Consider the following 72089-nt stretch of genomic DNA (forward strand, 5'->3'; position numbering starts at 1 on the left):
ATAGCAGTTATCCTTTTTCTTTTTTCCTGATTCAGTTAGAACACTTCTAAAGGTTTATTAAGTATGACAGTTGTGTTTTGAGATAGATACTCTTTAGCATCTTAAAAAATGAACATTCTATTACTAAGAGTTATTTTGTATACATATATATGAGAAATAAATGTTGAGACAATCACATGCTTTTACTCCATTGGCCTATTAGTATGAATGATATGACTAAATCTCTAAATATTAAACCCTTTTTGTAGTTAACTTTAATTGGTTATGGTTTATTATTCCTTGAATATAGTACTGGATTTGATTTGCCTAGTATTTTATACAGTTTCATAATCCTTTATCTGAAACCCTTTGGGTGAAGTGTGTTTGTAATTTGTATTTTATTAGATTTTAGAATGGTAATATGATGCATATATTGTGAGTGTTATGTAATAACCCCAGTGGAATCTGGGGAAGTACCTCTTAATCAAACATATTAACATTTATGCAGCCAAACATGAACGTGCACACTAAATCAGATAAATAAATGCTATAAATAGTCGCAGGTCAGGTGAGGCTGCAAACTAAATTTGGATCAGGTTTTCTTTTGTTTTAGGATGGGTTCCCTAGAAGCAGACTCTGAGACAAGGGTTCATGTGAGAATGACTGATTAGGAAGTGTTCCTGGGGAAAAAAGGGAAGAGTGGACAAGTGCAGCTAGAAAGGGAAGGAAGCCAGTAAGGTGAAGTAACAAGCAAAGTCCCACAGAGGGTGACTTGGGCTCAATCCCACAGGGGATTTCTCGAGACAGTGTAGGTGATACTACAGAGTTGTCCCCATTGGGGCAAGGGAGCTGAATATTTGTGCCCCTCTAACCCTCTGTCGTAGGTGTGCGCAACAATGGATGAAGGTTAGTGTGTGTGTGTGGGTGTGGGTGTGTGAGTGTGTGGATGGGGGTTGTTGACAACATACGCCACTGCCACGAAATGAGTTATGAGAAAGCCAGGTTTCAGAGCTTTCTTCAGTTTCAAATTTCTGGATAAGAGATTGTGGGATTTGTATTTGACTTGGGCCTCAATATTCGAAAGGGAAGCTGTTTAGAGTTTTCTTCTCACACTCTAGTCAAACTTGGCAAACCAGTTGCCCTTGAGTTGACTCTGATTCATGGCAACCCAATGTGTGTCAGAGTAGAACTGTGCTCCATAGGGTTTTCAATGGCTGATTTTTTAGAAGTAAATCACCAGGCCTTTCTTCCAAGGCCCCTCTGGGTGGCCTTGAACCTCCAACCTTTCAGTTAGCAACTGAGCCCGTTAACTATTTGCACCACCCAGGGGCACTCCATCCAAAACCTGTCGAGTCAATTCCAACTCATAGTGACCTATAGGACGGAGTAGAACTGCCCCATAGGGTTGCCAAGGAGTGGCTGGTGGATTTGAACTGCAGACCTTTTGGTTAGCACCTGAGTTCGTAACCACTGCACCACCAAAGCTCCATAGGTATCATAGAAATCTCAAAATAAAGCAGCCTGGCTTGAACTGTCTCAGATACCCCCTTCCCCTCCCCTGCACAACTCTAGAGACATTCAAGTTAATTCAAATTTAAAGTTGGCATGAATTTCATAGATGTGGAGATTTGGACCAGAGGATGTCTAAGGCACAATGAGTGGGCCACACTGGGTGACCTCTAAGGCCCTTCCAGCTCTGATGGGTTGGAGTTCGAAGTCAGGGTACTAGGTCCAGGGCTGCCTGTGTGCTGGAGAGAGGCTCAGTTCAGCAGAGGCACATCTAGAGATGAACGTGGCGGGCGTGGCCTTTTTGTACTCTGTGGTCTAGGGGAAGGGATTCACAAAACCTTTACCTTGAATCTCAGCTTTTCTCTTCTCAGGAGGTGAGGCTTGAGGCACTTGCCCTAACTCCTGTGAGCCTCAGTTTCATCCTTTGTAAAGTGGAGATAATAGAACACAGTCTTTCCTTTCCCTGAGCGTCTGCAGGTACATCCAGAGGTTAGTCCTTCACATACACACGGAGACCTGAATCCACCCTGCTGATTCTTAGAGTGGTGGGATGTGGCGAGTCTGGGGGGCTATCCTCAAATCCTGCCCAGGGACTAGCAGGCCAAGTGGTACCCTCTGTGGACTTGTTCCCAGACCTGCCCTCAACCACCAGCAGAAACTCCTGGAAACCGGGAGGGGACTTTAAATGTCCTCCCTCCTACCTGAAGACGTTAACATCTGGCTCCACCTTCCCTCCTTCAATGAGCAGCCTCTGCTCAGCTCCTTGTAGATTTGGGGCTAAAATTACCTTATTAATCTTTCTTTTGTAAATATCACTGTGAAAGAAGGGAATTTTGCATTCACTCATCTTTTCATTATTATGGTAATAGCTTTCAATTTATAACTAATTAACGTTCTCCTTCCTAACCTGGTCTTTATTATGAGAAGCCAGGGAGGGCTCAAGGAGTGGATGCACGGCAGGTGGGCGCTTGCAGGTTGATGGGGGAGCAGTTTCCTGCAGCAGCTTCTGAGGCCCTGATTCCCTGAATGCCTTCGTTTAAGGGTCCTGGTAATGTAGAGCCCCGTTCTACCTGGGCTGGGACTCAGGTCTGGCCATTCACTGGCAGGGAGCTGAGATAAGAGATGTGCAGCCAACATCAGGTGGAGGCAGCCAGGGCGGGCAGGCATCCAGAAGCCACACCTGGAGAGGGCCAGGAGAGACCTGCAGTTGATCCAAAGAGAAAAAGGAAGGCTCAAGGGGACGTGGCTTTTGTCTTCCAAATGATTGTCGTGTGGACCTGAACTTGTTCTCTGAGTCCCCAAGGACAGACCCAAGAGAAATCACATATGGTGGTCTGGTCACATGGAGACAAACTTGGGTACAAGGGAAGAACTGTCCCCACTGTTCTGACACCCAGAAAAATGCGAAACCAAACCCATTGCCATCGAGTCGATTCAACTCATAGCCACCCTACAGAACAGAGTACAACCGCCCCCATAGGGTTTCCAAGGCCATAATCTTTATGGAAGCCAACTGCCACATCTATGTCCCGGTATGGGTTCGAGCCACTGACCTTTCAGATAGCAGCCGAGCACTTAACCATGGCGCCACGAGGGTTCCTGCTAACCCTTAGAGGCATCTGCCAATACAGCATCCTTTCCTTGTTCCCCCTCCCCCACCACACACTGCTAAACACATTCAAGTTAAAGACACAATGACTTGGCAGGAATTTTACAGATGGTGAGATGGACCAGAGGACCCCCAAACAAAAAAGCAAACCAAACCCATTGCCACTGAGTCAATTCCAACTCATAGTGACCCTATAGGACAGAGTAGAATTGTCCCATAGAGTTTCCAAGGAGCGCCTGGTGGATTTGAACTGCCAACCTTTTGGTTAGCAGGCATAGCACTTAACCAGTATGCCACCAGGGTTTCCAACAAGGCCTTGCCATTCTCTTATCACACATTATGCCTTTGTGTTTGGGAGAAGATGACTAGAAAGGGGGTTGGACATCTGGCTGCTGTGATTTTGCCTTTATTTATTAGTATTATTCTGGAATGAAAGCCCCCACTCTTTGCTGGCAGCCTAATGTAGGCCAAGTCTCCTGAAATGGGAAGATGGAAGTGTAAAAGAGAAGGAGAGGCAGCTGGATAATGACATGCACGGATCCTCTTTGATCTCAGGCAGGATGCTGAGCATAGGCTTTCCCGCTTGGCAGGGGGCCAAGATAAGAGATTCCAATTCCCCTATGGACTTGACTGAAACTACAGAGTCATTAGCTTTCGACTGTTTATCGAGTGAACATAAACGGGTACAAAAATGGTTTCCCTTCTCCCTTCTGGATTAATTACGTATGTTTTCCCCCCTCAGATTAATTAAGCTTATTTGCCACTATTTTTTTATGCAAAGATTTGCGGCAGTGAGGGAGGGGCATGGAGAAAATTTGGATCATCATTCAGGCAGTGTTGTGCCCCATCAGGACCCCAAACACAGCCCTTTTCAGCACTGGCCAATAGAAATTTCTGTGCTGATACAAGTGTTCGATACCTGAGCTGCCTGGTATGGTAGACACGTTAGCCACTAGCCACATGACTGTGCAACTGAAGAACTGAATTTTTAGTTTTATTTAATTTTGGGCTGATGGGGGTGCAGGAGGAAAGAACAGAATTCTGGATCAGGCGCACCCAGGGTGTGTGATCTCGGCAAGAAACTGAACATTCCGAGCTTTAGTTTCTCAAGTGTAAAACAAGAGTAATAATGAGAGGTCTGCTTGTGATAGGGCCTGGCACATAGTCAGTACTCATGCATGGTGCCTGTGGTTATTTTTTGCCCACTCCTTCCCAGATCGAATCCCTGGGTGGTGTGAATGGTTAATGTGCTCTGCTGCTAACCAAAATGTTGGAGGTTTGAATCCACTCAGAGGTGCCTTGGAGGAAAGGCCTGGTGATATACTTCTGAAATCATAGCCATTTGAAAACCCTATGGAGCACAGTTTTACCCTGACACACGTGGGGTCTCCATGAGTCAGAAAATGACTCAACAGTAACTGGTAACCCCAAACCTCAGCTCACTTGTTGGCCAGTCTCTGAGTCCAACCTTTGCTCCCCTCCAAGCCAAGCTCAGCCTTGTCCAGGGCAGAGAAGAGGCTCAAGAAGGAGAGCTTGTGTGTGTGTGTAGGGGAGGGACATTGGGAGGGGAGTGGAGGTGCCTGATGTGGAGACTGTGACAGATTGATCAGGATTTCCAACTCCTGCTGCTCAGACCCCAGTGTGTTTGAGAACCCATGGAAGGGCATTAGAGGTCTTGGAGAGTCCCGTGATTGTTCCTTTGGTTGGTTTGCCCTGTGGTGCAGGCTTTGCATTGAGATATTCAGGCCTCAATGTAAAGATGAACATCCATGTGAACTGGGAAGAATGTAGACTTCTGAAGCAGACACAGCTGAAGTTGAATTTCAGTCCCATCCTGCAGCCACTTGGGCAGATAAGGTAACACCTGTGAGCCTCAATTTTCTTGTTAGTAATAACAGAATCTATGACGAAGGGTTGTATGAAGATCGGAAGACATAGCACAAGTTACATCACTTAGCACAATGCCTGGTCCATAATGCTTAATAGATGTTAGTTGTTGTTGTTCCCTAGGACGCTGTGTAGTGGATGCCATGGTGTGCCTCCCAGATTCCCCTTTCAGGACCAAGACACTCATTTCCAGCTGTTGAGAGGGTTTGCTGCTGAAGGCTCCCAGCTGAGATCTCTCCCAGAAGTTGCCCTCTGGAAGGGAGGTACCTTGCCCAAGATGACACCTTTTCCCTTGTTATTAGTTGCTATTGAGTCTGCTCCAACTCCTAGTGACCTTATGCTAACAGAACAAAACATTGTCCAGCCCTGCAGCATCTTCATCATCGTAGGTATGTTTGAGTTCATTGTTGCAGCTATTGTGTCAGTCCATCTCATTGAGGGTTTCCCTCGTTTTTGTTGGCCTTCTACTTTACCAAACATGATATCTAAGAAGAAAGGCCTGGTGATCTAGTTCTAAAAATTAGCCATTGAAAATCCTGTGGATCACAACAGAACCTTTCTTGAGCATGCCCATTTCCAATGACCGATTGATGTGAGTGTGCAATGGCCGGACCACCTTGCCTCATTTCTGGGCAACTCCAGTGGGCCATCCAAAGTTTGGCGTTCCCTGCACGATTGGCTGAGGCTTCTGACGTAGCTTCATGGAAGTTTGACTTCTCTCTCCGCCTTATCCTGCCTCCTTCACTTGTCTTCAGGTGATGTGTCCAGAAGCACTCCCCAGCAAACCTCCTCCAAGCAGATTTCATCTCCTTTTCAGAGTCTGTTTCATAGGGAAGCTGAGCTAAGAGGGGGCTTGTGCCTTCTCCCTTCCTCCTTTTGAGACTTGTCTGCTCTAAATGTTCTAGTCTCATTTTATCCGAGGTGAGTTCCATTCTTTCAGACACCAAAGCCCAGCCATGTCACCTGCCCCACCTCACCTTGGCAGGAAGACTGCTTAATGCCCCTACTTAGAAGCTTCCATTTGCTTCTCCAAGGTTAAGTCAAACCTCCTTGGCATGGCCTTTCAGGTTCTTTCCAACTTGATCCTCACCCACCTTTCTAGAATAATTTTTATTTAATTCCCAGTCTGTCCACTCTAAGCGCCAACTACTTGCTTTTTCTGAACAACAAAGATATTTTATCTCATTGCTTATGGCATATTTCCTTGCTTGAAATGTCCTTTTCCAATTTTTTTGCTACTGAAATGCCAATTCCTTTCTTCCTTGCCTGGAAAACTCCCACTGGTCCTCTCTAGTGTAGGGCCCATGTCAAAGTCTTCCAGTCAACCTTATTTATGGCACATTGCCTATACCAGGTTTCTCTAGCAAGTCCTTTCCTACTTCTGGGTAGAGCTAATGCCCTCCTCTGAGCTCTGCTGTACCTTTTTGTAACACCTGCCATAGTATATGAAAATATATGTGTGTCACATATTACCTTCCCGTTAGATTACGTACTTATTTGCCCTTTATGCCTAACCTAGTGCTTACTGCATAATAGGTGCTCAATCCATGCCAAGTCTTCAATTTATGGAAGGGCCTTAATTAATAGTAGGTGCTTGAGAAATATTAGTGGAGGAGAAAAGGGAAAAAGGTATTTTAGTTAGGATATGCTGGGTTATGCTTCAGTGACAAATGAACCTGAAGTATCAGTAAACTACAACCACAAAAATTTGTTTTTCATTCACACTGTATATTGCTGTTACGGATTGAGTTGTGTCCCCCCAAAATATCTGTCAACTTGGCTAGACCATGATTCCCATTATTGTGTGATTGTCCACCATTTTGTCATCTGATGTGATTCTCCTATGTGTTGTAAAGCCTATCTCTATGACGTTAATGAGGTGGGATTAGCGGCAGTTATGGTAAGGAGGCAGGACTTAAATGACAAGATTAGCTTGTGTCTTAAGCTGATCTCTTGAGATATAAAAAAGAGAAGCAAGCAGAGAGACATGGGGACCTCATACCAACAAGAATGTACAACCAGGAAAATAGCATGTCCTTTGGACACAGGGTCCCTGTGCTGAGAAGCTCTTAGAGCAGGGGAGATTGATGACAAGGACCAGAGCCAACAGAGAGAGAAGACCTTCCTCTGGAGCTGGTACCCTGAATTCAGACTTCTAGCCTCCTAGACTGTGAAAGGATAAATTTCTCTTTGTTAAAGCCATCTACCTGTGGTATTTTTATTATAGCAGCACCAGATAACTAAGACGATTGCCATGGGTTGACTATGGCCATACACTATGTGGCCTTTAATCTGGTACTTAGGCTGAAGGAACAGCCTGTATCTGGGACATAGGTAGTCTGTGGCACAGAGAAATGACTGACCTGGCAAACCGTGAGCGGGATTTTAAAGCTTTCACCTGGAAATGAGGCATGGCTGTCCGTATTTAATTGACTAAAACAAGTCACATAGCCACTCCTGAGTTCAGTAGGGTGGGGTTGTATGATCTGCCATTTAGGAAAGATGCCCAAAATCACATGACCAAACCTCCCACCACCAGGGCAAGGATGTCTAATCTTCTATGGCCTGAATAGCATGGCCAAGCCTAGTATCAGTGGGATTGGGAGGTATACCTCTACTGGTGAGTATTTTAGACAGTAGTACAAACTACCACAGAATGAAAGGCAGAACACAAGCGGTGTCCCAAGCTAACTACCCAGTGGTCTTTTGGAGCCAGTTTGCAGAATGCATGGCCATTGAAGGCAGGAGAGTGAAAGTGCTTCCCAATGCATCTGATTTGTTTCTGGAAGCTGTCATTCTTGGGTGTGATTCCAGTTTCTGCTGCTGATGCTAGTGATGAAAGCTGAAGCGTTTCCAATCACGGCCACCCATTGGTGGCCTGTATGCACTAACTCTATCTCACCAGCAGTTGGTGTACCATGGAGACAACCTGATGGACGGCTACCCCATGTAATTTCTGGGCCTGTAACTTGTTTGAAGCTGTCAGGGCCAGACAGCGTGACTACTGTACCATCATCACTTTGAAAAATGCCCTTTTAAATACTTGTTTCAATCAGTCACAAGACGGAATAAATTGTGGAAGGAGCAGAGAGTCCTGGCGACAAGATAGATCTCGTGGTTTGGTGATGGAATTCAAAGCTTGCACCTGGGTGCAGGCAGCTGCGAGGAGGTATTGATGAATGACTGCCCCACTCTCCTCCTCCTCTGCTTCGGTCTGAAAATGCACATATTCTTGGGTGGAGAATCCAAGGGTAATTTATAAAGAAATGACTATGAGAAGCCTGACCTTGTGTCTTCCTGACCCTGTCTTGCCTTGTCTCTCTGGACCCTCTGATACCATCCATTGCCTTTCTCTAATTCCTTTTCACTTTATTACCCCCAGCTTTGCCCCAGATTTGAGTTCTCTTCTTGCCCTAAGATTTGGCATTTATTGGAAGTTTTCTTAGGTTTACCTCTTGCTGCTCCTAAGGAATTTGGTTCAGATTTGCTTCACTCTACCTTTGACCCCTACAGTCCCTGGGTGGTGGAAACAGTTAATGCTCTTACTGCTAACCAAAAGGTTAGTGGTGCGTGTCCATCCAGAGAAAGAAAGGCCTGGCCATCTACTTCTGAAAATCAGCCATTGAAAACGCTATGGAGAACAGTTGTACTCTAACACACACGGTGTTGCCACGAGTCGGAGTTGACTCAAGGGCAACTGGTTTGTCTTAGGTGTCTAGGGATTTGTACCTTGCCTTTGGCTATAGGATGCTTTGGACCAAAGAAAGTAGCACCACAGGGTATCTTTGGTCCATTTCCTCTCACTGGCACTTCACCGTTAGGGATATTTTATGACCCCACTTATCCTCCCTGAAATGTCAGACTGCTGGAAAGCAAGTCCAAGGTACTAAAGTCATTTTAAAAGGGGATCTATTTTTCTAGCATTGAATTCCATCTTTCAGGATTAGGATAAACCATGGGTAAAGGCAGCACAAGATTTTGGAGGCTTCTAGAACTAAGGTGAATAAGAAAGGCTGTTTTACCTGTCGCCGTTTAGAGAAGTTTGGAGGTGGGGACCAAGTTTATTTCTAGGGAAATATTGCTGTGCATTGAGTTCAAAGGGCAAAGCAAGGACAAAAGGGAAGATACAAGAAGAAATGGCTGTGTCCTGCAGGATCTGAAGGAGCCTGAGGTCAGTCATGTGTGGAGGAGAGAGGATCATAACTAAGTCCATGCGTGATAAGTATGTGGTATGACCTCTTTTCTGTGAGGCTTAGTGGGTGGTGTAGGAGCAGGTATATAGTTCAAGGGAAATAAGAAGTGACTCTTACAGCATCAGGACATGATTGTTCTGCTTTCCTTATATGTTTCACTAAAAACAAAGATCTTAACTTGGAAAATTCTGACCTGTATCTTGTACAGGCCTTTCACTTCCTTTTAACAAAGCAGTCACTGTGGTTCTTAAACAGGTGGACTGTATTCGGATGGGAATGATGATGGGGCTGTGTGTCATTCCTTGGAAGCTCAAAAAGGGAACGTATCTGACTTGGAGATTTTTTCTAGAAAGTATTTTGTCATTCATCTCTTGACTAGAAATTGCCAACTTAAATGCTACCAGAACTGCGTGTAGATAATTGTTATGGATTGAATTGGGTCCCCCCAAAATGTATGTCAGCTTAGCCATGATTCCCAGTATTGTGTCATTGCCTGCTGTATTGTCACCTGATGTGATTATTCTATGTGTTATAAATCCTACCTCTATGATGTTAATGTAGCAGGATTAGAGGCAATTATGTTAATGAGGCAGAGCTCAATCTACAAGTTTAGGTTGTATCTTGAGTCAGTCTCTTTTGAGAGATAGAAGAGAGACGCAAGCAGAGAGACAGAGGGACCTCATACCACCAAGAAAGCAGTCTTGAGAGCAGAGCATGTCCTTTGGAGCAGGGGTCCCTGCACTAAGAAGCTCTTAGACCAGAGGAAGATTGATGGCAAGGACCTTTCCCCAGAACCAACAGAGAGAGAAAGTCTTCCCCTAAAGCTGGCACCCTGAATTTCCACTTCTAGCCTACTAGACTGCAAGAGAATAAGTTTCTCTTTGTTAAAGCCATCCACTTGTGATATTTCTGTTATGGCAGCACTAGATAACTAAGACAATAATGTAAGCAAGTTATGTATGTAGCTAGGTAGTATACAGCTGTACTCTGGCAAACTGAAACACCCAACTGGAGTGGGACCCATCCTTTTAAGCAGGCACCTGTTGTGTACAGTATTGTGCACAGTGACCTTGCAATTGTTGGCATCATTCATGGAAGGACTCCGTACTGACTTCCCAAGGAGGGTGCCCAGAGTGGTCCGAGCCCTGGGATCCAAGTCAGAGGAGGGGAAACTGAAGTATAGGTGTGGATCACCTCAAGGAGAGGACTGGAGAGGGCATGATAGTTGTCAATAGAATTTTGACAGGCTGCCATGAGACAGTTTGTGTATTCCTGAGAGAGATTCTAGGATCCATAGATGAAAGTTCCTGAAAGTAAATTTTAACTTAATACAAGAAGAGAATGGTTAGAGAGCGCTAAAAATATTGAAGACTGTTCTAGAAGATACGAAGTTCCTGGGCACAGGATGTATTTAGGAAAGAGTCTGGAGGACCCCATAGTGAAGATTTTGCATAAGAGATTCATGTCTCACCCTGGGAGTTAGACCAGATGTTGTAAAAGTGTCTTCCAACTCTGAGGGCCTCTCCATTTACAAGTGCTTTGTAAAATGTTCAGTACCACAGAAGCCAAAGTGTTGCTAAAATTTTCACCAACAGTGTAAAAGGATGGACTGCTTTCTGAAGATGAGGTTCCCTACGTCATGTGAATCTTCTGATATATTTGCATTTTCAAGTTTGAAAGTGCATTCAGATAAACATAGGAGATATCCTGTGTGTGTGTGTGAATAGATTTATCTCTAACTCTTCTTACTTTCACTCAGCAAACATTTATAAAGTATCTAATGAGTGTCAGACTTAGTGAGTGAATGCTATACTCCAAGAGAGGCCCACTCTCTAGTGGGAGATTAGGTCATAATGTAGATGATTTGTCTGCTGATACAGGTCAAAGGCTCTGGGACCACAGAAAGGGGATGGCTGTGCTTACGGAAGGTGTTGGAGAGGTGGTAGTATTTAAATGATCTTTAAAAAGCTTTTTAATTTTCAAGGTGGCAAAAGAAGAGTGAGGGAATAGCATACACAAAAGATAAGAATGGGAAAGTTTATGTCAAGTTCCTGGCACCAAAAGCAGTCTGGAGAATCAAGTTCCCCTGGGGGTGCATGGGGAACCAAAGCTGGAGGGGTTGGCAGGTGTGAGACTGTGAAGAGCCTTGTACGTGTTGGCCTGAGAAATGCAATGTGTGTGTGCTGCAAAGGGCCTTGTTCCCATCTCTTAGGATGTGGCACTGGACAACAGGCAGGCCCCAATGGTATAGCGTCCAAGACAGCATTTCTATCTATTAAAGTCAAGTTTATAATTTTATTATTAATACTATTCCACTTAAGCATTTTTAGTTGCATATTTGATTCACCTGGGAAAATTTTGAGACATTATTTATTACCTCTGATACTACAAATACTAATATTGCTGCAATTATGTGCCAGCCACCATGACAAGCAATACCCATGCACTATCTCATGTAATCCTCACAACAACCCTCTAAGGTAGACACTAATATTGCCCCCATCATATAGATGAAGACACCTTCAGAAAGGTTAGGTAACATGCCCAAGTTCTCACAGCCAGCCTGCAACAGAGCTGGGCTTTGTATTCAGGCACTGGGACCTGTACTCATAACCCTTGTTCTACTCACTGGCACTTCGATGCTGCAAAGACTGTGGCTTGGGGAATTTGCTGCCCACTGGAGCCTCATCCACTCACAGGCAGCAGATCTGAGATGACAAGTTAGCCAGGGTGTTACACATCCTTGGGGACACAATGTGAAGAAAAAACTATTTACCAGAATGTTTATCTCCAGGGAGAAGCTTTATGTGATTGAAAGGGACACTTTGATAAGATGTCTAGGGTAGAAAGTGAGGCCAAGAGGTAATCTCAAGTAACAAGAAGTGATCTTTAAAGTTGCCTTCTGAGGAGAATGGTCAGGGCAGCTGCAGGGCTCTGGTGTTGAGTGAGGGATGCGAGTTTGGGGCAGAGCTGAACTGCACTGGAGAAGAGAGGAGAGGTAGTTTGTGGCCACCAGAGGCTCTTGCTCAGGCAGCTCTCTGCCTTTCCTCTAAATGAACCTTGAACAAAGATTTAAAGAACATCAGTATAAAGAGGTGCCAAGTAACCTGTGGGCCTGGGGTGTACATCTGTTGTAGTTCCACCCAGGAAGGCAGGTAATGTAATTTGGAAGTAAAATGGACATTTGAGGGGTTTGTGTGAGCAGGAAAGCTTGCCAGTGTGGGCGGCATATTTGGCCCCCAACGGGAACATCCTTCTATGTTTGCCTGAAAGGGAGGAGCACTTGGTTTTCTTCCCATATCTGGGCTGTGGGCCTGGTGCTGCGTGCTGAAGCCACCCTTTGTGGGCTGATTACAGTTCTCCATCTGGAACACACAGCCAGCAAGCACTGGGGAGGACAATTCAGGTCACATCAAAGTCGTGATGTAAAATAGGTCAAAGTTATTCAAGTAACAGAAGCAAAGAAGTGGGCGCCATATGGAAGGCTGGCTCACATTGTAGGTGCAGGGCAATGTCCCGAGAGGGCCGAGATGGGTCCTGCAGACTGTACGTTGTGGAGATCTCTAACCATCATAATCATGAGGCACAGAAATAGTTCCCAGGGTAAAGTTCTTGACGCCGAAGTCAATGTATCTTCTCATCTTTGCTCCGAAGGGACAGACTACATGGTTGGAGGGGACATGCATTTTGCTGGGAAGGCCTTTTTCTCTGTACCTTCTTACTGTGGTGGATACAGTACTCTTGAGCATCAGACAGTTCTTGTTACATCCTGGTCTTTAAGTACATTTAAGTAACCTTTTGAAATAGCCACAATCACAGTAGCCAACATACCAACAATCACAAAGTTGGTGAAAGGACCAGGTAAAGTTTCGTTTTGTTATACGTCAAGTTGCTATGAATTGGAGCCAGCTCCATGGCAACTAGCAACGACAACAACAACAGGCCAGTGTAGCCAGATTCTCACTCTTCAAACACAGGCCCCAGCTAGACAGAAGTTAAATTCCGGGAATGCCGGAAATCTGGCATTGCACCCTCCCATGCCCATGTCTTTTCCTCCCTTTTATCACCCATCTCTGCTGTCTACCCTGTTTGGGGCTTGATGCCACATGACTTAATTTTTGCTCCTTCCATTCATCCTCCTGATGGAGCTGACCTCCCCCCAGGTCTCTGGCATGTCCGGCCTGGTGCAGGTCCTCTCCGCCTTGCCTCTGGACGAGGCCACCAGAAAAACTCTCTGACACCAAGACTCCCTCTTCCCATCATGCTCAGCTCTAGGAAGCAACTCCCTCTCCAGGCGTACAATAAGCAGTTTGACCTACACCATCATTTCTTAGGGTCCTCCTGCACCCTCACCTTAAGTGACCTTTGAACCTCAGCCAAAGGAAATAGAATTGTTTTAGACCCTATTAATACTTAGTATTGTCCTGCCTCAGTTTCTTCTCAGTATTTAGTCTTCAGGACAAAGACAAGACTGTTTGGGAAGACCACAGATAGCCATAAAGTATAAGGTTTGTTTGGCTTCTTTGTGTTGGAGGACTCTGGTGAAAATCTCCCTCCAATACAAATATTGGGGTCATTGCCTCCAATTGAGATACTTTCCCAGGTTATGTGGCACCCATTCCACAATTGGTACACCGAGGAATTCGCAAAGTTTATTCTCATAAGTTATCTGTCAAGACTGACTCTACTAATTGCTTACCAAAGAATCCAGACCCACTGCCGTCGAGTCAATTCCGACTCATAGAGTAGAACTGCCCCATAGGGTTCCCAAGGCTGTAAATCTTTACGGAAGCAGATTGCCACATCTTTCTCGAACGGAGTGGATGGTGGGTCTGAACCTCCGACTTTCCGGTTAGCTGCTGAGCATTTTAACCACTGTGTGACCAGGGCTCCTTACTAGTTGCTTATTCAATATCTGTTCTTCCTTTATTCTTTTGTTGGATAATGTGCCCAACTTAAAAGTGAAATTTCCCAGCCTTCTTTGCAGGAAGGAGTGACCTTGTGACATGGTTCTGTCCAGTGACATGAAAGGGAAAGTTGTTGGGTGAGGCTTTTGAGGAAGATCTTTAAAAGAGGGGCCAGGTCAGTTAACTTGAACCCCTTTGGTCTTTTGGCCTGTTCTTTCTTCCTGACTGGAACAGAGGCAGCAGGCTGAAGGTAAAGGTCTCAGCCTTACAATGCTAAGCCTTTGACTCCATGCCAGGGGCTTTTTTTCCATTGCATGAGAAAAAATAAAAGTCTAATTTATTTAAGTCACGTTAGTTTGGTTCCTGTTGCAGCTGAGCGCAATAGTTAAGATTTATACCTGCTTAAGATGCTTCTCTGATCTGAATCCCTTAACTGAATCTTCTTCACTAAGCCTAGGCTTAAAAGGACCGTGGCTAGGATTCACCCTGATGCTTCCCCAAACCTAACTGCCTTCTTGAATCCAGGGTGGTATTAAGGTAGAGCAGACCAGGGAACTTGCCCACCTGGCCCTGGTCTCTTGCCCTTCTGGAAGTACAACGTCCTCCATGCAACTGAATTTAAATCTATTCTTGGATTCCAAGTGCTGGATAGGCTTTAGTGTGAGCTTTGGGCCAAAGTGAGCAAGTTCTTGCCTTTGGGAGTGATCCTAACCTGAGCAGAAAGACACAGGCTCAGCTGTTACAGTTGTGGTTCCTTCTACAAATGAAGCTCACATACATTTATGGAGTGCCCTCCTTTAGGGCCTCTCTGCAGCCTTTCAGATTGCGGACTTTACAAAGGCGAGACTTGAAGAGAGAAGTGTTTCCTCTCTGTTGGCTTACTTCTTCAGCATCTTGCGTTTTCCTTTGAGTAGATACTTACTGTGTATTCTTGACTTCTGTAACAGTCAAAGTAAGTGGTTTCTGTTCAGTATCTTCACATGTGGTTCTGTCAGTGGCCTGGGTCATCATCAGTTATCTTCAGGGCTGGTGTTGGAATGGACATGGGCTTTATTGCCCAACAAACCTGGATTTGAATCCCAGCTCAGTCACTTAACCCTTAGGGGGTATCTAAGATTCTTCAGTAAAACAGACAACATCATCTGTCACAGGATTGTTGTGAAGATGGGAGAGGAAGAGGTTTAAAAACACAAAATGTGAAGTAGGCATTTGATATATAAATGGAAGTGCCCCTTGTAGCTTTGGTTCAAAGGGTCTTTGAAAATCTCCAAACATAAGTGAGTTTAATTTAATTAGAAATAAATGTATGCCACATGACTCCTCTATGAGGGAACAGTGCTCAGATTCCCAGCATGCTTGGGGCAGGCTGCTGGGAGGGGGTAGGGGGTCCTGGTGGGGTTGAGGTAGGAAAGGGTGTGTTCCTTTTTCAAAACTGTTCTATTTCAAATCCTGGTTGCTGAATACTTTTTATTATAGAAATGTCCTTTTTAGAATATAGGATCAACAAGTGCTCATTGTTCAGATGTAAACAGTAGGATAATGTCTCAAAAGAAAAGTGAGTCTTCCATAATCCCTCCTTCCCCAAATGCAAGCACTGTAGCTATTTGTGTCTTTGCTTCCAGTCCTCTTTCTGTACATATAAACACACACATACATGCAAATGCACGCGTGTATTCTTAAAAAGTGTAATAATATCTATATGGGTCTACATTGTTTTTCCTCCTGAATATACATCTACCTCATTCTTTTTATTGGCTATGTTGTATTCTGTTGCCTGAAGACACTGTAATTTACTTAATACCCAGTTGTAGGACTGTTTCTGCTCTTTGCTCTTTAAAATAATTCTGTGATGAATAACCGTGACCCATATCTATGTTCCCAAAAGTGGAAGTAATGGGTCAAAAAGAACACACATTGTAAATACTGATAAATATTGACAAATTTCTCAGTAGACAGTTGTGGCGATGTCAACTCTCACCAATTCTGTAAGAGTTCTCAGCTCCTTAAACTCTTGATAACAATGGGCGTTTGATCTTTGCTAATCCAGTGGTCGGAAAATGAAGTCTCATAGTTTTTAATTTAAAATTTTGGATACTTGTGAGTTTTTGGCATTTTTCTTACTTATTTGCCTGTGTGAATATTTCTATAAATTGCTGGTTCAAGTTTTTTGTGCATACTTTCTTTTGGTTTACTCAACTTTTTTTTATTCATAGGCACTCTTTGTATTTTAAGGACATTAACCTTTTGTCATATAGATTCCAGGTATTTTTCCCCATTTTCCATTTGTCTTTCAATCTGGTTTATTATAGTATCTTTCTCATAGAAAAACTTGAAAAATTTATTTTATTTGATGAAATCCCTCAACCTTTTCCTGTGTGAATTGCATGTCATAATCAGAATGGTTTTCCCATCCTTCAGATCATAAGACAAATTCCTGTATTCTCCCTAGAAGTTTAATAATTGTTTTTTTTTTTTGCATTTAATTATTTAATCCTTTTAGAATTTATTCTAAGTATGGTATGATCTGGGAATTTAACTGTGTTTTTTTTTTTTCTAAATCATTTAGCTAATCGTGAATGTTGTTTTCTGAAGAAGACTGATCACCGAATAGTTGAGTTACCTTTAGTTCTTACTCCTCTGTATATATGAGAGGAGGTTTGCTTTTCAAATACATGAGTCCAGGGCAAGGATGCTGGATTGGGAGTTAGATGTCTTAAGTTTGAATCAGGCTGGAGACAGTGGGCAAATCACTCAACCTCACTGAGCTACAGTTCCTTCAACTGCAAAATAGAAATAATCCATACCTAATGGGGGGTGAGTGGGGGTAGTGGTTGTTCAGTGGTAGAGTTCTCACCTTCCATGTGGGAGACCTGGGTTTGATTTCCCACCAGTGCGCAGCCATCACTCATCGGTTAGTGGAGGTTTGCATGTTCCTATGATGCTGAACAGATTTCAGCAGAGCTTTCAGACGAAGATGGACTGGGCAGAAAGGCCTGGTGATGTACTTCCAAATATCAGCCAGTGAAAACCCAAGGGGCACAGTGGTCTGATCTGCAACAGATCGTGGGAATGGCACGGGACAGGCAGTGTTTCATTCCATTGTGCATGGGGTCACCATGAGTCAGGGCTTGAGGGCAGCTAACGAACATGTTTGGTGATGTGTAGGATTACATTAAGTGACAGTATACGATAGCCCCTGGCACATCCAGAGATGTTAGGCAAATCCCTTCTGCTTCACTTTTTTTTTTTTTTTAATTGTTGTACAAATATATTTAACACAACATTTGTCAATTCAACATTTTTCAAGTGTTCAATTTTGTGATAAAATTACATTAATCACACGCACCCATTACCCATAATCTGATTCACTCTTCTAATTGCTTTCCTGAAAAGGCCATGTGGAGCGCGAATTGCCCTGTCCTGGGGAACCTGGGTTCTCCCCTGCCTCAGTGTCTTGAACTCCTGCTGACGGGCTTTCTTTGCTGAGGTCTGCCGAGTCTCCAACCTCCCGTCTTAACATCTATAGCGTGTGATTCCAGCATCAGCCGGCTGTCTACTCTCCTACCTCTGGGACCCAGGGCATTTATTGCTCAAGATGGGTTTGACGGGAGTGCTGGCAGATGGTGATAGATTTGGAGGTCTGAGGCAGGATGGAGCTTGGAGCTCTTCCCTCTGAGTCCTGCTTGCCTGCCAGGAGGAGGCCAGTCTGTCCTTCTTTTGTACTCTTGGCAGTGCTTGGGCTTGATGGGCTGGCCACAGGTGCAGGCGAGATGAGGGGACTTGGAGGGTGACATGGGGAGAGAGGCTCAGAGAGACATGGGGGGAGCGAGGGATGCAAAAACAAAGACCCAGAGAAGAAAGACAGAGAGACATGGAGCCTTGGCAGGGGGTGGTGTGCAAACACAGAGAGAGAGACAGAGACAGACAAGGAGAGAGGAAGACTGAGGTGAGCAGAAAGAGGAAGAAAGGCACAGTTTGGCAGAAACAGAGAAAGGATGAGCAGGGAGATGAGCGATAAGCACAAGGGGAAAGAGAGCAGCAGAGACTGGAAGGGAAACAGGGCGAAAGGGAACAGGCCAGAATTAGAGTGAGGCTCTCACCTTGAAAGGAACCCTGGGGATGCAGTGGTTAAAGCACTTGGCTGCTAACCGAAAGGTTGGCAGTTCAAACCCACCAGCCACTCCGCCGGGGAAAGATGTGACAGTCTGCTGTCGTAAAGATGACAGCCTTGGAAACCCTGTGAGGGCAGTTCTACTCTGTCCTATAGGGTTGCTCTGCGTCAGAATGACTTGACGGCAGTTGGGAGCCAAAAAACTCGGCCCTCAAGGTTAACAATATTTTAATGCAATATTTAAAACAATCGGATTGGCAAACTATGTTCTCTGGTCGTCTGCCTCCTCCTGTAAGTTTTAGAGCTGGGATGGATCAGGGTGAGGCAAGTGGGGGAGATGTGCAAGGGCAGGGCCAGGTCCTGTCTTTATTGAAATGATCGATACTTTGCTCATTGTGTATTTCTGACATCATTTAGATTTTTAAAATTATTACCTTAAGGATTATTTATCTTGATCACCGAGTTTTTTGGCGACCCCTTAAATTTTGCGCCTGAGGTGACTCCTTCACTTGCCTCACCCTAGTCCCGCCTGGAAAGGGAGAAACAGGGAGAGAGAACTGCACAGGGAGAGTGGGAGAGGGAGAGGCTGATGGAAAGAAAGGAGAGAAGTAGAAGAGGCTGTGAGGGAAAGCTGGTGGTGAGAGGAAATGAGGAAGGAGAATGAGAGAGGAGAGAGGGAAGCAGGATTAAAGCAGTTACGGAAGCCGGCAGACAGAGTGAGCTAGCAAGACAGAGGTGTGGAGAGAGCTGAGGCAGGAGAAAGGAGGGAAACTGATCCAGACAGAAGGGAAGAAGAGCCAGCAGGCCTGAGAGAAAGAACAAGGCAGACAGGACAGGACGGGAGCAGGAAGGAGAGGGAGAGAGGTCCCAGAAGCAAGTGAGGAAGAGGCTGATAGGAGTCAGTGAGAACTTGTTCTAATGGGAGCTGCTAATGGCAGAAAGAGGAGCAGTCCTCTTTGGCTGTGAAGCCTGTCAGCTCTGGCTCAGCGGTGCTTGAAGGTTTAGAGGAAACTCTCTGTGGGAGAGGGAGGCTGAGGGTGCAGCTGCCCCAGCGTGGCCTCAAGGGGGCTCCCCATGACCCGCAGACCCCTAAGGAAAGGAGTTGGCCTTGAGCTCAAGGAGGCAGAAGCTCCCAGCTCTGATGATTCTCAGATGGTAGGGAAAGGGACACTTTCAGCTAACGGATGGGCCAGCACCTTCTGGGATCCCTAAGGTCCAATTCTGGAAGAAGGAATTTTTCTTAGTGCTGGTGTGGGCTGACTTATTTTGTTATTGGGAATATTTAGTGTGTATTTATTTACTTTGTGAATCTTTCTGATGTGAAAGATAACCATTATAATTCCCTAGGCCTCCTCCCTTATCTTATATTTATGTGTCCAAAGGAATCTCCCCACAGGTAACTTACATGAGTTGAAAAGTGATTTAAAACAAGAGGATTCAGTACAGTCCAGGGATTCAGTAGAGAACACCAATCTTGGCGTTATTATTTTTAGTAAAACACTTGCTGAGATTTGCTGCGAGTGTGGGCTATACACCAGGCACCATGCGAACACTTTACATATCGCTTCCCGTCTTGCCTGTCATGGCCCTGTGAAGGTGGTGCAGTGGTTATCCCCATTTATAGGTACAAAAACCAACACCCGGAAGAGTAACATGACTTGCGCATAGTTGCACAGATCGTAAGTGGCCAAGTGGCATCTAGTCCAGAAAATTGGAATCCCGGGCCTTCACACTTGACTTTCATTCTGCCCTGGAGGTCAGCCAGCCTGGAGCACACACCGTATGCCAAGGAAGACATGCCAGAGAGCACCACCATGCAGGACACTCACGCTGTGTGCATCTCCATCTCGATACCCATCCCAGTCCCTGTACCTCCTTTGGTGTGTTTTTCATTTGTGCCTTTTCTGCACATTTAGACCACTGGAAATTGAGTATTGGCTACTGATTGAAACCAAAACCAAACCCATTGCCATAGAGTTGAGTCCAACTCATAGTGACCCTTTAGGACCGAGTAGAAGTGCCCTATAGGGTTTCCAAGGCTGTAATCTTTACGACAGCAGATTGCCACATCTTTCTCCCTTGGAACAGCTGGTAAGTTCAAACCACCATCCTTACGGTTAGCAGCCAAGTGCTTAACCACTGAGCGCTACCAGGTCTCCTCCCTGCTACCTTGTCATTGTTGTTAGGTGTCATAAAGTCGGCTCCGACTGATAGCAACTCTGTACAACAGAATGAAACACTGCCCGGTCCTGTACCATCCTCACAATCATTGCTATGCTTGAGCCCATCATTGCAGCCACTGTATCAGTCCATCTTGTTGAGGGTCTTCCTCTCTTTTGCTGACCCTCGACTTTACCAAGCATGATGTCCTTTTCCAGGGACTAGTCCCCGTTGATAAGATGTCCAGAGTATGTGAGACGAAGTCTTGCCAGCCTTGCTTCTAATGAATATTCTGGCTATACTTTTTCCAAGTCAGATTTGTTGGTTCTTCTGGCAGTCCACAGTATGTTCAGTATTCTTCGCCAACACTATGATTCACAGGCATCCATTCTTCTTTGGTTTTCCTTATTCATTGTCCAGATTTCACATGCATATGAGGCGATTGAAAACACCATGGCTTGGGTCAGGTGCACCTTAGTCCTTGAAGTGACATCTTTGCTTCTGAACACTTTAAAGAGGTCTTTTGTAGCAGATTTGCCAGTGCAGTACATCGTTTGATTTGTTAGTTGCTGCCAAGTCAATTCTGATGCATGGCGACCGCATGTATGTGGAGTAGAGCAGTTCCATAGGGTTTTCAAGGCTGCGACCTTTCAGAAACAGATCACAAGGCCTGTCTCACAAGGTACCTCCAGTTGGGTTCGAACCACCAAACTTTTGGCTAGTTGTCGAGCGCTGAACTGTTTGTGCCACCTAGAGACTACCCATTAAATTACAATGTGGACAAAATACTGCTTGTCCCTCCCTAGTTTATTACTGCTTCAAGGAGAAGGAAAGAGAATGGAGGCAATACTTTTGAACATCTACTGTGTGCTCCTACTTAAGTTTGATGTAAAAGATAACAATTATTACTCCGTTTTGCAGAGGTAGGAAGTGAGGGTAAGAGAGTTAACTTGCAGTCAATGACAGGTAGGGCTGGGATTTGAATTCGGGTCTGGCTGATTCTGAATCCAGTGCCAACCTCCCTCTATCCCTGTCAACTAAATAGCATCCCTAGGGCCATTGGGCAAATCTGCTGCAAAAGACCTCTTTAAAGTGTTAAAAAAACAAAGATGTTACCTTGAAGACTAAGGTGTGCCTGACCCAAGCCTTGGTGTTTTCAGTTGCCTCGCATGCATGCAAAAACTGGGTGATGAATAAGAAAGACTGAAGAAGAATTGATGCCTTTGAATTGTGGTGTTGGCACAGAATATTGAATATACCATGGACTGCCGGAAGAACGAAAAATCTGTCTTGGAAGGAGTGCAGCCAGAATGCTCCTTCGAAGCAAGGATGGTGAGACTATGTCTCAGATACTTTCGACATTATCAGGAGGGACCAGTCCCTGGAGAAGGATATCATGCTTGGCAGAGTAAAGGGTCAACAATAAAGAGGAATACCCTCAATTAGATGGATTGACCCAGTGACTGCAACAATGGGCTCAAGCGTAACACTGGTTGTGAGGATGGTGCAAGACCGGGCAGTGTTTTGTTCTGTTGTACATAGGGTCGCTGTGAGTTGGAGCCGATTCCGCGGTACCTGACGACAGCAGGTCCAAATGCCCTTGTGCCTTCATGTACAGGTTTGAAGACCACATCTCTTTTGGCATCCAGTGTTCTTGTGAATACTGTTACAACGAGCCCAGCCTAGCAAATGGTTACAAAGGTTACAGAAGGGAAGAGTTCCATGGTCACAGTAGAGACCCACCATTGTTCCCTTGCTGAGCAACACACAGGTAACTGTAGAGGGATGTATGCCATGCAACTCTTAGGTGCAACATGGAAAGTGGCCCTTTTCCTTTAAAAGATCTCATGTCCCATAACTTGCCTGAGATGCTTTAAAATGCCTCTTCAGGCCTCCATGTCCCCATCCCCTGTACTATTTGACATGCGAAGTGTCATATTCCAAAGCAAATTAGTCTGAAATGAATCTCCTTTTTTATTTCAAAAATCCAGATTTAGATTTTAGGTTCATTAATATGCACAAACACTGCTTGGTTAAGCCTGTTTTAATTTCGTTGTGTGCTTTGTAAACAGGGATTACAAAGACGTTTGCATTTTCATAGCACATTTTGGAGTAGTGTATACATTTGGGCCATTATCACATAATAAATAAATAACCCCCTGAAACTTGGTAATGTCATCCCCGGAATGTTGATTTTTATTCTCCTCCTTCATCATGTGGATGTGTGGCTGTGGCCTCAGGAGTCTGAATGTGGCCTAAAAGCAATGCCCTGTCCCTTGGTGCCCATTTGGTGGGCATGGGCCAGCTCTAATGCTGGGGGAATGAAGCCTCAGCTTGGCTCAGGGAGCTGGACTTGGAAACACACCCCATTTATTAAATCTTTCACTAAACGGTGACAGTTGTAGGCATTAGTTACTCATAGTGGCTGCCAAATGCACTGGAAGTGTAGGCTTCTCTTGTTATACACAGATAACAGAGTGATGGGACTGCTGGAGGAAGGTTCCGGCCATCCGAGGCAATGGCCAGGAGTCATGTCAGGGAAGTGCTACATGGAAACTGGGTCTTCCAGGAAGACTCCATCTTCAAAAGTGAGAGACAAGACAAACATTTCCTGTAATGCAATGCAACACGAGATTTTCATCATTATCTTTACACCAGGCACTGGAGGGCAGGTAACGGCATCTTGTCGGTAACAAAAGAGCAACAGTAATATAACCAGTATACATTGTGTCTTTTCTGTGGGTTAGACAGTGAACTGAGTTGTTTTATGTTTGTTATCTTATTTAATCCTCACAACAATCCTTTGAGATATTTGTCAGTATCGTCCTTATGCCACCGATAAGGAAAATAAGCGCTTAAGGAACTTGCCCAAGATCGTAACTCCACTGAGAACTCAAACCCAGGTCGTCTGCCTTGAGCTCATTCTTATAACCGTATTTCTTGCTGCACTTATGGTGTATCCCCAAGGCAGTGCAGGTTACTAAAGTAGGTTCTCAGCAATGTTTGCTGAATCAATTAATGAATGAACAAGTGAGTAAAAGCAGCAGCCTGCCCCTCCCCATTTCTCTTCTCAGCCCCAGCGATATCACAGGGAATTGCAGTTGTCTGTCTCTCCCTAGAGGGTGGATAGAGTCCAAAAAGACAGGGTCTCTGGGCAGGGTGGTCCACTCTGAGATGTCTGCCCCACCCACTTCTGCTTTACCTTAGTTGTCACAGCACCTGCTTGTTTACTTTTATCCCCCGTGCCAACAGGCTCAAGATACTAACTTATTTCTCTGTTTATCTCTAGGGTCTGGCATAGCCTCTGGGCACACAGACTGTGGTAGGTTTTATATTTTCTTGGACTAGCTGGTAAGAAGGTTGCTTGTTGTGAATAAAATGCATTAATGGCCGCAGAAATCATTTCAAAGCTCTCGATGCTGTGGGGGAGAATTCTATGTGGCAGTCATTTAGACCTTTCCCTACTTGTCTTATGTCAGATTTTCTAGGACATGCATTCTCAATGAGGATGCTATTGCCTCCAAGAGGGCGAAAATTGACTCTTGGGAAGTGAAAAAAATCTTAGTGTTTTTATATATAAAGCATAGATTTGCATTTAGTACATAAACAGATATATAGCCTATCTGTGGTATTAAAATTTCATGGAGGGGGTAGTTACGAAAAAGCATCCTTGTTGTTGTTGGGTGCTGTCGAGTCGATCCGACTCATAGTGACCCCATGTGAGAGCAGAACTGCCCCACAGGGTTTTCTAGGCTGTAATCTTTATGGCAGCAGATCGCCAGGTCTTTCTCCTGTAGAGCCACTGGATGGATTTGAACTGCCAGCCTTTCAGTCAGCAGCTGAGGGTTTACCCATTGCGCCACCAGGGCTCCTTAATACTTAAAAAAATGTTGAGAGACATTGCCGGAGATGCAGAGCCTGAGACAGAGATTCATGTGAAAATGATTTATTGGGGGAGTGCTATTAGCAGAGGTGGAGGGAGGGGAAATAGGTCGGGGCAGGGGAAGAAAGTTACGCAAGGATGTGGTCTCCACTGGAGTCTACTGTCAGCTTGATCCCTTGGGGAGCTCTGGAGTATGAATTGCACTGTAGAGTTGCCCCCACCTTGAGGCAAGAGGCCTTTTGTAGTTCTGTGTCAGTCAGTGATTGGCCCCTGACTGTCCAATGAGGGTAGGGGGGTTGGGGAATAACCCCTATGATGGCGCCTGTTGGCCAAGGACAGTTCTCTGGAGAAGGTGGCAGCTGTGAGGCTTTAGCAGCCAGCACCCACAGCAGCTGGGGGAGGCATGCACCAGCCCAGTGAAGGGGATCTGGGAGGACGGACACTCCTCCAGCACTACACCCTCCTCCTGTGGCTTTGGAGAAGTACCGTGATTGCTTCCTCTGCTTTTATGTTCAGATGCATTGTAGTCTGGGAAAGGGGGTGGGGCACAGATGGGAAACGGGAGGCTCTGATTCACGTGAGCATCCTCACTAGAGGCATCAGCCTCAGCCTCAGCATTGATGTCTTTGGTTATGGAGCATGAGGGCTTCCATGAAGATGGGAGGTATCTTGCATTTGGACAGGGAAACTCTCCTGTTTTGGGGGGTTACCATCTTTTGGAAATATTTCTAGAAATTGAGTTGAAGTTTTTTTCTTCAACTAAAAGGAAACAAGGGGAGAGAATTAAAATTAGCAAGATTTTAGAAGAATTCTTTCTTCTTATTCAGCAGACAGTACAGACTCTGGCCATTTGTTGCTTGAGGTGCTTTCTCAGGAGGCTACACTTGACTACTGGTCCTTCTCATTCTTCACTGTCTTCAGTGCCTAGTAGAATATGTGGGAGCATAGTTGGGCTCAGAAAATAGTTATGAATGAATGAATGAACAAGTGAATGGAATAAGTAAGTCCAAGAAGGTGATTCTGTACTGGATTTGAGCCAATAGTCTGCAGCACATTTATTTGCTTTCAGAGTAAGCAAAGGAATACGCAAAAAGGGTGGTCCATGTTTCCTTAATTCCCCAGGCCTAGGAGGAGGGCAGCTCCATTCCTTCTCTGCCTCTGCACACTTGAGGACAGTGGAAAAGCAATGCTTACCTGTTGCTTCTCTCTCAGGGGACTTTTGAAGCTGATTGGAATGAGATATTCATGGCTCTTTAATCTTGTAGGAAGAAAGGAATTTTATGAGGATAATAATATGCTGTCCTCGATACGTGAAGAACCTCCTCATACTCATGGTTAGTGGAGGCATTGATTTTGAAGAATTTTTTTTTTCTTGCAAGTGCTGAATTTATGCAACCCTGTGTTCCTAGCCTGTGCAAGATATTTGGAAACAAAGTTAGATGATGATGATGTTCCTGTTGTTGATAATGATACTGTCAACTAATATACATTGAGCGTTACCAAGTATCAGGCTCTGTGCTAAACGCTTTATCTGCATGATCTCATCCAACTCTTATGAGATTGTAGGAGGTCAGTGCTATAATTGACTCAATTTTATAGATGGAGAAACTGAGACCAAAAGAGGTTACTTGATTTGTTTAAGGTCACACAGCTGATAAGGGACAGAATTTTACAGACATGGTTGAGATGCAGCTCTGTGTTAGATGTGAACTGAGGGGATAAATGTCCAATAGCTTGTGGTGGAGAAAGATCTTGTGTATAGGGTAACATTTGAGCTGGACTAGAAGGATTTTAGAGGATGTAAAGGAAGGAGAGAGGAGCCCTGGTGGTGTAGTGGTTAAGCACTTGGCTGCTAACCAAAAGGTCGGAAGTTTGAACCCAGCAGCCACTCTGCGGGAGAAAGATGTGGCATTCTGCTTTTGTAAAGATTACAGCCTTGAAAACCCTATGGGACAGTTGCAGTTTGTCCTATAGGGTCACTATGAGTTAGAATTGACTCGATGGCAAAGGGTTAAAGGAAGGGGAAGACACTCCAGAACAGCTGTAGGTGGGGGGCACGCAGGATCTATTTGGTATCCAGATGTGGCTGGACCACAGCTTGTGTGAGGATGGGTGGACTGGTAGGGAGTGTGTGAAGGATGATAAACCTAGAAAGGAAGGTTGGAGTCATGTGACGGGGTTTTGAATGCTATGTCTTTGCCTGTACTGGGGACCAAAGGCACATATTCAGGAAATGGTGGCTGCAATTAGGAGGGAAACCTGTGACCATGAAGTAAGATGTTTGAGCTGGGCTTTTGGGGAAGGTCTGATTGGACAGGCATAGGCATATGGGTGGAGCACTCCAGGTGGTGGCACAAAGCACTGTGAGCAGAAGCCAGAGGTACCAAGTGCAAGATGGATTGGGTGATTTGCTCGACAGCGAGGACTCAGCAAGCTGGGTGTGAAGAAGGAGATTCTGTTGGAGAGCCTCTTTGGGACCCAAGCACCCCAGACCACTGAGTGTAAACTCTACGCTGCTCTGGCTCCAGCTTTGGCAGAGAGTGACTCTATAATGGAAATGGGCTGGTGAGGGGGAAGAGTGATGGCAGAGAGACCAAGCTGGTCATTGTGGTAAGATTTCATGGGTGAAGTCACTACAGTCTGAATTAGGGTGGGGAAGAAGGGCTGGGAAGGAAGGAGTGGGGTGGGGCCAGTTTTGAAGGTAGACAAAGCAGGCTTTGGTGAGAAATGGGGTGTGGAAGAAGTGAGAAGGAGCCTCTGCACCTGAGTGACAGAAATGCTAAGAAGAGCTGGTTTCATGGGAAAGATGATGTGGTTGGCCTCGGATGTTTGAGTTCACGCTGCTCTGCCAGGGCAGACTGGATCTATCTATTAGGCAGCTGGAACCCTGTGTCTGCGGCTGCCTGGGAGATACTTTTCCTTTCCGCTCTGCTTGAGTAAGCCTGAAGCAAGGGGCACTGAAGTGTGAGGAGCCCCCACTTTCCCTGAGGGACGTCAGATGATCAGAATGAATGTAAATGTAGCCACAGTCACAGATGCCGCATGAATGGAATAAGTCAAGAGTGCACGAGTAGTAAACGTGACAGATAATCTTCCAGAAATACAAACCTGAGCTTGTCACTCTTCTGCCTACCCGCCATTGCCCTCAGGGCGAAGTCCAGCTCCTTAGCATGTGTACAGGCTCCTTGAGGCTTGGTCCCTTCTGACCAGCCCTGAAGTCCCATCTTGCCCTCATCCCTTCCTCACCTTAGCCTCTCTGTCCCTTGTACAGTTTGAAGAACACATTGTATCACTCTTACTCTGTGATTTGGCACCTGCCACTCCCCTTTCCTGGAAACTTCTCTTTGTCTCTCTCGCTCTCTCCAGTTCTTCAACACTCGGCTCAGTATCTCATGGCCTGTGACATTCGAGATTGTATGTGTCTGTGGGCAGGCCTCTCCTCCAGTCACCTGTAGGCTCCCCAAGGTCAAGGGCTGCTTCTGTCCCCAGTCTCTCTCATAGGAATAGCACAGGGTATGCAAGAGTGAGTGAGTGAGTGAATGAATGAATAGATGGATAGGTGGAATGCCTTTTATATTTAGTCCTTTTGGGGAGGTAGCTTTTCTCAAGTTTTTAGAGGTTTTTTAAAATAATTTTTTGGAAGAAATATTGGAGCTGCTAGAATAGAAAAGATTCAATGAAGTAGTCTCCTGACACCCTCCTACCCCTTGCCTCAGTTTTCCTCTTTGCCCTGCCTTGGCCATAGGTGGCCCATAGCTCTCCTTGTTGCTTTGTCATTGCTCACCGAGGTATAAGGGCCATTAGCTCCACAATAAGATGCTCCTGGGCCTCTGCAGTCTGGTGAAGCGTGAGGAATGCCAGAATATTCTCAGAAAGACGATTTTGATTTGTGTGGTCAGCCTGAGTGCCCCAGACAGACACCTGAGGTGCCTGAGTGGAGGAGCTTCGTGATCACCCTGAGTGTCACAGAGCATAGGACATGGGGAGGAAGGGTAGCCTTTGTGGCCAGGAGAGACCTTAGGCTGTTTCTTTGACTTTAATGTCACGTTGACCTCCTTACCTCCTAAAAAAGTGCCATGATTCCTCAGTCTTTAAGAAGAGTAGTGATTCTTTAAATTTGTAACAAAGCCGGTACTGCAGCATTCTGCCTAAGGACAGTAATTTAGTAACTGACATTTATTGTGTACTTACCATGTGCCAAGCACTGGGCTAAGTCTGCCGTTTTAGTTGGATTATTTTACTTCATACTCATGGAAGGTTCTATTCTTCCATTTTACAGTTAAGGAAACCCGGGCAAAGACAGGTTATAACTTGGCCAAGGTCACACAGTTGGTAAGGGCTGGGATGAATATTAAACACAGACAATGCCTACAGTATTAACTGCTATGCTCAATACCTTTCAAAAGACTCAGCATTTTTCAAACTGGGTCAGGAAATGGTTCTGCTTGTATTTTAAACAAAAAGTTTCGTCATGATTCCAAAGTTGTTGGTTAAGTTTGAGGGCTGGGGCATGTAGGGTCAGTTTGGGATTCAGATGTGGCTGGACCCCAGCTTGTGTGAGGATGGATGAGGCTGGTTATCTGCTGTGATAACAGCTGAGAAGCACGTATGAGGGAAAATGTTTAGCTGGTGGAGTTGGATTCTAGGTTGTCTCAAAGTCTACAAAGTTCTGTCCAGACATTTTACCTACATGGTTAAAATTGGGCAATTCTGTTGGATTCAGTTGGATAAGCAAAATCTGTAATGAGAAATATTAGTGTTTCTAGATCTCTATCTAAATCATAACATTTGGTACAGTGACTTTAATTTACATATCAAAGTTATTGCAAGTGAAATGATAAATAACTCATGAAGCCAAAAATGGCTAAAGATAGCAGAATAATAAGATCTGATGCTGCATGCATTTAAAGTCAGACACCAATATTTCCATTCTGAGAACTGTTACAATCAAATATGTGTTTCTGTTTCCAAGTCTAAAATCAGAACCAAAAATACTTCTCCTCTTTGAGATTTTGCTGCTCCTTCTGAACTCTAAATTGTCAACAGAAAGGGCCAAACTGCTTGGCTAACAGACAGCTTTCACTTTGTCTCTGCTGGCTACGTGATTTTCTACTTCAGTGATGATGTTTCAAATCTTGTTTAACCTTCTGATTGACTTTGTGATCTCATGAGCTGTAATCTGCTTTCTCTCTCTCTCTCTGGACTTTTCTTGACTCTGCTCTTGATCTCAGATGGTCCTGATGGCTGTGGTTTTTCTGGACAGGAGTCATCTGGGTTCGGTTCATACTGATGTATGAAGGTCTTTCCTCCCTGAATTAAAATGAGATACTGTTTTTGTGACCCCTTCTCCTTAGGAGCTTCACACTCTCAGTAGTCTAGAAATTTCTGTGCAGACTCTAGACTGGGTAACCACACCTTGCCTCGCAGCTTATTTCATCAGATATGTTGTTTTCATCAGCTTAGCATGAATGTCTGCATAGGTGGGGAAGTGCTAGACTTCTCCGCAAGGGCATGTTTCTCCTGGGGGTCTCTACAGAAACAAAAATAATTTAGTTCTTTTCTATGAGGTAAACATCAATGATTTCACTCCTGTGATTTTATGTTCATGGGAAGAAACAAAGACAGTTCAATAAATGTTATACATATATTTTCATATTGTGGTCCATAAAGAAGACAAAGGGGACTCTGGGGAGAATAATGGTGACAAAGATGTCAAGTTCCAAGAGAAGTCTAGGAAGCTGAGCATGAAACATAATAGCAAAGAGATACAGATGGAGGAACCAGAGTGTGGCAAAGGGATCCTCCAGAGCAGATGGTGAAAGGGGTGGGCAGACACAGGACTGAGAATTTGAGGTTGTAGTGAGTTTCTGTGCATTTTGAGGTAAAAGAACCCATGTGAATGATTCTTTCCTTAGGTTTTGGGAATCAGAATAAATTATCATAAGCTACTACTGTGCTTCGCAGGCTGATAGAATCCCCCGTAATTTTAACTAGAACAATCTTTCTTGATTGGGTACAGCTATTCTGTTTTATTTTTGAAATATATTTGAAAATAAAAGTTTCTTTTCTCAAGGGACCTGAAGATTACACTCATGGGGTGGAGCGACCTACTTTGTTTTATTTTTTAAAATCGTGTTTATTTTACATTTCTGGGTTAAAAACGTATCGTCTTGCTTAAGGTTGAAAACTAGAAAATATGTAGATTGGGAAATGTAGAAAACATATGGAAGAAAAGAAAACTCATATATTGAATATTTTCCTCCTCTATTTTACAGACAGAATTGTATGCTCTGTTTTATAAATGTAGGTTCAAGCTAAGCCTTGTTTTTTATACCTCATTATCATATACTTTATAATTGACCATATATCCCGTTCTGTGTTAACTTATTTAACCTTTTCCCTGTTGTTGAGCATGAAGGTTGTGTCCAGTTTTTTCTGTTAGAAGACCGTTGCAATGAAAATCTTTGGATGTTCATCTTTGTGTACTTCTCTAATTATTTACTTAGGATTGAGTCCCAGAAATAGAAAAAGATGACCAAAGATATTTCTTTTAAACACGTTTAAAATTCTTGAAGCAGTATTCAAAACTCTGTTTACCTTCATGTATTCATTGAACAACATCCTTCCCTATAGGGTGATAAGTCAGATTCGACTAGAGAGCAGTGGGATTTTTTTTTTTTTTTGGTTGAATGAATGAAAGCGTCAACATAGTTATTGGTCATTTGCCTTTCTTTTGTGAATTGGTTAATATCCTTCATCAGTTATTCTAGTGGCTTGGTTGTCTTTTTCTTAGTAAGTTTTAGGAGCTCTTTACGCATCTTGGATATAAACTCCTTGTCAAGTTAGTCATTTTTCTTTAAATGCTGCCTGTCATGTATTTTTTGTAATACTATCTTAAAGAATTGGGACATTTCTTCATTTTTCTAGATTTTAACCAAGCTTCCCAAACTTACTCAGAAATCACCTGGGGAGCTTATTAAAATACTGATACTGATTCAGTAGATCTGGGGTGGGGCTTGAGAGTCAGAGTTTACAAAAGCTCCCAGGTGATGCCTGTGCTCCTGCTGGCCTGTGGACTATACTTTGAGTAGCATGAATCTTGTTGTTGTTAGGTGCCTGTCCAGTTGCTTCAGACCCGTAGCAACCCTATGTACAACAGAATGAAACACTGCCCGGTCCTGTGCCATCCTCACAATCATTGTTATGCTTGAGCCCATTGTTACAGCCACTGAGTCAATCCATCTTGTTGACGGTCTTCCTCTTTTTCCGTGACCCTCTACTTTATCAAGCATGATGTCCTTCTCCAGGGACTGGTCCCTCCTGATAACATGTCCAAAGTACATGAGATGAAGTCTCACCATCCTTGTTTCTAAGGAGGCTTCTGGCTGTACTTCTTCCAAGACAGATTTGTTTGTTCTTCTGGCAGTCCATGATGTATTCAGTATTCTTCACCAACACCATAACTCAAAGGCATCTTCTTTGGTCTTCCTTATTCATTGCCCGTATTTTGCAAGCATATGAGGTGATTGAAAACACCATGGCTTGGGTCAGGTGCACCTTAGTCCTTAAAATGACATCTTTGCTTTTTTTTGCAGGAGATTTGCCCAATGCAATGCATCGTTTGATTTCTTGTCTGCTGCTTCCATGGGCGTTTTTACAGGTTCAAGTAAAATGAAATCCTTGACAACTTTAATCTTTTCTCTGCTTATCATTATGTTGCTTATTAGTCCAGTTGTGAGGATTTTTATTTTCTTTATGTTGAGGTGTAATCCATACTGCAGGCTGTATGATCTTTATCAGTAAGCGCTTCAAGTCCTCTTCACTTTCCAAATGAATCTAGGGGACCGAAAAGGCACATGAGTTGCCCTGTTTCCCTGAACACTGGTTAGATCCAGTGCTCTTTTGAGAGGTGCATATTTACATATATATGTATTATATATTTTATTTTATTCATATTGTCAAGTTTATTGGCAGAGATAATATTTTCTAATGAGTCTTTGATTTTTTTCCCTTTAACTGTATCTTCTTCACATTTCTACTGTTTCTTATGTTCTATTTTTTATTAGACTAATTTGTGGCTGATCTACTTTATTGTCTTTTTACTCAAAGAATCAGCTCTTGCATTTATTTATTCTGATATTTTTCTATTTTTTAATGAACTGATTTCTGCTTTTGTCTTTATTAAACTCTCCTTCCTGCTTCAGTCAAGTTTTTATTTTCTAACTTCTTGAGTTGGCTTCTTAAACCCATTGATTTATCTTATTTCTTGCTCAGTTATTAAAGTATTTAAGGCTACAAAATTTATTCTTAGTATTCTTTGGTCACTTTCCAAGTATTTTGATATGTGGTGGTTTCATTTTTGCTATTCACTAAAATTCTGTAATTGCTATTTTGGTTTTATTTTTGACCCAAGAATTATTTCCAAGCTGTTGGAATAATTATTTTGTTCTACTTCTGAAATTAATTTCTAGTTTATTGTAGTGTGTGTGTAGAATATAATCTATATTATTAATTTCTTTTTTGGTAAATTAATAGGGTTTTCTTGATTGTTTAATATTGGTTGATTTTTAAAACTGTTTAGTGTGCGTTAGAAACTGAACTAAATTATTTGCAGTGTACAATGTATGAATGTAGGCTTTAATCATATTAATCAAGTCCCCTACTTTAATACTATCTTCCTGATTAGCCACTGCTACTATTATCTCCTAACTTGTATTTTCAACAGTTTTTTCTTTATAATGTTTGATGATGTGTCAGTCAGATGTCTTTATTGGGGACTGTGACATTTGTCAATTTAAAAGTGAATTTTTTTTGGTAAAACTATCATTTTATTTTCAATCTTTCAGATACACCTTTAGTCTTCCTGGTGGACATGTACTTGTTTATATTGTTTTTAGATTCAATGCAAGAATCTCTTACTGTTGAGTTCATCCCATTTATGCTTTTGGTTTTAATTGACATCTTTTCTTTAAATCTGTTTTCTTTTTGTTATAGGGAAGACCTAGAATGTACTTTTATTTCTAACTGAAGGTTATTTTTATAGTTTAAAAATTATAAGATTTTATGACTTAAAAGTTTTTTTTGACTTTACAACAGTTATTTAGACTCAATTCTATTTTTTAATTTCATCAAGGATTTCAAATACTTTCATATTCCTAGTTACTCATTTTTGAGATCTATATTTTGATCAAGGTTTTGTGTTTTTTAGAGAATATCTTCAACTGTTTGAAGCAGTGGTGCCTGAATGTCAGCCTTTTTTGAGTCCTTGTATATTTAAGAATATTATCACCTTCGTTTTTATCTTTGTCTCCAATTTTTCCTCTGCTTTTCCTCTTTTCTTTCTTCAAGACCATCTTCCTCCCTTTCCTTCGGCACCTCCTCCTCCTTTTTCTCTTACACGTGTATCATTTATTGGCTGAATGTAGAATACTACTTTCTCCCTCAAATCTCCATGGAGCCCTGGTGGCACAGTGGTTAAGAGCTTGGCTGTTAACCAAAAGGTTGGCAGTTCAAATCCACCAGCTGTTCCTTGGAAACCCGGTAGGGCAGTTCTGTGCTATCCTATAGGACAATTTCTATGGATATTGCTCCATTGTCTCCTGGAGTCTAGTGATGGTAAGGTGGAGCTTAGGGACTTTATATGTCTTTTTTCTTCGTAGGTCACCCACTTTTTGGTCTACAATCTTCATCCTTGATAATCTAGGATTTCATCAGGATTTTTCCCCATGTTGTTTGCTTTTTAGTAATTTTGCTTGATAGCTTGTGAGTTTAGTCAGTAGTCATAGTCAGATTTTCTTTTGTTGTATCATTTAATATAGTTTCTATTTTGCTTTCAGTTTTTTTTGTTTTTTGGGGGGGAAGGCCCACCCATTCTAGACTTCTATTGTTTATCTTTCACATCTAACATCATCTCTCTGATTGCCTTTATTAATTTACCATGTACTTCTGCATTCTGCTTGTTGATCTCAAGTCTGTTTTTTGCATTATTGACTTGGTTCATTATCCTGCTTTGATTTCTGCAATGGACTTACTTGTTTCTTGACTTATTTTCTTAGCTCTGTCATCTCAGTTTGTTGTCTTAAAATTTCATACATTAGATTTTGATTTATTGTTTCTGTGACTGTTTCAGTTTATTTGTGAATGTAAACCACTGCTGTCAATATATATGTATTTTGTCTGTCTTCTGGAGTAAATCTTCATAAGACATATACACTCTTCTAGAAGCATACTTATAATACATTTTTAAAATATTCTTTTTTTTAAATTTGATTTAAGTTTTTAATTCTGCAGAATTATTGCATAAGCCCCCTGCCCCTTTCCTCCTATTTAACTCATTTTTAAAATAGAAACATTTCTTTTCAGGCCTTCTACTTGACCAAAAATAGTCTGGTAGATTTCCTTGTATGTGAAACTTGTTTTCCTGGGCACCATTACATCCTTCCTATAGAATCAGGGAGGAAGTTTGTCTCTGAGGCTTACATTCTGCTTTCAATTATTTAACAGTTTGAGAGATTGGAGAAATACAAAGAGCTGGGTCTATGGTTTATTGACACTAAGAGCTATTTCTTGTAGGATTTTCTTTTCTTTTCCCTCCCTCTCTCCTTCCCTCCTGTCTTAGTTATCTAGTGCTGCCATAACAGAAATACCACAAGTGAATGGCTTTAACAGTGAGAAATTTATTCTCTCACAGTCTAGGAGACTAGAAGTCCGAATTCAGGGTGCCAGCTCCAGGGGAAGACTTGTTGTCTCTGTGGGCTCTGGAGGAACGTCTTTGTCATCAATCTTCCCCAGCTGAGGAGCTTTTCAGCACAGGGACTCCGGGTCCGAAGGATGCTCTATTCTCCTGGCTCTTGTTTCTTGGTGGTGTGAGATCCCCCCCATCTCTCTGCTTGCTTCTCTCTTTTATATCTCAAAAGAGATTGACTTAAGACACAGCCTAATCTTGTTGAGTGAGTCCTGGCTCATTAACATAACTGCTTCTAATCCCACCTCATTAGCATCATAGGGTTAGGATTTACAACCTTTAGGAAAATGACATCAGATGACAAAATGGTGGACAATCACACAATACTGGGAATCCTGGACTAGCCAAGTTGACACACATTTTTGGGGGACACAATTCAATCTATAACACCTCCCTTCTACAGTTATTTCATGATGTCTCAGAGCCAATGATTTGAGGGCATATACTGTCTGATCAAGAGATAAGGTTCCAGTTGCTCTCCATTCTATACCTCTTCAAAATTTAGCCAAGTTAGTAATTAACCCTCTTTAAACAAAGCAAAACAAAACCCAATACTGAAATATGTATAACTTCTATTAGGTGTGGGGTCAGAAGTGTTTTCATCCTCCACTCTCCACTACAATTTGGCTTAGTTTTACGTATAATGATCTCAATTATAAAAGTAATTCATTCTCATTGTATGAATCTCAGAAAATATTTAGAAATGCCCAAGAGAGAAACAAGACCCCCTTATAATCCCACCATGTGGAAATAACTACTTTTTGATACATGCTTTTAGTCTTCTTGTCTACGTGCGCACATGTATGTATATTAATATAATGTGGATAATACACATGCTGTTTTGAAACCTTTTTCTTTTTGCTTAGCAATATATTGTGGAAATTCTCTCATGTGGCTAAATATTCTTCATCATTAATTTTAATGACTGCACAGTAGTTTTATTTTCCCTGTGTTTACCTGTGTTTCCTAGTTGCCTGTAAGGAGATGCTGTGTGTAGTAACTAAACAAAAGGCACAAAGGTAGGGGGAGGAACAAAATGTATTCAGGTATGAATTTGAAATAAATCTATTAAAGTATTACGGGAAACGGTTGGGGAAGCAGTGGGTGCCTATTGCGTCTCTTCCTACAACTCAACTCACGTAGGCACAAATATTCACATCAGTGGAGTGCAGAGGGCAGGTAATACGCCAGGTGTCAGGAGTCCCACGTTTAGTCTAGGCTCCTTTCATCTTAGCCATGTGATCCGGGTAAGTCACTTAGCCTCTTGGCTTTATTTTTCTCAACTAAAATGAGGGATAGTAATACCTGCCCTTGCCTACTCTATTAGTTATCTAGGGCTGCTGTAACAAAATAACCACAAACTGAGTGGTTTATAAGAACAAAACTTTCTTGTCTTACAGTTCTGGAGGCTGGGAGTTTGACGTCAGGGTGTCAGTTTTGATGATTCCTTCTGAAACTTTGAGGGAGAGTCTGTTCTGCGCCTCTCTCCTGGTTTCTGGTAGCTTCAGGTGTCCTTGGCTTGCAGCTGCAGCATCACGTGTCCTTTCTCTGCCTCCCTGTCTCTGTGTATCTTCTCCTCCTTTATAAGGGCACCAGTCATAGAGGATTAGGACCCACCCTACTCCAGTATGACTTCATGTTAACTGATAACATCTTCAAAGACCTGTTTACAAGCAGGGTCACATTCACAGGTTTAGAGGTTAGGACTTTAACCTATCTTTCTGGGGGACGCAATTCCTCCATAACACCTACCTTACAGAGCTATTTTATTCCTAAATAATCTGAAATGAGAAATTGAATGTGCAGTTGCTTACTGAATGAAGGATAAATCCATATTCTTTAAAGGGATGATCTCGGTGGCAAAAGTCCATTTGATTCCATTAGCATTCAGTGAGCTCCTACTCTGTTTCCAGTCCAGCGCAGGTAATTGTTACAGGCGGCACCACCCTATGCTGAAATGGCCTTGCCATGAATGTTTCATTTTCCTCAAATCGATGATCTTCTGGGTGACAGTGCCGGCTTCTTCTCATCACTCCGATATGATTAACTCATTCATCATGTTAGACTGATTTAATTATTTATTATGTCGTTTTGTTTATTTAATTTGCATATCAATTGCCTGGGTGCTGCGTATCTCAGAATCATATTAAGAAAGGTTTTGATGCTTATGCAGGTTCCAGTGGCCTCCCCGGGGGCAACAACTTTTCAGTAATTGAATACTTAGGTACCAGGATGCAACAGCTAGAATTTTTTTTCCCTGACCTGAAGTTCAACCAACTCCTTCCTGCTTTGGTCCAGGGAGACAGCCAGTTGTGAATTATGCATTCCCATATATCCTGTGGTCATAGTTTGCATATTTTACTTTTCCATAGAGGGGGCAGCTTTTCCCTTGAGAGACAAGTGTCTCAGACTCTTGGTACTTGGCTTAAAGCAAAGGAAAGAAGGCTAGCCACTGTTCCCTCATCCACTGTCCTCATTCTCTTTTCTAATCCAAACTCTCGTGTAGGGGAGAGGCTCCAAACAGGCACTGCCCACGTTCTCATGGTCTTATTACTTACTCCAGCCTCTCAGCTGGGGGCAGTGGGAGAAAAAGAAGTACTTGAACCCTTGGACATTGGATTTGCTTATCTTCCTGATCATCAGTGTGATGTGAGGTGAGACTGAGGGCCTGGGATTGAATCCTGGTGGTGGTTAGGTGTCATCAAGTCGGCTCTGACTCACTGACTCTGTGTATAACAGAAAGCAAGTGTTGCCTGGTTCTGCACCATCTTCACAAGCGTTGCTATGTTTGAGCCCATTGTTGCAGTTACTGTGTCAATCCATCTAATTGAGGGTCTCCCTTCTGTGTCTTCGAGAAGTTACTGAACAATACCAGCAATGATCATAGCTAAAAAGCACTTAACTATATCCCAGACACTAAACTAAGTACTTAAAAAAAATTATTTAATAATTTTCTTAGTGTTCTTTTTCTAGTTACTGTCGCTGCCTAAGAAGCTACTCAAAAACCTAGTGGCTCAAAACAATTACAGTCATTTTTTTTGCTCATGAATGTGCCTTTTAGACAGGACTCAGAGGAAGACCTTGTGTTGGTTGTTCCACGTAGCATGAGCTGGAGCAGTTCAACTGGGAACTAGACAACGGCTCACTTACTGACTGGCAGGCGAGTGCCTGGAGCTTTGTCAGGCTGTGGACTGGGGGCCTTGGGTCTTCTCCATGTGAGCCTCTTCATGGACTGCTTGGGCTTCCTCACAGCATGGAATCTGACTTTCACGAGTGAGGGTCCCAGGAGAACAAGGCAGAAGTTGCGTGGCCTTTTCTAACCTATTCTAGAAAGTTACACAGCATACCTTCTGTTACATCCTCTTTGCGGAAGGGTTCGCAGGTCTACCCAGATACAAGGGGAGGAATTAACCTCACGTATTGATGGGGCAGTGGCAGAGTTACAATTCAGAAGAGTATGTGGTTGGGAGCCATTGTTGCAGCCGTCTTTGGAAAATACAGTCTGTCTTTGGAAAATACAGTCCGTCACAACTCCTCAGAGATGGGATATTTTCCCTCCTCTTATGGATGAGAAAATTGAGGTCTAGAAAGATTAGTTAAATTCTCCGTGGTCACAAGTTTGTGGAACGGTTGAAAGGAATTTGAATCCTGGCAATCTGGCTCTCAAGTACTCTTCTTCACCACTAATTGGCGTAGTAGCAAACATTCATGAAGCTTTTACTGTGTGCCAGCTAAAAGCACTTTACGTGTATTGACGCATTTAACCCTTCTAACAAACTTACACAGAATGGGGTACTACCATGAACCCCATTTTATAGATGGTGACACTGAGGCACATAGCTGTTGTAAGCCTTGTTCAAGATCACACAGATAAATGTCACTGCTGGCATTCAAACTTAGGCTTCAGAGCCAGGCACTTAACAATATATTGCTGTGGTTCTCACATAACTTGGCAATTTGGTTTTGATGACCATTCTATCCTCTCCCTCCTTCTCTCTACACTAAAGATACAGGAGATTTTTTTCTAACAGCTCTTTTACTGCCCCCTCCCACCACACACACACACCTTGAGTGTTGACTAGGATCATGAAATCTCTTTAATAGCAGGAGAATCTGGTGTATGCAGAGGGTACCCGACCAAGCACACTATTGATACATCCCTTCTAGAAGAACTGGATTCTTTCCTGCATCAGCCTTGAAGGAAACAGTCATGGATACGGTTTCCCTGTTTCTTTCCCTCTTTCTTTCCTTTTCTTCTTTGCCTCAGCCAGGATTCGAGGCTTTGGGCTCACATATGCTGCTCAAATCCCACCTCCCACATTCTCCCCGTGTCGTATTGGCCAAGGTGGTTCAGAGCGAGCCTCGCTTTTCTCCCCTTGTAACATGCGGGAAATAATGTTGTTGTGTGCTGTCTAGTCGATTCCAACTCATAGCGACCCTATGGATCAGAGTAGAACTGCCCCACAGGGTTTCCAAGGCTGTCATCTTTACAGAAGCAGGTTGCCACATCTTTCTCCTGTGGAGCAGCTGATGGGTTCAAACCGCCAACTTTCTGGTTAGCAGTTGAGTGCTTAACCACTATGCTATGAGGGGTCCTCGTGGGAAATAATAGCACCCACTTTATAGGGTTGCAGTGAGGATTAAAGATTGCACAAAAAAGGAGCCAGACATATAGAAGTTGCACGCATATGCGCAAGCTTTCCTCTTTCCTCCTTCCTCCCTTTCTTCCTAATATTGCTGGAGGTACACTCCATGCTAGAAGCTCTGCTCTTGTTCTCTGTCATCTGGCAGTCACATCACTGCCTTTCCTGCGTGGAAGTGAAGAGGGGTCAAGCCATGTCAAGTCGGTGGCAATGAGTTAGATTGGTATTATGACAGAAACAGACTTTTCTAAGGAAAAAACAAAAACAAAACAAAAAATACGAGGCCCTTGCTTTGAGAAATGAGATTTCTGCTCGTGTGGAAATGCAATGAGTTAGATGATATGGTCTGTTGCGAGTGTGGGAAGAAGAATCAGACAGTCCTTCCTGGGGAGTCTGTCATCTCTCATCTCTCACGGCCAGCTCCTTGGGTTGGCCAGTTGGGCCTGAGGACCCCAGTGTTTCAGAGCTAGAAGGGGCTTTAAGGATGACCTGACTCCTCAGGTGGACGCCTAAAGAGGGTCAGCCACTCAGGTTCACACAGGTGTGAAAGGCGGAGGCAGGACTTGAACCAGGACCTCCAATTCCCCCTGCTCTGATTCTCTTCCCTCTTCTAGAACACTTTCAACATGGAGTGGACTGAAAGCAGAATCAGTGGGTTGTTTCTAATTCTAATTATTTGTTCATTCATCTTGACTGCAACCTCACAAGGGACCCTACTAGAACCACCCAGCGAAGCTGCTCCTGAATTCCTGATCCACAGAAAATGTGAGATAGTTAAGTGTTTTTTAAGCTGCTAAAATTGGGGGTAATTTGTTATTCAGCAATAGATAGCTAATACAGCGTGGAATTCTCATTGGCCCTTTGTGGGCCTTGGCCTTGCACCATATTGCTGTGCTCCCTTTCTCAGCCTTTTCTCTGTTTGTCTTTTAAGGGCCCACCCCAAAAAAAACAAAAACAAAAAACCCAAACCTGTTGCTGTGGAGTTGATTCCGATTTATAGCGACCCTACAGGACAGAGTCAAACTGCCCCATAGGGTTTCCAAGATCCTAACTGCCCAGCTCTTAACTACTGTGCCACCAGTGTTCCATCAAAGGCCCAGCCCCTTTTTCAAAGATTGCTGGGCCCTCCCAGAGGAGCAATTGGCTGCTCGTCTAAAGATCAGCAGTCTGAACCCACCAGGTACGTTGCAGAAGAAAGATGTGGCAGTCTGCTTCCAAAAAGATTTATAGGCTTAGAAACCCTATGGGGCAGTTCTCCTCTGTCATATAGAGTCACTAAAAGTGGAAATCGATTCGATAGCAACAGATTTAGTTTTTGGTTTGGGCACTCCCAAATTCATATGATTTATCATAATGAACAACTCCTTTATTTTTAATTTAAGTATCTTTCATCCTGGCCATGTCCTGGTGGGCCTCACCTTTTATACACACGTTAAAATGTTTTCTTTAACAAAGGGTTGTTGCAGCTCTATGACAAATTCTGCTGTTTTTCTCAGCCAGCTGGCCCAAATGGTAACCAATTTATACAGTAAGTTATTCCCCCATTACATAATCAGAGGCTCAGAGAAGGAGAGCAGCTGGCTCAGTGATTCAGAGTTAGGAAGTAACAGAGCTCAGTTTTTCATCTGGCTCCAGAGACTGCCTTTGCCAAATGCCTTAGGACACCTCTTCTCTGACATTTTCATTGAAGTTTTCCTAATAGCAGAAGCGAGTGAGTGTGTGCGCCTTAGGAGCCTGGGACATTGCCAGGGTGGTCTGCCTCCAGCGAGACATTTCTTTAAACTTTCAGGTTTCGACTTAAAAATTCATGTGAATTTTTCACTCTGCTCATTAATATATTCATGTTTGTTTTAACATAATATTGTGTTAGTCAGGCCAGTCTCAGCTGTACTGCAATAACAAATAAACCCCACAATCTCACTTGCTTCCGTGAATGCTCTTGACATCTAGCAGTCTTCCAAGGTATGAGACAGGCTGCATAACAAAAATTGTATTGCCCCAGATTATAATAGCACTGGGTTTTGGATTTCTTAATTTGGCTTTCTCCTTTGGGGCATGAGAGTAAAAAATCTCCATGAATTAATAGACACACAAAGGTTATTTCTGATTGATGTCATATTTCATTGTGGGCTCTATGGCTCCATCAAGCCTTGACTCTGGGATTCTCCTATGTTGTGACACTGACATGTGGCCTCTGGGCTAGCATGGAAGGGAAAAGAGAGAAAGTGTGGAGCATTTTACAGGCGTCTTATGGTTGCGGGTGCCTGGTAGCACAGTGGTTAAGCGTTCGACTGTTAACTGAAAGGTTGGTGGTTCAATCCTACCCAGCAGCTCTGTGGGAGAAATACCTGGAGATCTGCTCCTGTAAAGATTACAGCCTAGAAAACCCTATGGGGTAGTTCTACTGTGTCACATGGGGTCACTGTGAGTTGAAATCGACTTGGTGGCACCTAACAACAACCGTAAGAATGATCAAGTTTGGAAGTGGTCTGTAACCTACCCAACAGACCAGAACCGAGTCACACGGCCCTGATAGAATTGCAGAGAGGCAGGGGAATGAGGTGGTCCTGTATGCCCAGGAGGAGATAAATGAAACAGGATTTGACAAATACATAGCATTCCCTCTGCCATGAATATTTTAAATTACAATCAAAAGGATAACATCAAAAATGGTTTTTTATTCCTATTATTTAATGGGTGCGATCGTGTTGGGTTGAGTCTGTCACTTGGAAGATTGCATTGGGTTGAAGAGAGCTGACAGTGCATTTGGAATTTTGTGTCCAGACAGTTTCTCTTCTGTTTGTGTCACATATCTTAGCAGGCTGTACTCACATAAACGGGTTATTTCACTGTGTTACAGGTGATGTTATAGCTGATGTCAGATCAGTCACTAAGCAGAGAGGTTCGGAAAGGCAGGTGGCATGATGCAGTATTTTAGGCTGATTTTGGAGGTTTCTTGGGTGAGAAGTCAGGTTGATTATGTCATATGGTCTCAGTCTTAGTTCCCTAGTGCTGCTGTAACAGGAATACCACAAGTGGGTGGCTTTAATGAACAGACATTGATTTTCTCACAGTGTAGGAGGCTAGAAGTCCAAATTGAGGGCACCAGCTATAGGGGAAGGCTTTATCTCTGTCTGTGCTAGGGGAGGAGCCTTGTCTCTTTTAGCTTCTGCAGCCCCAGCATTCTTTGGTTCCTTGGTGATCTTCACATGACATCTGTCTCCCCCCATGCCCCCTTTGCGCTTCCTCCTGTGTCTGATCTGCTCTTTTTATAACAACTCAGAAGTGATTAGGTTTAGGACACACTCTACACGGATAATGGCATCATTAACATAACAAAGGAAGCCCTACTCCCAAATGGGATCACATCCACAGGTACAGGGGTTTGGCTTCCCACACATGTTTTTGGGGGACACAATTCAATCCATAATAGTCTCTTTTACTGTCTTTGGGAAATGCTGGTCGAAGGAGTTTGTGAGCAAAGGAAAAGGACTGAGACTATTTCTTTATCCCTAATACTTTAATTTTACTCATATATGTTGTTTTGTTGTTGTTAGGTGCCGTTGAGTCGGTTCCAACTCATAGCGACCCTATGTACAACAGAATGAAACACTGCCCGGTCCTGTGCCATCCTCACAATCATTGTTATGCTTGAGCCCATCATTGCAGCTACCGTATCAATCCATCTTGCTGATGGTCTTCCTCTTTTTCGCTGACCCTCTACTTTACCTCCCCTACGCGTCTGTCAGTTTGTCGTACTGTGGGGGCTTGCCACCGGTATTCAAATACCAGCAAGGTCACCCATGGTGGACAAGTTTCAGCTGAGCTTCCAGACTACAACAGACTAGGAAGAAGGACCCAACGGTCTACTTTTGAAACAATTAGCCAATGAAAACCTTATGAATACTCATATGTAAGTAAACCAAAAGTCCCAAATAATTTTTAGTTCCTATGGCAGAGCATATATTTAAAAAATGGCCACAGTAGTATTTCCTGTCACATGGCAAGGTTTTCTAGAACCTTGACATGCTGCCATCAAGTGGTAGTGTCTATGTCCCCTCCTGTTGAACCTTGTGAATACATTGAGGAATAGAACATGGTAAAAGTGATCTGTGTGGCTTCCAAAGCTAGGTTAGAAAATATCACATGGCTTTTGCTGGCCTTTATCTGGGGAGACTCATCTTTGGAGTCTTGAGCCAAATCCAAGGCCACCATACTATGAGGAAGCCCAAACAAACTTACATGGAAAGGCTATGTGGAGAAGTCATGAGACTGCATGGAGAGAGAGAGAGAGAGAGAGAGATGCCCTGACAACCACCAGATGCAATTATACAAGACTCTAAGCCAGAACTGCCCAGTCAAGCTGTCCCCAATTCCTGCTGCATAGAGATCATGAGATATAATACATAATTGTTGTTTTAAACTACTAGTTGTGGGGGTTATTTGTTACACAACAGTATATAACTCAATTGCCTCTCACCATTCAATCTTCAGACTTCATTTTTGCATAGCCATCTTCATACTTGCCATTAAAATACTAAGAGTTTTACCTCGAGTGCTAGACAAAGATGCCAACTCCCTTTTCTGTTCCCCGTCCTCCTGGGTGGCAGGAAGAGGACACACAGTGTGGCTAGGATCCTAGCATCTGAGGGTCCTAGGCCAACTTACATCGAGCACCAGAAGACGGAGTTCCCTCCTTTCCTCATCTTTCCAGGGCGAGGCATTGATGAGTGGAATAATCAAAGCAACATGGACGTGCATCCACACCATGTATAACCTGCAGCAAGTTGGCTAGCATCAGTGGGGGAGGCCGTTTTATTGTACAGGCTCCATTTCATCCTTTTATCCAGACCTCAGGGTCCCTGGGTGGTGCAAATAGTTTGTGTTTTGACTACTAACCTAAAGGTTGATGGTGCAGACTCACTCAGCGAATCTGTGAAAGAAAGGCCTGGCGGTCTGCTGCTGTAAAGATCACAGCCAAGAAAACCCTCTGGAGCATGTTCTACTCTGTAACACATGGGGCTGACATGAGTTGAAATCAACTCTGTAGCAATGGGTATGGGTACAGTGCCGCATCCAGACCTCAAATTCTTTCCCTCATGCACTCATTCTTGCTGTGCCACACAAACCCAGCTCTAGACTTTCTTCCAAGTGTTAACCAGATCAGGGGATACAAGCTATGGCCTTGGGAGGCAAATAGCCTTTTTTTGTTTTTATAAATAAAGTTTTATTGGAACAGCAGCCGTGTGCATTCATTTATGTATTGTCTGTGGGCTGCTTTTTCACTGCCGTAGCAGAGGTGAGTAGGTGAGACAGATACTGTATGGCTTGCAGAGCCAAAAATATTTACTCTCTGGCCCTTTACAGGAAAAAAAAAAAAATTGCAGACCCCTGAACTAGATTGGGAGTGGCCTAAACTCTATGATTATTAGCATAGGAAAGGAGCCTTGTTTCTAGCCCACTGGGAGCAGATTTTTCACTCTGTGGATGTAACTAAGATCTTTACTTGGTCAAATTCCTATGCTGTTTTCAGCCTCCCTCATTTTTGTAGTTAAAGAATGCAAACCATTTCAGAGTTCTGTCTGTTTTCTCTCCTTGGTTTGTTTCTCTTCACAAGACTTGTCTGACCTGTAAAGCTTTCCTTCCATCCCTGAATTTACTAAATGAATGCCCTTTATTTCTACCAGCTCATCTTTGTTTCCCTTCTGTGTGACAGAAACCACATCTGATCGAGAATGGCCCACGCCACACAGTTGTTACCCGGTTATGAAACAACATCTGCTAAATAATTTAACTTTGCAAGCTCCCCTTTTCACTAAGGTGGATAATGAATTTATTCTCCTTGTTTAGATTTTGACCTTTCTTTGTGTCATCTTTTTATCCTCCCCGTGAAGAAAATAAGACTTTGAGCTAGAGTTTTAAAACCGTGACCCTTACCTAAATTTTTAAAGTCATTTCTCGTTTCACTGTGTGTTTGTTAAAAAATACAATAAAGGTGAGCATTTTCCTTTGTGTTTTCTAAGATTTATAATTTTTACCATCCTCTCGAACGTACAGTTTGACAAGAAGGGTGTCAGTGAATGACACAGAAGTTTCTAGGACATCAGAAACTTGATTCACACTATGACTGTCTGCAGTTTAGCCCTGTATTGATTTGGGTCCATTTATGTATAAGTTCCTACTTTTTAAAAAATCAAACACTTTGCTCCCCCAAACCAGAATAAGCCAAAATCCCATATATCTTATTAGAAATCTTACTACCATAGGAGATTTTACTATCAGTCACTTACCAAATTAACATCTTAGAAAATCTCAGGGGTCAGCAGAAATATCTGTAAAGGGCCAGATAGTAAATATTTTTCCAATAAAACTATTTGGGTGGTGAGCCATACTTTGGGACCCCTTTTCTAAATCATTCAGTTGTGCTTTATTCCAACCTATAAAATGTGTTTTTAAAAGAGCATAGTATTTTTAAAATACCGTTGAAAGAGTGATGGTTTCATAAGGTGATATTTTATAGGGGGCAGTGGTGGTCCAGTGGTAGAGTTCTTGTCTTCCTTGTGGGAGACGCGGATTTGATTTCCAGCCAGTGCACCTCATGCGCAGCCACCACTTGCCTGTCAGTGGGGGCTTGTGTGTTGCTATAATGCCGAACAGGTTTCAGCAGAGCCTCCAGACTAAGACAGCTAGGAAGAAAGGCCTGGTGATCCACTTAAGAAAATCAGCCAATGAAAACACAAGGGAGCACAATCGTCTGATCTGCAGACGATCGTGGGGATGGTACAGGACCGAGCATCATTTTGTTGTTTTGTGCATGAGCTCACCATGAGTCAGGGCCTGTCTCACTGGCAGCTAACAACAACAACAAATGTTTTGTACATGAGTGTCACTAGGGCAAATTTTCTGTTTCTATAATAACCAGTTGCATATTTTAAATAAGCACCTAGTGCCTCTTTGTACCTTGTACCCTCTGTGTCTTGATTGCTGCCGTTCACGGTTGAGTCAGCAGCTCCATGAAGGGCCATGTTATTGTGGTAAACCTAAGAGACGTTACTCTAGTTTGAGCTTCTATGATTTGAGGTTTTTCTGTGTTTTTATCCTTAACTTTCAAAGTTTTGGTGGTTTCAAGCTTCACTCTCAAAATTCCAGTTATTAGTCACCAGTTTTCCCGGTTGAAGATACAGTTAAGGAAGGTAGGTGAAGAGTGAGAGCAAAATCACAAAATGCAGACACCTGTATACTCTTTGGCTGTTTATGAAGGAAGACGGGTGGTTAGCGAAGTATAACCAAGTTTATCTGTAAATGAGATAATGGATGGACTACTGTTGTGGTAAGAAGTTGAGTTGATTTTTTGGAGGCTGGTGGAGTTTTGTATAATAATAAACTAATACTCATTTCTAGGGTGACACATTTTCCACAAAATTCTAGCCGGGCAGGCCTTACCAGCTTCACTGGGAGAGCCCACCATTCTCCCATCTGCGGTGACTCTGAAGGGCACTCGCCAAGTGGCCCCAGGTCTACCCCTTTTACTCTGACAAACTGCTGAGCTGCTCCCCCTGGGTTCTCCCAGTCCACGGAAGTACCAAGTTTTCTAATCTCTCACTGCCCACAAATGTTTCCTGGTCTCTGTTTTCATGAAGAACCATGTGATATGGAAATTGGCAGATTTCTTCCAATTATGCTTGCATCCATGTGCAAAGTATTTAAGGGTTTCATTTAATGTGAAGAGGATTTAATGTGAAAAGGGTCTTAGACTTGGAATGGGACAGTTCAGGGGGTGGTGTACCCAATATAACCTGCATGACTTTGAGCAAATATGTAAACCTAAGTTTTTCTTTTCTGTAAAATGGGCATAATAATACCTATTTCATGGTGTCCACCCATTCATGCACTAATTTATTTACATAATGGTTATTGGGTACCTACTATGTGCTTGAAACTGTGTGATAATGTCCTGAGACCACAGTGTTTAATAAGATAGCCGTAGACACTGTCCAGTAGATGTTGCGAGGATTAGGGATAACGTATGTAATGTTCCTGGGCTATAGTAGGTGCTCCATACATGGTAGCTGTTACCATCCTGTCATCATTATGTTTCCCGGGGTTCGGAATCCCAGGTCACGAGGTACATTGTTACCTTGTCAGATGGTGGCCCTCGTTCCTAGCATGTCCCACCAATAACCCTTTGACCCTCGGGTCAAGAGTCGTGTTCATCTGTGTTGCAAGTGGTTGACCCAGTTACAGGTTCTGACCACGGGCCCTCTCTTTCCCTGCAGCCAGTCTGTCTCATGGTTTGTTGTCAGAGAGAAGCATCTAATACAAAGGCAGTGGCTCTGTTGGTCCTGCAAAGTGTGTGCCTCCCTGCTGCATGGGGCATATAATTTCACTGACCACCATAAACCTGTCCTTTCCCAAGTGATGGATAGCAGAGCTGCTTGCAGCAGGTGGGCGCCGGGAACCTCTACTAGACTGAAGTCAGAGTGAGGGAAGGCTCATCCACCTCCCCTAATACCCTATCACCAGGAGAGCAGTCTCATGGGCCACAAATGTACACCCCTTTATTTAAATTGTCACTAGGTGACAAGCAGAAAGATTGTACCATCAGAACGGACCAAAGGGCCCTTTAAATGGAAAGGAGCTTTAAATGCTTTTGAGTCTGGCTCCCTGCTTTTATACATGAGGAATCTGAGACCCATCAGGTGCGAAGGGCACTTAATTATCCTTCGTTTCAATAATATTTAGGGAGCACATCTTCTGTGCTCAACACTCTGGGGGACACAGTGACAAACAGTCTGTGCTAGCCAGTCTCCAAGACAGTCCCCAAAGATCCCTGCTTCCTGGGGTTCACACACCCTTGTGTAGCCCCTCCCACGTTGTTCCAGGGGTTTCATGTGTGACCAGTAGAATTTGGCAGAAGTGGTGATGTGTCACTTCCAAGATTAGAAACCAATTGCCGTGGAGTCGACTCCAGCTCATGGTGACCCCCTATGTGTCAGAGTAGAACTGTGCTCCACAGGGTTTTCAGTAGCTGATTTTTGGAGTCGATCACCAGGCTTTTCTTTCAGGGTGCTTCTGGGTGAACTCAAACCTCCAGCCCGTTGGTCTGCAGTCAAGTGCTTTAACCATTTGCATTGTCCAGGGACTGCAAGATTAGGTTATAATAAGACACTGCGGTTTCCATCTTGGTTGCCCTCCCCCCACCCCATCCCTTGCTCTGAGGGAAGCCAACTGCCGCATTGTGAGCAGCCCTGAGAAGAGGCCCTGGTGACGTCTGCCCGACAGCCACGTGAGTGAGCTTGGAAGTGGGTCCTCCAGCACTAGTCAGACTTTCAGATGACTGCCGCCTTCAGACGTTACAAACTTAATAAGCACCACAAAGGGAAAGACAGGTAATAATGAGAGATTATAATAATTACTGTAATTATTGTGTGTATATATATATATATGTGTATGTATATATATATGAATTTAATCTTGAGAGAAACTTCATTGAGGAAGTGAATTTGAAGTGGCTCCTGAGGAACACGGAGGAGCTAGCTGAGGAGACAGGGAGAGGCGCAGACTGTTTGAGGTGGTCCCAAGATGAGGAAGAGCTTGGTCTGCTTGAGGAACTGAAGAAAGGACAGGTAGCTGGGGTGTGGCAACTGTGACAGAGCGTTCCACAAGAGGAGGCTGGAGAGGTGAGCAGGGGCAGACCACGCAGGGCTCTGTAGGCCATGGGGAGGAGTTGGGGTCTTACCTAGGCCAGTGCTGTCCAGTATGGTAGCCACTAGCCACTTGTGGCTTGCACACTTGAATTGTGGCTATTGAACTGGGCTACTGGATTTTTACTTTTATTTAATAATAAACCAGAAACCAGTTGCTGTCAGTCAATTCTGACTGATGGAGAGTAGTACTGCTCTATAGGGTTATCAAGGCTGTGACCTTTTGAAAGCAGATTGCCAGGACTTTCTTCCTAGGTACCTCTCGGGTTTGATCCGTCAACCTTTTGGTTAAAAGTTGAGCACTTAACTAATTGTGCCACTCTAGGGACTCCTTTATTTAATAATAGCGGATCTAAATTTAAGTAGCCACATGGGGCTAGTGGATCCTATATTGGACAGTATAGAAAGTTGGAAGGGAGGATGTGGGAGGTTCCTAGCTGGGCAGTGACGTGATTTGATATGAGTTTGTAGGAAGATCTTGCTGGCTGCCATTTGGAGAATGGATGGGGTGCAGGGGGAGGTTGATGCAATAGTTCAGGTGAGAAATGATGGCTGCCACTCCAGTTCTTCCAGGTCTGTAGCCCCTGGTGGCCTTAGAACCACACGAGGACCGGGGAGGCTGAAGCTGGGTGTCAGTGTGGGCTCAGTACCCCCTTGTCTGGACTGACACAGGGAAGTGTCCTCCAAGACAACCATGCCACAGGTGGTTCAAAGGGCCGATGGGTTCACCCTCTCACGGAAGAGTGTTCCCAGCCCCGGACCCTCACAGAAGTCCCCATTGTACAACTCCATGTCCAAATCCCAAGTGTAGTTAGGTATCTGCACAGTCATATGTTATAGGCTACTTACTGCCTATGTCTTTGTTTCTTTGTCTGCAAAATGGGGTGATTAATAGCATCATCTCATAGAGTTGTTATTAGCCTCAAATGGGATAAACCCGTGTAAACCACTTACCACAATGCATGGCACATGGAAGAATTGGTAAATATTTGCTTTTTTTTTTTTTTTAATCAAATTAATCTACATCATCTCCGATCTCTAGCTCTCTGTGTTGACCTTATCTAACCTCACGTGGGCCCTGGGCTAGACAGGACCTGATCCAGAAACTGTTTTAAGAACTGTTACTAAGGGGAATGCCTGGTCGGGAGAGGGACTCAAAGGGATGCTAAAGTGAAGACCAATGATCGGGTCCTCTGGACAAGCTTAGGTGGAGGGAAGTGCCAGAACATTCTGGTTCATTTTCATCAAATGCCAGTTGTCCTGACAATGGGCAGGTGGAAGTCTCAGGAAGCTGGCTGACTTTGGGGATAGTGAGTACCCCTCAGTGAATCACAGCGGAGCTGGGAACACCCCCAACGGCACCTTGGCAATGCTTCCATCAGAATTAAAAACAACTGGCTTGAGGGTCTTCTCTCCTCCTGTGGCCTCAGGGAGGGAGCATATGTACTATGAAATACTGGTTGGCAAAGTGTCAGATCTTCACATTAATGTCAGGTATTAGTTGAATAGCATATTAATCTATTTTTTTTTTTTGGCTGCTCAGCTCATGGCATGAATGATTTATAGAGATGCATGAAATAATCACCAGGGAGCTTGGCCTTACTACTCCGTTGTCCTACGTTTCTTTCTCTGTTGTCTCACCTTTTGAGGCACCTGTGGTTCACAGGGTGAATTTAGACCTCATCTCCCACTTCTCTCACCCTCGTTCACTGGGTTTCAGTCACGCTGGCTGCCTTGCTTTTCCTGGAACAGCAGACACTCCCTGCCTTAGGCCCTTCGCACTGACTGTTCCTAATACCTACGGCAGTGTCCCCGAGAGATCTGTGGGGCTCACTCCCTCACCCCTTCAAGTCTCCACATGTCACCTTCTCAATGAGGCTGCCTCTGACCACTTTATTTAAAATTATGCCCCCCCTTGCCCTGATCTTCTTTTGCTTCTGCTTAAAGTATTGACCACCTTTTTATGATATAATTATTTATCATATTTATTGTTTAAGATCTCTTCCTTCCCCACAAAAGCTCCACAGGGGTAGTGTACTGGGTTGAATAGGGTCCCCCCCCCCCCAAATTCATGTCCACTGAAACCTGTGAATGAATGTGGCCTTATTTGGAAACAGGGTCTTGGCATATGTCATCAAGTGAAGATGAGGTGATGGTGGATTAGGGTGGGTCCTAAAGCCAATATGACTCGTGCCCTTAACTGAAGGGGGAAGTTTGGAGACAGTCACAGAGACACAGAGGGAACAAGGTCATGTGAAGACAGTGGCAGAGATTGGAATTATGCTGCCCCCAGCCAAGGAACCACAAGAAACTAGAAGGCACGAGGAAGGATTCTTCTCTAGAGTCACTGGAGGGAGCATGGCCCTTCCCACATGTTGATTTCTGACTTCTAGCCTTCAGAATTGTGAGACAATGAATTTCTGTTGTTTTAAGCACCCAGTGTGCTAATTTGTTACGGTAGCCCTGGGGAACTATACAGGTAAGATCTTGGTTTTCTTCTGTTCTCTTCACTGCTGTGTCTCCATGGTCTAGAACTGGGCCTGGCATAGGTAGCTGGGTTGCTATAATATGTTGAATGAGTAAGTGGTCAGCCTCTTTAGCCTGCTACTCAAGGCCCTGACCTTGAATCTCAACTTTCATTCCTCTTTGAAGATCTCTCCTGCTTTGGCTCCCAATAGGGCCATATGCACTCGACTTTCATGTCTTCGCATCCCTCATTCCTCCTCCTTGGATTGCCTTCTGTCTCACTTTTTTCTCTTCCACCCAACTAATATACATGCCCTCAGGTCTCCTAAGGCCCCCTAAGCCAACTTGCCAGTCTCTGTCATTACCACTGATTGGCTCTGCCTGCCACACATCTCCTTTACTCATGGATGATTCTTACATCTTGAGTCGGTCTTTAACTTTTTATGCTTATGCTTGGCATCCAGAACCAAAAAACAAACCCACTGCCGTAGAGTCGATTCTGACTAATCGCCACTCCATAGGGTTTCCAAGGCCATAAATGTCTGTGGAAGCAGACTACCACATCTTTCTCCCACGGAGCCACCGGTGGTTTCGAACCGCCAACGTTTTGGTTAGCAGTTGATTGCTTTAACCACTGTGCCACCAGGGCTCCTGTGCTATGCTTGGCATAGTACAAGGAAAATGGACTTTGGTGTCACACAAACCTGGGTTCTTGTTCCACTACCTGTGAGACCTTGGTCAAGTTAAAGAACTTCTCTGAGCTTGTTTAAACCAAACCAGTTCCTGTTGAGTTGATTCAGACTTACGACAACATCATGTGTGTCAAAGGACAACTGTGCTCAGTAGGATTTTCAATGGCTGATTTTTTTTTTTTCTGAAAGTAGATCACCAGGCCTTTCTTCCAGGACACCTCTGGGTGGACTCCAATCTCCAACCTTTTGGTTAGCAGCCAAGTATGTTGACCATTTCTGCCATCCAGGGACTCCTGAGTCTATTTACTTATCTCTAAAAATATGAATGATGATAAGTTATTGTGAGAACCAAATAAGATAATGTGCATGAAAGCATATTGTAGGTGCTCAGGAAAATTTATTGAGTGAGCTTGGAGTCATGGGGTGGGGGTGGGGCGCTACGGTGTTAATTAAAGATATTTTATTTCCTCGTGCTGATTTGGGAGTGGAAGATTGTTTTTGTTCCACATTAGAATAATGAGAAAGCTCTTATCTTTATTGGAATCCTTCTGTAGAAAGGGGAGAGCTGTATTTCTGTCAGAGATAATGCAGCTTTTTACAAGCTTCTGTGTGATGGACAATCGCAGGGGCCTTTTAACGGGTGTGTTCAGGGCTTTTTCTGTCTGTCTCTTTACACGGTCTGTCAGTTCCAATCTTTGCTTGGCTTCTGGATGACTTTTGTGACATTTGAGTGGTTACTTCTTTGTGACTTGAGGAGACGTGTGTATGTATGTGACCGTGCACTTGCATATACACACGCTTGTACACACACATGCATGTGTGAACATATCTTCTTGTGTGCTTGTATACATGCAGAGAAATGCATGTCTGTTAACGTGCGTGTATATGCTGTGGGTGAGTACATGTCTCTATTTGCGTGCATGTAATTGTGAGGACACAGGTGCTTTCTTGCAGACAGACCCCAGTGAGTGTTGCAGATCCACTCAGCTGGTCCAGGCCTGGGGGCTGAGATCAAAGTGGAGCTGTCTGATTGGGAGAATGGGGTGAGAGCAGTGAAAAAGAGCAGAATGGGGATGGCGAGAGCTGGAGGCAAGGCCAGGGAAAATGGGAATAAGGCCCAGGCACCAAAAATTAGGCTTCTAGGAGTGAGACAGGAAACGGGACGGGGCTATAGCACTTAGGTGGAGCGGGGAGGGCCCTGGGCAACAGCTCCAGGGTGCTTGGAACCTCTGTCCTCCTTTCTAGCCTGGTAGGGACTCTGGCCACACCACCCAGTGGACTGCATTTGTCCTGAGTGTGTGATGTGGACATCCTTGTGTCCTTGGATGGGACCAGGACTGGACAAGGGGTGCTGATATGCTGACATCATGGGCACAGCTTGGAGAAGCTTCTCTAACCTTGGACTTGGCAGGCTGGGAGCTTCATGTGGGAGGCAGGAGCTCCTGGTGGGTGCCTGGACTCCATTGTGGCTCTGTCCTTGGAAGCTCTGTGGCCTTGGGAAGTTGCTCAGCTTCCTGGGACTGATTAGGGATAAATAGCATGATGATAGAACAGGGTGCTTCACTCTGTGACTGGCAGAGAACAATCACGTGGGCAGCACTGGATCTTGTGTCTCTACTTCTTCATTGTCATTTCCAACTCTGAAATTCTCGGGCTTTTTGGCATCTAACTTGGTTTTGACAGGGTATAAAGTGGCCTAAATTTAACCCAGTGAAACAGAAGAGGGAGATGTGTAAGGGCTTTCTTCTGGACACCATGAAATGACCAACAGTGCACGCACAGGGCGGGGGAGCTCGAGATAAACAAGAAGAGTCAGAGCCCTTGGGGGGACTAAGTGACCACAGCCATGAAGTCACCAAGGCCAGCCTGCAGTCTGAGCCTCTGTAGACAGAAGGTTGATGTCCAAACCCCAACACTGACTGCTGCTTTCTGACCCTGGCTGGCTCTGTGGGCTTGGGGTAGTAATTGCATCTACCTCACTAGTTATGAGAAAAAAAACAAAACAAAAAAACCTCAAACCAAACCCATTGCCATCGAGTCGATTCTGACTCATAGCGACCTTATAGGATAAAGTATAATGGTCCCATAGGGTTTCTGAGGAGCGGCTGATGGATTTGAATTGCCGACCTTTTGGTTAGCAGCGGAGCTCTTAACCACTGTGCCACTGGTTATGAGAAGTTAGAGTAAATCCACACAGTGCCGGGTACAGAGGAAATGGGACCTTTGGTCATCAGATCCCCCGACCGTTGACCTCCACACACTAAGAGCAGGGATGACACCCAGAGCGTGTCACCAGGAGAGTGTGTCCTCAGGGGTGAGAGGGTGGAAGGGATGAGCTTGTTCATGTGGGAAGCCGAGCAGGGTAGAGGCAGCTCTGTCCCCCTCTGCAGCCTTGTCTTACACCACTCTTTCCCTTGCTCAGGGAATTCCGTCTACACTGGCCACCTTCTGACTTCTCCAAGGCCCTCACTGCCCCAGGGCCTTTACAGATCTTTTTGTCCGGAACAATGTTTGTTTGTCTATTTATTTACTGGTTTTCGAATGACTGGTTTCTTCACACCCTTTGATCTCATTTCAAACCTCACCTCCTCAGAGAAGCTTTCCCTGACCATCCTGGTTAAGTGAATGCTCGTGGTCCCTGGCTCTATCACCCTCCGTCACACAATTGTGTTTATTTATTTTACAACATCTATCCCCTGATATAAGGAGCTATGATGGTACAGTGGTTAAGAGCTTGGCTGCTAACTGAGAGGCCAGCGGTTTGAACCTACCACCTGCTCCGTGGGAGAAAGATGTGGCAGTCTGCTTCTGTAAAGATTTACAGCCTTGGAAACCCTATGGGGCCATTCTACTCTGTCCTATAGGGTCGCTATGAGTTGGAAAAGACTCAACGGCAGTGGGTTTGTTTGTTTTGGTATCCCCTGATATAATTCTGCTGCTCATTTGGTGGTTTAATCTTTTATGGTCTACCTCCCACCCTGGACGGGGGGCTCTGTGAGGACAGGTTGGTGGCTTCTTAGTCAGTGATGGCTCTCTGTCCATCATTGAGCCTGATGCCCACCTCTTTTAGTTTTCTAGTGCTGTGGTAACAGAAATACAAGTGGGGGGCCTTTTCTCACTGTTTGTAGGCTCAGCTGTGCTGATTCCTTCCTTGTAGGCAGTACTGGTGTTCCTTGGTTCCTTGGCCTGCAGATGTTCCTCACGTGGCATCTGCCTTCCTCTGCATATGTGCGTATCTCTGGGTCTAACCTGCTGTTATTACAACTCACAAAAGGTTAGGTTTAGGGTCCACCCTACTCATTAACGCACCAAAGAAAACCCTATTTCCAAACAGGATTACACAGATTCAGGTGTTAGGATTCCAGCACATGTTTTCAAGGACACAATTCAGTCTAAAACACTGCCCCATAGTGATGGCTTTTTTTTTTTTTTAATCTTTTTTTTTTTATTGTTGTACTTTAAGTGAAAGTTTATAATTCAAGTTAGTCTCTCATACAAAAATTTATACATACATTGTTTTGTGACCCTAGTTACTCTCCCTATGCTGTGACAGCACACTCCTCCTTTCCATCCCGGATTTCCTGTGTCCATTCAACCAGCTCCTGATCCTCTCTGCCTTCTCATCTCGCCTCTGGACAGGAGCTGCCCATTTAGTCTCATGTATCTACTTGAGATAACAAGCACACTCTTCACGAGTATCATTTTATGTCCCACAGTCCAGTCTAATCTTTGTCTGAAGAGTTGGCCTCGGGAATGGTTTTAGTTTTGGGCTAACAGTCTGGGGGCCATGTCTTCTGGGGTCCCTCCAGTCTCAATCAAACCATTATGTCTGATCTTTTTACTAGAATTAGTGATAGCTTTTATGCTGATTGTCCATAGTAGTTCACTCAGATAGAAACTCCTGGCTGGCGTCTCTGAGCTAGTCAAAGGAAGGTATTTCATTTCTCCAGGGACTGAGTGCCCCTTTGCCAGGGGTGCCAGAGCAGGAAGTTCACATACGGCAGTGCTATATAAGGCTGCTAGGAAATTCCCATCTCCTTTCAGGGGAGTTCAAGGGCTTCGTGACACTTGCCTGCCTATAGCTTCTTCCTGTTAGTCTAAGGCTGCCTGCTGGAGCCTGGAGGAAGCTGGTAAGCGCACCAGCTGCTGATAGCACTGTCCATTCTAATTGGACAGGTAACAATTTTGTTGGCTAGTGCTCAGCCCTCCTAGCCATTGCCAGAAGCATCCTCAAGAAAAGGGAAAAAGAAGGAAATGAACATGAATCACTATAGTAGTATTAGTTTTGCTGTATAACACGTGATCCCATGATTTTGTGGCTTCAAAGAGCATTTTATTTAGCTTATGATTCTCTGGGTCAGCTAGGTGGTTATTCTGGTCTGGCCAACTTATCTGGTCTCTGCTGGACTCTCTCATATGGCTGAAATGCCCCACCCACATGTCTGGTATCTGGCAGGCTGTCATTGGGGGTGCCTTTGTTCTCCCTCATGTAGGTTCATATAATGCTCTCAGGGTTCCAAGTACAACAGCAGGGCAAGCCCCAATGCACAAGCAGTTTTTTAAAAAGCCTATGCTTGTGGCTTGTTTGCTAATGTCTTAATGAATGGCCAAAGCAATTCACATGGTCTAGCCCAGATTCATGGGAACTCAGGTTCGATTCCCACCCAATGCACCTCATGTGCAGCTACCACCTCTCTGTTATTGGAGGCTTGTGTGTTGCTATGATGCTGAGCAAGTTTCAGTGAAGCTTCTAGACTAAAATAGACTAGGAAGAAAGGCCCAGTAATCTAATTATGAAAATTAGCCAGTGAAAACCCTATGGATCACAGTGGTCCCATCTGCAACCGTGCAGAACCAGGTAGCGTTTCATTCTGTTGTGTGTAGGGTCTACATGATTCAGGAGCTGACTCTTTGGCAGCCAACGACAACCACCCAGATTAAATGTGGGAGGGGCTACACTTAGAACATGGCTACTAGAAGGTGGATTTTACACCACTCTGCTTTCTGGCAGGTGCATACATGCATGCTGTCATTATTTGTAAGCCTACCTGGGTTGCATTTCATGGGTATGGACACTGAGGTTCTGAGAAGCTAAAGTAGGTGCATTTATGCATCTGGAACTGAAATTTGGATCCAGGACCATCTGATTCCAACGCTCATGTGCTCCTTCCCCACAATTCAGAGTGACCACACACAGGCAGGCTGCAGTGGTGGGAAATGTATCACCACTTAGGGGCAGCTTGGACAGCTTCTGAAGAATGGGTCTTCTCATTTAAATAAGAGAATACATTTAGCACGTCCCCGGATCCTGTGAAATTGCAGATGCAGCATATAGAAAAAGTAGATCTTAATAAGTCACAGAATTCTAGAACCACAATGTCAGAGCCAGAAGGGCTCATGAATACAAGTTAATCTATTCCCCTGGCTGCACAGGTGGGAAACCAGGTCTTGCCCAAGGTCACAGAGTGAGCGTGCTTCAGATCTGGGGCTGCGCCCAGGGCTCCTAGCTCCCAATTCCCAGTGCAGAGTTCCTTCTACCCCATGCTGCAAGGCTTTCTACCAGTGGCTTCTCCCGTTCTGTTTTCTTTTTTCCTTTCTTTCTTTTTAAAGGCTCACTAGCAGCTACTGCTCCGAGGCAGAAAATATATTCATTTAAATGACTTCGTTTGGAAATAGAAGCTTGAATAATGATGTTACCATTTATAATTGCTCTGATTAACCACACCACGTTTTGCAGTTTAGAATAAAAAAAGCCTCATTCCTTTTGTGATGTGAATTTTAAGTGCTTTCTTTCACAAAGACCCCTCAGGCATTCCTGCTTTTTCCCTGGCTTCTGGGACCTCAGGAAGACCCCTCTGGCCATCTTGTGTGCGTGCTCCTTGGTTCTCTGGCTGAGATTTGGGGCTGGGCACAGGGCAGATGTTCTGGGAATACCTGGCTGATTTGAGATTTTGGGACAGATGCTACCTGTTTCCACAGTCGCTCACCATTGGCTAAAGTTTATTGCTCCCTTGGGGGTCCACAGCATTAGGGGCTCCCCAAGACCCAGACTGAAGACCTGGAGTAAGCGGATTTAGAACTTTTCTAAGCATATTTGATGCTCACTGTAATTATCATGGACACTCTGGCGGCAAGTGGTTAAGAGCTACAGCTGCTAACCAAAAGATCGGCAGTTTGAATCCACCAGCCACTCCTTGGTGGAAAGCTTATGGGGCAGTTCTACTCTGTCTTACAGGGTCACTGTGAGTAATTGTCATGGAGCCCTGGTGGCACAGTCATTAAGAGCTTGGCTGCTAACCCAAAGGTCTGCAGTTCAAATCCACCAGCTGCTCCTCGGAAACCCTACAAGGCAGTTCTGTTCTTTCCTACAGGGTCACTATGACTCAGAATTGACTTGACAGCAACAGGTTTGGTTTTTTGGGGGAGTTGTCATCCCTCAGATTACAAAGGGGGCAGAATCATCTATGATTTATCTGCCAGTAAAAGTCTCTTCTCAGATGGATTTTCCTTTTATTTAATCTTAAGGGTATTTTTAGCTCTTTTTCTATTCTTGTTCGACATTTCACCCATCTGAATTAGCAATCAGCACAGTACGGTGGGAAAGGCAAGAGTTTAAGAGAATACAGGTGAATATCCATTTTCTCTCAGGGTGGGGCAAGGGCTTCCCAAGTATAAAAGCCAAGAAACAAACTATAAGAGGAAAGAATGATGGATTTGGTTACCTAAAAATCATAAACAGTTGTATATAAAAATAAAATCACAAAGACATTAAAAGGAGAACAACCTGGGGAAAATATTTATAACATATATTACTCCCAATGGTCGATGGTCTTTGCTATATAAAGAACAATGATAAACACCAAAAGATCAGTATCTTGATAGAAAAATGAGAAAAGGATATGAAGACAATTCATGTAAGAAAAGTTGCCACGGTCAATAAAAATCTGAAAAAACAACCAGCTTCAATTGTAGTTACTGAAATGTAAAAGAATCCCGTTTCTGTAGAGACGGTTCGACTCAGGCAATCTCACGTGTTACAGAGTGGAACTGTGCTACATAGAATTTTCTTAGCTGTAATCTTTGCAGAAGCAGATCACCAGGTCTTTCTTCTGTGGCACTGCTGGGTGGGTTTGTACCGCCAGCCTTTAGGTTAGTAGTTGAGCACAAACTGCTTGTGCCCCCCAGGGACCTCTATAAAAGAATAGACTTACCGGTTTTCTCCATTTACATCGATAAAAATTTAAACAATGATATTGGCGAGGATGAGGTAATCAAGAGTGTATATTCCTGCAATGTTTCTCTGGACAATTTGATACATAGTTTAAGAACCTTAAAATGTGCATACCCTTTGACCCTGTAGTTCTATTTCCAGGAATTTATTAATTAAAGATGCACATTAAAGATACTATAGAAGAGTTGTTACCACCGTATTATCTGGGATGGAAGAAAAATGAGGAAAACAAATGTAAATGTCTGGCAATACAGAGTGACTAAAAGAATTATGTGGCATATGATGGAGTTAATCTGCAGGCATAAAAATATTTCCAAACTATATTGAATGCCATGGGAAAAGTCTCACACTGTATTTAGTTTAAAATGTAATCTATTATTGACTTTTAAAAAATTACTGTATTTTTACACAAATAACGCACAACTTCTGCATTTGTTTGCTGGCTGTGCTCTCCCCCTGTGAAGTGTTTTTGTAAGTGCGGCATGCTAATTTTTTATCCCCATGTAGAAGAGAATTGGCATGGCGGGGCTCTGCTTGTGAGGGTGCCTTTTGGGGGAAGGGTGTGACCTGCAAACACATGCAAAATGCATGTGTTATTTGTGTAAAAATACAGTATGTATATACATATAAGGCCTCCTGGTGGTGTAGTGGTTAAGCACTTGGCTGCTAACTGAAAGATTAGTGGTATGAACCCACCACCGTCTCCACAGGAAAAAGATGTGGGAGTGTGCTTCTGTAAAGATTACAGCCGTGGAAACTCTATGGGGCAGTTCTACCCTGTACCATAGGGTCACTATCGTCGGAATCAATTCAGTCGGGCAGTTTTACCCTGTACCGTAGGGTGACTATGAGTCAGAATCAATTCAACAGCAGTGGGTTTTATTTCTTTAGGTACATATAAAAATGAATGGATGAAAATGAACCAGTGCCAACGGTTCTTTTCTGTGAGTGGTAAATTATAGGTGATTCCTAATTTCTTCTTTAAAGAAACTTCCCAACTATTTTTCACATTAACCATATAAGCATATTTACTTATCAGGTCTCTATGAGTCAGAATTGACTTGACGGCAGTGGGTTTGGTTTTTTGGTATAATAAGCAAGTATTTCTTTTTAAATCAGAGAGCCCCATTAATGTTATGGAGATAAAATACTAAAATAAAAACAAAAAGAGAAAGAATCAAGGAGTTTGGGGTAGAGTGGTCTAGGTTTAAATCTGGGCTTTGTATTTACTAGCTGGTTGACCTTAATGACGTCTTTGAACGTCTTTACACCGTCTGTAAAATGAGGGTAAATGTACTTCTCACAAAGTTGTTTTAAGGGTTAATTCAGAATATAAGTAAAAAACGTGGCGCTGAGTAAACTCTCAGTAAAAGTTAGCTCAGGTCGTTTATTCTCTCTGTTGGTCTCTGGCATTTTGGAGTTGGAACCCAGGGCTTGTTTCACTCTGGATTGGTCTTTGAATTCTCTGCTATGATTTTGTGTTTGTTTTGGATTTTTCCTGATTTTTAATTTCTTTGGGGTCCATTTTCCCCAAAGAGGATGAAATCAGGCTGTGTATCTAGTCCTGAAATAACTGTGGCTGAAAATTTCAACTGGTATGTTCAAGTTTCATGCAAGACCTCTTCAAAAGCTAGGATACGAACTCTTCTGTTTCTTCTCTCTTGTCAATTTCACAAAGTTTTCAAAAATTGTAATTCCCAGGGGTGACAAAGATGCAACGAAATGGTTATTCCTGTACCATAGTCGTGGAAGTATAAATTCATGCAACTTTTAGGTAGGAAAGTTTGGAGAGATACATCAAGAGCCTTAAATATCTTCATACCTTTTGACTCAGTAATCACATACTTAGGAAACATTATAAGATAATAAACAGATGTTCACCATAATTAATTCCAACCTTGTGTCCATTCTATGACCTGAGGGATAAAGTAGGAATCCAATTGCTTGTGTTCATGAAAACCCACAAAGTTAGTACTCCTTTGGCAGGAGGCCCCATGCAGATCTTTCCAGGTGACAGTGATATGCAGGGCTCCGTATCAGACAGAGTTTTCAGTCATTGTGATCTAGATGAGAGAGAAGCCATATGGTGTAATGCAAAGAGCCTGGTCATTGGCATTAACAGACACGGGTTTGCATCTGAGCATTGGCAAGAGGCTGATTTGTGACTTTGAGCAAGGTACCTCCTTTCTCTATACCTCCCATTTCCTCATTTGTAAAATGGGGATGATGCTAGTCTTGCAGGCATTTTGTGTATAGGGGAGGAGAGAACGCAGGTAATAAGGCCCAGTGCTTCATGATCATATCTAAGTCTTTATCTTTTTTTTTGTGATTTGAACTGACAGTTGTGGATGCTTTAACCTTCCATGTTGATTTTTCCTGGGCTTCCTGGGGAATGGCCAGACTGCCTAACTTGCCACCCAGCTGTAGACCTTACCCAGCCCCCTCATAATTAGGGCTGGGTGTGGGTATCTGAGCAATCCTGTCTTGCTTCCTCAAGCATTATAATGGCACGAGGGTGGTTGAAGATAGGCACTTTGGCAGAAAATGTTCTCACAAAGTGAAAACAGTTTAAAAATTGAATTAAATAAACTTTATTTAAAATAAAAACTTACTGAATGCAAAGGTTTTGTTAAAAGTTAATATGTACCTTCTACACAAATTTTGGAAAATATAGGAAAGTAGAAAGAATAGGACAACAAAGGCTCATGTATTTTCTGACTACCCAGAGGTATCCATTGTTAATATTTTCATGTATTTCCTTTTATGGTTGTCTGTGCCTTTTCACATAATTGAAATCATACTGTATAAACTGTCTTGCATCTTGCTTTTTTCAAACTTAGCTATATAATAATGTGTGTTTCTCATGTTATTGAAAACTTTGTGAAAATAGCTTTGAATAGCTGCATGATATCCCATTCAGTGGATATTATTTAGACAATTATTCACCTCAATTATTCTCAAATCAATGGAAAACAGTATTGTTTCTCAACTCAGATGCTTTCTGTCTCTTATCCTTGATGTCTATACCAAACATTCCTCAAATTATTTCCTTGTTTGGAACATCTATATATTAGGCTCAGGGCTGGCAGAATTACACCTTCCCTCTGTAATCACTCATGGTTAAATCTTTAATACGTTCTAATTATTATTTTTTTAACGTTATGTTGTCTACAATTTCCATTGGAAATCAAGATGGCACGACAATCCTGACGAGGAATCATGCTTCAGAAAGCGAAGAGAAGGGTACCCTCCCAATTGGGAGCGAAGCTGATGGCAAATAGAAGACTGATCATTCAGGGTGGTGCTAACAGTAGCTTTTGTTTTAATTTTTGTTGAGAATTGGGATTGGTGAGAAGGTGAGGAGCGTGTTCCATTTGGTGGATAATGTGAATGCCATTGGAGTTGCACAGATTTTTCTCCTCTCTGTCTCTAGCCTTAGTGGAACTTGTATTAATTTTCTGGAGTTGTTCACCCAGTGCTTACAATTGCTTTTAGCAGACGCCATCTCATTTCAGGAGTCTGTGAAGAGGAAAAGGAAATGTGTTCTCGCGACTGTGAGGCAGTGTAGGGTGAAAGAAGCTGCAGAGAGCTCTGCATGTGTCTGTGGGTGTGGAATCGTGTGCGAGCGGGGTGTGTGTACGTGTGTGTGTCGTGGGGTGTGGTGCATTTGTAGAGAGGATGAAAGATGTGAGGAAAATGTGGGGAAAAATGGGCAAGTTGCGTGCCACTCTTGTTGGACAGGCAGAGGCAAGAAAATGTAAAGTTTAGCTTTGGGGCACAAAAGCTTTGGGATGATGTGGCTTAGCTGTATAGTCAGTGAGAAAGTATTTAGAGGCTTTGGGTGACCGGGAGTGCAGGGTGACCCAATGCGTGCAGGGCAGGGGGGCAGGGAATGGTGACCAGTGAGGCCAAGTGACTTCCTCATGATCTTACAACTGAATTTAGATCGATATCTGTTCAGTTGCAAAGCTCCTTCTGGTTACACTGTGCCTCGTTACACCTGCTTGGCCGGGAGACTATCTGCTGCTGGTTGGGGGGATGCAGATGCGTGATGGTGATGTGCTGCTCTAAGCTAATGGCAGGTAGCACTCAATGACACTGTGGACTTTTAAAACCAGCAGCCCAGGATTTACCCTGTGTTCGTTTTACACACCCTTAGCTCTCTCCCCAAACACTCTTGGAGAGAAATGGGACTGCAGTGCTGGAATCTACCATCCTGATGAGCATCTTACTGTCACACCTGTAGGATTAGGTGGCCCATTACCTGGAAATGTTACTCTGCTTTCTGCAGAAATGTATTACTGGTAAATAACCCCAAACAGAATTTATCCAGTTATACCTGGGGCAGGTATGTGTGCACACTGGGTTCCCCACTATTACATGTTGTACAAAATTCATACGAGAAACCTACCCTTTACGGCTTTGGCTGTGTTTTTTGGCAAGATAAAGATATTTATCCCTGTTTCTTTAATTAATTCAGCATGTATTTATGTATCTGCTGTGTGCCAGGCACCAGTCCAGGCAGTGGACTACCACGGGGAGCAGGGGGGCGAGGGCCCTGTATGAAGGGAGCTTACAGTTTAGAGGGGCAGGAGGTAGTGCATTAGTCATCAAATCATTGCAGATCATAAGTCCATATAATAAGTGCTGGGAAGAGAGCAACAGGCCAGCGTGTGCGAGAATGACAAAGAGGAGGGGGGAGAGGGTATTATAAGGGAGTCCCTCTGAGGAGGTGACATTTGAGGTGACATTTGAGGCCCAAATGTCAAGAGTGAACCTGCTACATGAAGACTTGGGGAGAAGCAAGATTTCTTTGTTGAATTTTTGTTTCTTCCCCCAAACCTGCTTTTTTCTCCCCCCCCCCCAGTCATTCCCATATCAAAATGGTACCACCATCCACTCAGGTTGCTCAAGCCAAAAATCTAGGAATTATGTCCGATTCCTGATTTTCCCTCTACCCTTCATTCTCCTGGCTCTACTCTGTGGGCCCCACCTCTAAAACATATTCCCAGGCTGTCTGCTTCTCTCTTTCTCTGCTTTCAGCCACAGTCATCTCTGTCCTGGACCACTGCTGTAACCTTCTGAATAATCTTCTGCTTTCTCTCCTGCCTCTCCCCCACCCCATCTCGTAGTTATTCTCCACCCGGCAGTTAAGCTGCACTGACCAATACAGTAGCCACCAGTCACATGTGGCTATTTAAGATTCACTTAATTAAAATTAAATAAAATTTACCCTGTTTCTCAGTCATACGAGCCACATTGATTTCAAGGGTTTAATAGTCACATGTGGCACTTGGCAACCGCACTTAACAGTGCAGATAAAAGATATTTCCATTCTCATATGCAGTTCCTGGTGGCGCAGTGGTTAAGCACTTGGCTGCTAAGCAAAAGGTTGGTGGTTCAAAGCCACCAGCCACTCCGCGGGGGAAGGGTATAGCAGTCTGCTTCCGTAAAGATGACGGCCTTACAAACCCTGTGGAGCAGTTCTGCTCAGTGCTGTAGGGTTGCTATACATCAGAATTGACTTGATGACAATGGGTTTTGGTTCTTTTGGACAACCCTGAGTTAGAATGATCTTTCCAAAATATCCATCAGATCACATCACTCCTGCTTAAAACCTCCAATGGTGTCACAGCTTGCTTGGAGTAAAATCCAAACTCTTTATTCTAACTTACTGAGCCCTGTGTGATCTGGCCCCGTCCCTCCTGTTTAGCTTCTTCTCATTTCACTCTTCTCTTTGATCATTACTTTCCAGCCATACCGAAGACTTTCTATTTCCAGAACACACAGAGCTGGTTCATACCCCAGGGCCTTTGCAAGAGCTCTTCCCTCTGCATGGAACGCCCTGCCTGCCCTCCCCGCAACCCAAACAAATCCTTTGTGTTGATGGCTTCTTGTTACCATTTAACTCTCAAATATCACCTCCTCAAGGAGGCCTTCCTTGACTACCCAGTCTCCCAATCTAAAGTAGTCATCTAGTTGCTATCATATGATCAAGTTACATTTTCTGCAGAGTCTGGTTAGTTTTGATGTTCTGCTTATTCATTAATTGTTGAGTTGTTTGTTGGGTGTTTCACTAGTATGGGAGTTTCAAAAGGGAAAGAATCTTGCCTTTCTTCTTCAAGGCTATGACCCCAGTGCGTAGAACAGTACCTGGCTGATAGTAGGTGCTCAATTAATACTTGTTCTAAGAATGAATGAATCACAGAGAAGCAGGACAGCCGCTAGCCCAGATAGCTCCTTTGTACAAATTAGAAAACGGCACCCTTTCATCTGGTTGACCTTGGGCGGTGAACGTCCTGAACAACCGGGCCTGGTAGCCCTGGGGAGGGGGGTGATCTTTCCAGACAGGAGAAATAGCAAATGCAAAGACCTGCACCAGGAGTATACGTGATGTGTTTGAGAAAAAGAAAAAAGCCTAGTATGTTCGGAGCATAGTTTGCGAGGGGGCTCATGGAATGAAAAACAGTGGGGAGAGATGGTCAGGGGCAGATCATATGGGGCCCAGAAGGCCAGGGTAAGGAAATTAGATTTTATTCCAAGTATAGCACGAAGCCATTGGAGGATGTTAAGCATGGGAGAAACGTCTGATTTACAATTTATTTATTCTCAAGGTTTCATTTCTTTGCCTTTATGGGCAAATGTGTTTTAACATTTTTGCCAGATGTATGCTTTGGGGTGACTTTTAGTTTGAAGACTAGTTTTCCCAAGGGGTGGGGATTTGCTTCTCTGAAGTCTGAAAAATCCCCAGCTAACACTTTCTGACACAGCAATTAGCTTCCAAACACACTTTTGACTCTTCTTTGAAACACTTTCTGATATGCATTGCTGCTAAGTTGGAGGGTTAAAATCTTTGGCTTTCTCCTACAGGTGACACAGGCACAAAGCAAAGCTAATTAGGAAAAATCAAAAGTAGTTGATTCCAGTCATTTGTTAGAGTTTTGAAATATAAATAAAAATTGTGCACAGCTCTTCCCTTGGAATGGGAACACCTATTTCTCTTGGTGTTTGGTCTTAAAATTCATCTGCCTGTGAATAGAAAATGTGACCTCCACACAGGGCCACATTGTGAGCACAGCTTGAATCTATAACTCACCCTTGTCTTGATTTTTTCTCTCAGGACCAAGGAAAAAATGCCTCCAGTTCTTCCAAATGCATTATTTACCACGTTCCCTCAATTCTAAGATGCTATCAAGATAAAAGATGCATCGTTGGTTAAATTACAGATTTTTGGAAACAACTACCAAGTAAACATTATATTAAAAGTGGACATCAGTGGCAAGGGTCCCAATTTCAGAGAAGCAAAAACGGGAAGCAAAGTATTCATTTATTTATTTGTGAAGTAAAGGTTTCTATAGAACTTGCTGTATTCTAAGTGTTTGCTGTAGCAACTCATGTAATCCTCATGAAAACTCTTGAGGGTAGGTACTATTAATTACCCTCATTTTCCAGATGAGGAAACTGAGGCATGGAGAGGTTAAATAACTCATCCAAGGTCACACGGCTAGTAAGTGGCTGGACCAGGATTCTAACACAAGCTGTCTGATTCCAGGATCTGTCTTAACTGCTGCAGTGTGAGAAAATGTGATAACTTGGTGCTGGCTGACCACTAGCAAATTGATGTCTTCTATTGTGTCCCAGCATGTAAATTCAAGTCTAGGTCTTAATCTTTGAGAGATAGTTACTTAACTATGACCGATGGCTGCCACTGCATTTGACTCTAGATTTGAAACACAGGCGTGTGTATCACAAGAGTCATTTTAATAAAGCGTTTTAATTATTTAAGGTCCTGATGCTCTGGGGATTGCCACACATCTCAATTGTACAAGGAGGCAAATTCTGACCTCCTGATTTGAGAACAAGCAAGGACTGAGCTGCTGGACTCAGCAAGGGCTGAGACAAGCTGGAAGGGGCATGGCATTTGTCAAAGGCAGTTGAGCACAGTGGTTAACTGCGCCAGTTCTAGAGGGAGACTGCCTGGCTGCAAACCCCAGATTTGCTCTTTTGAACTGTGTAACCTCAGGCAGGTTCCTTAACCTCTCCTTGCCTCAGTTTCCTCATCCACAAAATGGGTTGAACAAGTTCTTAAACCCTTTCATCCAGCCTTCCAGGCCAAATGTCTTTAGAATTCAGAGTTTTTCATTGTTACTTTTTAAGAAGGCAATATGGTACATCCACTGTATAATAACTAATACTCCGAGCTGGATCTGAGGAAGCACTTTGAAATCAAACATGTTGATATTTTTGCAGCAAAAAGTAAAGATGTTACCACTGAAACCAGTTGCCATCTAGTCGATTCTGACTGAATCGGTACCTTAGTGCCAAATAAGTTTGTGAAAAACCTCAGAAAACTTTTGATTTTCAAGGCCTTTGAGAATTCAGAATTCTTAGGTCAGGGTTTGTGGGTCAGTACCTGCCTCATCAGCGGACTGTGTGGAGCAATTGGTGGTAAAATGTTTGCTGAGCACATTCCATTGTCCGTAGTGAAGTGCTCTGTAACCATTACTTATTGTTATTTGTAAATGTATTTTCAAATCATCATCGTTGAGCAGAGGTGAGCCTGGCCTGCCTGAGAGCCTGGTGATCCTGGCTGGACCCTGAGCACCTTGTTGCTGTTGACTTCTGGATTCTAAAGCCGTACTCTAGAGCCCAGGGTATTTGGCTGCTCCTGAACCCAGGTCCACATCCTACGACTCACACACGCATGGCCTGGCTGTTGGTTGCTCCAGTAAAGAAAGAAGGAAGTAAATCAGGAGGACTCCTTCCCATTCCACTCCTAGGTAAACTTATCCTTTCTGCTGAATCTTTTCTTTTTTTATGGCAGCAAAATGAGGGGGAAATTGAGAACAACCACCACCACCAAAAGAGCATTTTCCTTCAGGCAACCATACGTGTGACACTCCATTAACGATGAGTGACATCTTCTTCCATCTAGCAGGAATCAACACAATATTCACGTTAACCAGTCAGCGATGGTGCCAGGAGAGGATGATGTCTTGTCAGTTCCCATCTGATCAGTCATTTTAAGGCAAGCTGTGTGTGTCTCTGGATTTCACATGGACATAGTCGGATGTTCACAACACCACTCATTTCTCTGTAAGTGCTTGATAGGCAGCCTGTGGCTTAGAGCTGAGACTGGGGCTGGTCACACTGGGGCAGGTCACACTGGGACAGATCCGGGGGCAGAGGATCCTAAGGCTTGTGATGGGCAGAAAGAGGATGAGGTGGATTGTTGAACAGACCTAGCTCCTGGGGCTCTGGCCTTCCACTCACTGCCTTTGAGACCTTGGTACTCTCAGCACTCTCTGGGCCTCAGCTTTCTTCCTCGTGAAATAGAGATAATAGGAACACCTCACCTCACCAGGTGGTTGTGAGGAGTAAAGAAATTGATGCATATGAAGTGATTTATAAACTGGGAAGCTCCAGGAAACGCCAGTCTTGTCATGATGTATTTATCTTCTTCCGTCAATTTTGATTTGTTACGTATAGTTCATTCACTGACTCCCACGTATGCTTCAGGTGTACTGGCACTCCCTTGCACTTAATTCCTTTCTTAGCAAGTTGTCCATTTGTTAGTTCATTTGACACTTTGCAAGTTCATTTGTTCATCCAAACACCCATGTCTTCAACTGTCCACCCACCCACCCACTACCCACTCACCCATCCACCCATCCATCCATCCATCCATCCATCCATCCATCCATTGGATGCCTGCTGTGTGCCAGTACTAGGCTATGTTCTGGGATATGAAGATGGATCAGACACAGATGGACCTTGCCCTACAGCAGCTCATAGGCTAATGGGGAAATGGACAAATCAACAGATGAGTGTATCCAGGTGGGGTTGGGGCTGTAACTCAGGAGTAGGTTGGGGGTAATGGGGCCATAAAGTTGAGAGAGCTCAGTTCTGTTGCAGGGATAATGAAGGTAGAGGAAAGGGTTAAATGAAGTGCTTAAAAAGGAAATGACACTTGAGCAGAGACTTGAAAAGCATTTCCCTAGCCCAGGAGGAGGAGGGGATAAAGCCGAAGAAATAAGAAATAGCGTGGGGCACCCTGGCACATTCAGGGAACTGAATGCAGATTTCAGCCTTGGCTAGAGTAGAGGTTGCTTAGCGGGTTTGTCTTGGCAGGTAGAAGGTGCAAGAGGCAAGCAGGGGGCAGATGATGGGAATCCTTGGGCACCAGACTCTGAGGATTTGGGTTTTATCCTGATGTCCATAATGGGGCAAACCATTGATGGAAGGTTTCAAGCAGGAGAGTGTCAGTCTCTGGTCTGAGTTTTTGGAAGTTCTTCCTGACATCTGATGCGGGGGCTGGCAGAGGTTATGGTGACCAGACCTAAAGGCAGGGAGGACAGTGAGGAGGAGGCTGCTGCAGTGGTCTGAGAGAGAGCTTAGGAGGCAAGGAAGCAGGACAGGGGGCTGGAAAATACAAATACAGCTAAGATTTTCAGGGGCTGGTGAATAGAATTGCTGTCTGTCTTAGTTGCCTACTGCTGCTGTAACAAATTACCATGAACTTGGTGGCTTAAAACAAGAGAAATTTATTCTTTCACAGTTCTGGAGGCCAGAAGTCTGAAATCAGGTGTCAGTAGGGGTGCTCTCTTTCTGAAGGCTCTAGGGTAGAATCCTTCTTTGCCTCTTCCAGCTTCCGGTGGCTGTCAGCATTCCCATTCCATGTGGCTGCATCTGCCAATCTCTGCCTCCGTCTTCACAGGGACTCCGTGTGTCCATGTCTTCTCCTCTGTCTCTTATAAGGATGCTTGTCATTGGATTTAGGGGCCCACCTGGGTAAACCAGGATGCTCTTATCTCAAGATCCTTCATTACACTTGCAAAGGCCCTTTTCCCAAATAAGTTGACACAGGCTGCAAGGATTAGGATGTGGATATATCTTTTCAGAGACCAGCATTCAACCCACTACAGCTGCCAAGTAGATGGAGTAGCTCCTGCTCTCAGGGTACCTTTAAGTAGCTGTAGAAGGAAGGTCTGGGCTCTTGCACAAATGTCACAGCAAAATCATACAAACCCATGTCTGCTCTAGCGTCCTGTCACTTCCCTGCAGTGCCTTTCCGCTGTCTGATGAGTAGATACCACCAGACCAATTGCTTCTCTTAAAGAAGGTGCTGTAAAGACACAACAAATGGAAGATAAAGCAGGACACCTTTTTAGAAATAAAGTAGAAATTGAAGTGACTGTTATTTGCAGAGAATCTAATTTTCTCTGACAATTCCACAGGCACACTGGACCCATCTCTTAAAACAAAATGTATTTTCTAAAGGAAAGTGTTCTCCTTTAATTTTACAAACTCTTCTCTGCCTCGTGATCACATACAATGGGATGAACTACAGCCTCGCTCTATTTTTGTTTTCCTCTTGTTTGTGCCCAGTTGCTGTTAATAATGCAGGCAGAATTCTGTGCTCTGGGAGTGCAGTACCGTTTTTGTGTGGTTCAGATGCAGGGGCTGCTGACATCCATGTGAAGATGCTCCAGAGCCCGTTGTCGTGTTCGTTTGGCACAGAGCCTCAGAGCACCTACTTTTTAAGTTGCTTGCTGTTGAAAATACAAGGATAAAATAGACACAATCCTACCTTGTGGTCTAGTGCAGAAAACGGACACACACAATGCTACAACAGTTTGTATGACCCGGTGTATTTAGTGCTGTGAGGAGATGGCACGGGGGGCCACGGGAGCACAGAGGGGAGATGGGTTTCCACAAAAACAGAAATAGCCAATAAGTATATGAAATATTAGCACCTTCATTAGACATCCAAACGAAATCTGTGGCTATAGAGTCAGTTCTGACTTACAGCAACCCCATGTGTGTCAGGGTAGACCTCTGCTCCATATGGCTGATTTCTCACGAGTAGATGGCTAGGACTTTCTGGGTGGACTTGAACCTCCAACCTTTCGGTTAGCAGCTGATTGTGTTAAGTCTTTACACCACCCAGGGACTCCTCATTAGATATCAGGCATGCCGATTCTGATAAGGTACCATTTTAACCTATCAAACTAGGCAAGATAAAATAAAAATGGCGTAATACCCAGTGTTGGCAAGCATGTTGGAAAACAGAGTTTCACACACAGGTGATGGGAGTGTGAATTGGTACAAGCTTCTTGGAGAACAACTTGATGAAAGTTTCAAAAGACCTGAAAAGGCAAATCTGTCTGTTCAGATGCCTCTTCCTTTTGGTGGGCTTCGCAGACTCCTCAGTTCTCCATATTTTCTGTCACGTAGCTTCTCACATGGAATTAGAATGACCTGTTTAGGGGTCTGCTACCCTGCTGCACCGAGACCAGAGCTTTTGTAGAGCTTTTGTCTTCTCCAGTGCTTAGTACTGCCCTTGTCTAACAGCTTCAAGAGCAAGCGCC

This window comes from Trichechus manatus, unplaced genomic scaffold (genome assembly GCF_000243295.1).
Source record: "Trichechus manatus latirostris isolate Lorelei unplaced genomic scaffold, TriManLat1.0 scaffold00008, whole genome shotgun sequence".
In the NCBI taxonomy this organism is placed as follows: Eukaryota; Metazoa; Chordata; class Mammalia; order Sirenia; family Trichechidae; genus Trichechus; species Trichechus manatus.